This window comes from Dendrobates tinctorius, unplaced genomic scaffold (genome assembly GCF_039654945.1).
Source record: "Dendrobates tinctorius isolate UK_male_01 unplaced genomic scaffold, ASM3965494v1 ptg000165l, whole genome shotgun sequence".
Lineage (NCBI taxonomy): Eukaryota > Metazoa > Chordata > Amphibia > Anura > Dendrobatidae > Dendrobates > Dendrobates tinctorius.
Window position 1 is genome coordinate 8,990,650 of NW_027361832.1, and position 72,089 is coordinate 9,062,738.

The following is a 72,089-nucleotide window of genomic DNA, read 5'->3' on the forward strand; positions in this document are numbered from 1 at the left end:
ACGTGCCTCCAGATGCGGTGTCCACCGGCCATCTCATGCGATATCATTCTCCTCAATGCCTAAAGCACCATCGTCCTTTCTGATATATGCCTATAAGCTCTACACAATCTATATACCACACGTAACTGAAGAAGGTCACATTGACCGAAACGTCTTTTTTCGTGTACTACAATAAACCGCCTTACAAATACCTTTAAGTTGAGTGCTAGGTTCATATTTGTTGCTTTAACGGTTTGGGAACCTAACCTTAGCACCATCTTGAGTTGTGCTCATGGTGTTCTTTCTGTAGATATGGATTTGTTGACGACAAGCTAAGATCTATAAATTCTGGCACGTTTTAATTTGAAATTTACCAATTCTTTGTCCAATCCTTTGGTTTACCCTGGAATTAAGAGGTTAGAATATTTTGTGGCGTCTCAATATGTGCTGCCTGTATAACTGCTGCTTAGTCATCCAATGTCTATAGCAGAACTTTTAGGGCCATAATAGAGGTCAATGTGCCTCCAATTTTTATAGGGAGGTACTTGGAAATTCCGTATGGATCCATGAAGAGAAATTCTTGCTACAGTGATATTTTGCTATAGGTGCATTGCTCATGGAGAATATGCAAATTAATTATTTGTCTTGGAGGAAGAACGCTGGATCTCCAGTGCCATCTATTTGAGATAGCTACACAATAACTCCATTTCTAACCCTTTAACAAGCCTTGCACATTTTAGGATATTTAGCCCCACCAGCATTGTCTTCAAAAGGGTAATCCGATCTGCAGACAGCTGTTCCTGGGTTGTTGCCCCTCCTCATTGCAGATCAGGATACTGGTTCACTAGGTGAAAGACCTTCGACGAGGATCGGGAGTGTGCCGTTTTGGTAGTGACCTCAAATAGGTGGCAATAATGAGCCAGGAGGGGAGAACATTTACATTTCTTTATCTCAGGGAGAATTGCTTGGCTTTTTAGTCTATGTCAGTTGGCGATCTCCACAAGGTGAAACAGTGCCCCCTAGATCTCAGAGGATACATATAGCAAAACACTGAGCTCCCTCTTTTGGCAAAGTCAAGACATCCATATATTACATGAACGGCCACATAATAATACCTCCCCAGTAGGGGAAATGCCTGGATGGCCGTAGGTTTCCCTGTCAAAATCAGCTGATTAATAAGTGGTTTTGGTTAAAGGATCCTGAGCAGCTCTAAACAACGGTGATATTTTCGGTTGTAACTATAGCATGTGTTCAAGAATCTAATGAGTCACGAACAATCATTTACGATGAGACGCATACAGGGCCAGGATCTACAGTAACAGATGAAATGTGTATATAATCCTCCCACAGTAATGATTAATCAGTTTTTTTTTTTAGGAGACACGAATTTACTTTGAAATAATCTTCAAAGGAAAAAAATGATTTTTTTTTTTCTTAAAGGGAGATCGTTACCCCAAAACTTAAACTGTACTACCTACGAATTCTTGTGTGGGACTTAACCCCATTAAAAAAAATCATGCTGGTACTGTAGATTTCACTAACTTTACTCTTCCCTTACCTACTGTTACTGACACATAGTGAGGTGAGCTACAAGAGTTAGGTACCTTCCTGGTTGGGTACACCTTGTCATGGTGGGATGGCTTTTACATTTTTTCTTTAATCAGAACAGTGTTAACTACGCACCCTATGCTATTTACATGTACTATTACTATTTATTTACTTACTACAGGGTATTTATTCATTTTGTTTTTACCTTAGGGTACCGTTACACCTAGCGATGCACCAGCGATCCCAACTAGTGATATGACGCGGTCAGGATCGCTGGTACATCGCTAGGTGGTCGCTAGTGAGCTGCCACACAGGCAGATCTCACCAGCGACATCGCTGGGGACGGGGATCGCTACTTACCTGTCAGACGCGGCGATCCTGCGTCCTCCCGCCCGGCTCCACGCGTCGCTCGTCGTCACAGCAGGAAGCGCCGCAGGAAGTGACCGACGAGGAATGGTCCAGGAGCTTCTCGCGCGATCAGCGATTACCAGCGGGGGAGCCGGTCGGAGGCAAGTATCAGACACAGCAATATCGCTAGCAATATCACTGTAACGTCACAAAATTGGTGACTTTACAGCAATATTGCTAGCGATATCGCAGTGTGTAATGGGGGCTTTAGGTTATAATTTTGTTTGATATAAAACAGGTTTATCAGATATTCAAGTCAGGGGCTTTGAAGCTCCCTTGGCATGGCCAGGGGCTCAGTACACAGGTCAATTATATGACAGGTGAGGGTGATAAGAAAGTGCACGCACTGTCTGTGCACGTACTCTGCCATTGCAGAGTTTGTGTTGTCATCTCCCTCACTTGTTGTCACGATGTGGCCGAAGCAGTGTGACACAACCCCACAAAAGATTGGTTAACGGACGGCACAACATACAAGGGAACACCAGGGAAACTTTAACAACGGTGGGCCATGTCGATAGGGAACGGGGGTGTCATGACTGCAGCCGCAGACGCGACCCAGCAGGCGCCTCCACGCCGATGGCGAGGGGCGGGCATCCCCCAGGGACACAATATGGACCCTCTATACCACAGAGGGGGACCCGGGCCTACCCGAACTAGGGAAGGGCAGCGACCGGGATCTGTGGCAGCTGAGCATGTGGACAAGGACACGTAGGACTTGATGACACCGCACAACTTCAGGTATAAATAAAGTAAAGTTTACTTAAAGTAAAGTCACAGCACATAGACAAAACCAGGACACACGAGGTCATCAGGACATCAGGACACACGAGGTCATCCGGACGCAGGCAGGACATCAGACGGGAGTCGTTTGGTTCCGGACATCCAACACGACCTACAGGCACCATTGCAGTCATCAAGCTCCAGGCAGTGGTCATCAGGTTTCCAAACTGCGGTCGTCAGGCTCCGGGCATCGGACCTAGGAAGGAACTCCTCAAGCGTGATGGTGCTAACACCGCAGGATTGCTGGACCTGCATGGAGCTAGCACCGCATGGTAGTCAGAGCACAGCATAGTAGATGCTCAGCAGGAACACCGGTTACAAGAGTCTCAGAGTCACAGGGTGCAGGGCTCCAAACACAGATGGATTCCAGGAACACAACATAGCAGACAATTCAGACATGGTCAGGTACAGGATCAAGGATTCAAGCCTGGATACACTGCCTCTAGGCAGGGAAGGTGTGGCTGCACACGCCCTAAGCACACACAGAAACCACTGCAGCACAGGAACTGCAGCTTAGAGCACCTGGCCATGGCTGCCAGCCAAGACACACGTGGAAAGTCATGCACCAGCTGCAAATGACCTCACAACCCGCGGACAGCTTCCACAGCAGCGACCAGGGACTGCACATGCGAATGGTCATGCAGCAGAGCAAAGACCTAACACCACATGTGCAGCTACGCAGCAGAGCAGGGAACTGAGCAGGCTCCATACAGGTAAAAGCCAGCAGTATCCCAGCTCAATTAGGGGGAAAGGAGTAAGGGGTTAAAGCAAACACATGCATTGTCACGCCGACAGGCAGATACAGACAGAACGGCGTGACAGGGGGAAATGGACACCTTCTGTAGTCACCTGAGGAAGTGTCCTGATCTTACTAGCGTCCCTATACGGGTTCTTTCACCCCGTCGCTGAGCAGGATACCTAATCCCTCACTTGCCCTGCTCCTATCCCTAAATAGGGAACTGGCAGGTGAGAGCACTGGTCCCACCGCTGCACTAATACAACAAAGGGTACGGACAGACACCAAAAGGGACAGGGTAAACAGAAAATGGAACACTTAGCTCCTTCTGCTGCAAAGCACCCCACAGCAGAGTAAGGCACCAGACTCAGCAAAGCACCACTGCACCAAGAGAGTGCCTTCCTGCAGTTTGGTCGCTGTTGAATGAACTAACAGCAACAGTCAGCTGATGCATCAGGTGACCTGTTAAAGAATGTGGGAAGGGTCACCACCCACATCAGCTGACCTAGCAGCAATGCAATTTCACCAGCAGGCCAGCGGGGAGAAAAACTGACATTAACCCCCGATGGCCTGAAAGGAAAAAAGATTTAATCTGCCAAAGATTCAAAAATGGATTGTGACACTTGTGTTTCGCGGCCACTCACTGCACACAGGTTCACACAGCGGTGGCCAGCCGATGTGGACAGGAGACTGATATGAGACTGCCCACAGCATGACATTCTGGGCGTTCTCCTCTCTCCCTCTCCTGTCAGCATAGGCCTTCTGCTGTTTTGTGATCCTGTGTGCAGCGAGCGTCACTACACAGAGGAGATGGGTGATAATGCAATTGACACTGTGTGTGATCTTGCTCTATGCAGTGTCTGTGCCTGCAGGGTTCGGGATTTAAACCAGGCAGCTCTCTAAAGGGAGCACTGTCAATCACTATAATGGGGGGACAGGAGGGTGCATTGAGACCTTGACTATTCACTGAATCTCCCTCATTTACATATTTAATAAAGCTGTTTTTATGTAAAAAAAAAAAAACATTGATAATTTTTTTTTTTTTTTTTAAATCAGGGTTAAGTCACCTATATGGATGTCTACATGTTTGAGTTTTGGGGGTGACAAACTCTCTTTAAATTTGTCTATGGCCATATTATGATAAAAATAAACTTATCAAACCGGTGGAAAGCAAATAACGTCCCTTAATAATAGCTCCAGCATAAAATATAAAAACTCTATACCTCCCAGACCAGCGCCGTTCCTCTGATCTCAGCACCGTGTCCCCCACCGGTCACCTGAGATGGAGGCAAATTAATAACTATGAGGGTTATAAGTAGAGATGAGCGAATATGTTCGGAAAACGATCACCAAATCCGAATTTACAACAGTTTTGTCACAATTGTACCATATTCATGCCGATTATATGTTTGACGATCATTTCTGAACATATTCGCTCATTTATACTCCCATTGACTACAATGGCGTTTGGCTGTGTTTGGTGAACATTGCAATGTTGCGATCGTAATCCGAACCGACGATTGAAATATTCACTCATCTCTAGTTATGAGGAGTATATTGTGCCATAATATAAACTGCCTGGTAAATGAAGAAATGCAGACTCACTCCATAGCTTTGGTGAATTCAACAAAACTGTAGCAACATAATGGTATTAAAATGCCAGATATAACATAATTACTGGTAGGAAAAAAAAAGCAAACCAAAACCCCAGATCTTTTTTTTAGCCAGAAATATGCAAATTAGCTATCACCCAAAAAGAAATAAAACTATCTCACCAGTGCCACCTATTGGGGGCAGCTATCCTGCAAGTCAGTATGTGACCCTTTATGAAGCCTTGCAACAAGACTAGGGATATTATCCAATCCAAACACACATATACAATATAATTTTCCTTCTGGGAAGCAGCTATTTTTTTTCCCTTGAAGCATTGCAGACACTTTTTTTTGCATCATTTTTCCATCAAAAAATACTGCAGTAAACTGTTAGCTGTAAGTCAATAGGAAAATAATAGAAACACTACAAACATTGCCATTTTGTTTCAGTGTGTATTTTGGGTTCTTGACATTTTTCCCAGACACACCATACGGATGTTGTTGTTATATACAGTTGTTCTAAGCTTTTTCATGCACCTCAGAAAAACTAAATTAAAAAAATAAATAAATAAATGGAAATTTTTACTAGCTAAAAAAAATAAAAAAAAAAAAAAACTTGAAAAAAATCTATGTCAGGGAAGCTTAAATAATCTGTTTTAAGTATTCTGTAATATATAATTTTTTGTCAAAAGAAGTCAAGTTTTTCTCCTTTCTCATTTTTTTCTTTTTCAAACAAGTCCAAAGAATTTTGTGAAAATATATACAGAGATATGTTTGGGTCTATCTGATACATTAGACAGAGTAGGAACAAACAGAAAAATAGCTGTATCCCGAGGTAAGAATGTCAGACCTGTGACAGCAGTTATAAAATATGCCTGCCCTATAAATAAAATAGATAAATGATAGCTAGCTAGCTAGATAGATAGATAGGATATAGATAGATAGATAGAAGATAGATAGATAGATGAAATAGATAGATAGATAGATAGATAGATAGATAGATAGATAGATAGATAGGATATAGATAGATAGATAGATGAGATAGATAGATAATAGATAGATAACAGATAGGATATAGATCGATAGATACTCAGTTCAGTTTCTTTCTTTTTTTTTGCTATAAAACATGTCAACAAGGCAAATACAATTTTCAAGAAAAGTTGAGCTTTTCACTTCCTATCCCTCTATATTCAGTTGCAGACAAATCGCATTATTTTCTTTCATTCCCTTTCAGGTGGTGACAGATCATCTTCCCTGCAGTCATCAATAGTCCGGGAATGACTCCGTGCGAGGGGTGTGAGGCTGCACGGTGTAGTGTGAGGCTGCACGGGGTGTGAGGCTGCACGGTGTAGTGTGAGGCTGCACGGTGTAGTGTGAGGCTGCACGGGGTGTGAGGCTGCACGGTGTAGTGTGAGGCTGCACGGTGTAGTGTGAGGCTGCAGAGTGTAGTGTGAGGCTGCACGGTGTAGTGTGAGGCTGCACGGGGTGTGAGACTGCACGGTGTACTGTGAGGCTGCACGGGGTGCGGTGACCGTGGGCTCTGTGTCTGGCTTCCTCCTCACTCTGCTGCTCTCGGGATCTGATCTCTGAACCACTTCGGACTCCTATAACTTTAGTGTCAGCAGAATATTGCAGACAGTAAAGCGGTGACCGCAGGAACAATCCGGTGTGATCGCTGCTCGGACAATCCTCACCTGGAGCTTTATTAGCGAGGATTCTAAAACGATTCTTAACTAGAGCAAGAATTAACAATAACATCAGACCCCGTACATATACACACACAGGCTGGCTTCTATGGACAGCGTTTCCGACGCTGCATATTCATTTACATTGTTTTAAATCATTTTCTATTATCTTGGTAATTCCCTTTTTATGTTTGTGATAATTACTAAAAAAAAAAAAAGCCACATTTAAGATACATGAAAGAAAAAACAAATAATAATTTTGCTTAATTCCTCAGGGACAATTTATTTAGCATGATCGAAATGAATGTTCTTTCAGATTCTAAGTGTGTGGCTGTAGCATATGTACACTGCTGTGTTGTTGGCGAATTTTTTCTTTCTTTTTTTTTTTTTTATACAAAACTAAATGTAGATAACTCTCAGTTCATTTTTTTCCTTTTCCTTAAACACAATGTTAAATATAATCGCATTTTATTCACTAGTAACTGCAAAAATAAATATGATTAAAGTATTAATAGGTTATTGAATTAAATTATGTATGCGTTCGTCAATGTTAAATTTATATTCATGTTGGAAGAATAACAATGCTGTAAAAAAAATGGTAGAAAATATAGTAATACATATATGCTGAAAATATTTTATCAAATAACATATGCAAGGTCTTCTTTTTGTGCCTTAAGTCTCAGCTTAATATTTTGATCTACATTATAAATATATATATATAATCACTCTTAAAATATATACTATTATGTTGTAGGATACATACTGATATACTATTATATATATATATATATACATATATATAGTACATCTTTTTACTAATTTTTATACATATTAATATGTATATATATGTATATATATATATATATATATATATACTGCTCAAAAAAATAAAGGGAATACTATAACATAGCATGTTGTATTTTAGTGTTCCCTTTATTTTTCCTTTATTTTTTTTTGAGCAGTATATATATATATATATATATATACATATATAATATGTATAAAAATGAGTAAAAAGATATATATATATACTACATCACCATATATCCCACAAAATTATTGTAATTTTTTTGCATAAAAATCGTGCAATTATTACTTCCATAACTTTATTTCAATTTCTATTTTTCCACTGTTAAAAGTGAAAAAAATGCATATAATAAAAAAATGTAGTACTATTTGTCACTTTCTTTCCACCTCATGCTCTAATAATCAGTTTATGATTCCAGCCCCTCCCCATTGGCCTTCTCTCACCCTTCTGGCCCTCTCTTTGTCTTGTAGAATATTATGAAGAGTTTTCTCTCCATGTGTTTCATAAACAAAGTGACTAATATTAGAGGTTCCACAGGGAGGAAAACAAAACTCGTTCTGCAAAGTGGTGGAAATGAAATCTCCATGTTGGAGGCTTCTAGTATTTCAGGGTAATATCTCTGCTAATGTCATCAGGGCTTGTACATGAGGAGAAAGAAGAGGAGATGAGGAGTGAAGGTTTCATACATTGTATCCAATGAAACATTTCCTAAAATGACTCAAAAGGAATCGTTTATATAAAGTATCTGCTCTTGTTTTTTTCATTCTCTTTCAATACGAGCTCAACAGAATGTAGCACTACAAGTCTCAGCATGGCAGGTAAGGTTGAACCATCAGGACGCTGATTTTGCTAATTATTGACTTTATTCTCCCATCAGATAATTTTTATTCTGTGCTGAACTGATCCAGATGACTTGTCTGTGAGACACTAGACATTGTCACACTGCTCAGTGAGACTAATGGGACAGTTATTCCTGGCAATACTCTCCTATGACAACACTGCAGGGAACTGTTACTACTTATAGAGAAATTAACATTTAGAAAAAAGTATTCACACTTTAGTAGAAAACACAGGCAAGAATCATTGAAAAACATTAGACTTTTATTTAGTAAATACACTTTTATGGTATTTTCTCCAGAGCAAAAAAAAAAAAAAAAATCTGTCCCATTGTGCATCAAAACTTGACAATATTAATAATAATAATAAAAAAAAAACCCTTATTTACACAGCTCTAAAATGAGCTTTATATCTGTACATGTAGTAGAGGCTGGCTGGGATGATGGAGGGTTGTAAAGTCCAGTCCATAAAGGCAAGTCCTTAGGTGGAAGCAATGTCTCCTCCCCTATGTTGGGGGACTGGGGTGTAAGGCCTGGGGGGTGTGGGTAGGTAGCTGGCTGGGGTGGGGGTCCCACTCTAGTAGTCCTGCCTGGGGCTGTGGGTTAGGCTGTGTCTCCGAAGGTCGCAGTTTCTCCTGAATACTTTCCCGCACTGCTCACAATTGTAGGGCTTGATGTCTGTATGGGTAAGAAGGTGAGTTTTCAGGTTACTTCTTTGATTAAATGTTCTTCCACATGTGGGGCATTTGTGGGGTGATTCCTGTTCAGATTTGAAGCAAGCAAAGGATTAATCCTTTACACCATCTCTCCTCTCTAACTGATGATGTTAATATCATTTCTATAGTGTAGCAGTCAGGGGGTGCAACAGCCAGCTAGGCCCCTGGGCACTCACTTTAGGAATTTAGCACAGTACATGAAAGACATTTCATGTCCAGTGGGTTAGTGAATTAGTAGACATTAAAAATAAAAATGATAATAATGTCAGGGCATGACTTAAAGCTCCTAGCCCCAATGTAAAATCTGGAACAGGGACCCCAATGTACCATCTGCCCATTATCAACATGATGTCTTCTTATGGGACATTTGTATACCCTTAGCCACCATAGCCTGGGATCAAGTACCACCACTGCACAGCCTCTTATATCAACCCAGCAATTGGGACATTACTTTTTTTTAAATAACTATTCTAAAACTTATTTTATTTATGTGGGTATTTGTTTTCTTTTACCTTTAAAGGAGCAATAGAAATATATATATATATATATATATATATATATATATATATATATATATAAAATAGCTACAGCTCTGGCAAAATTAAGAGACCACTTCCAAATGTCCAGTTTGTCTGATTTTTCTCTTTATAGGTATATTTTTGAGTAAAATGTAAATTGTTCTTTTAGTCTACAAACTACTGACAACATGTCTCCGAATTTTCAAGCAATAAATTTTGTTGTTTTTTTGTTCTGGAAAGGAGAAATGGTCAAAATTAAAAAAAAAAAACAACAACAGTGCTTTAAGACCTCAAATTATGCAAAGAAAACAAGTTCATAATCATTTAGAAGCAACAATTCTAATGTTTTAACTCAGGAAGAGTTCAGAAATCAATATTTTGTGGAATAACCATGATTTTTAATCACAGCTTTCATGCGTCTTGGCATTTGGCATGCTTGCCACCAGTCTTTCACACTGCTTCTGGCACAAAAATGTAAGCAGTTCTTCTTTGTTTGATGGCTTGTGACTATCCATCATCCTCTTGATTACATTCCAGAGGTTTACAATGGGGTTCAGGTCTGGAGATTGGGCTGCCCATGGCAGGGTTTTGATGTGGTGGTCTCTTAGCTTTTGCCAGAACTGTATATGTTGATTTTGCTTTAAATGGACGAGAAATAAATCAATAATAAAGATTTTATACAAATATTATATTATATATCTTATATATAATATTCAATTATTTATATATATATATATATGTATATATACCGTATGTATATATATTATTTTGATTTTAACCGAACAAGAAATAAATCAATAATATATATAAAACAAATTGTTGTTAATTTAAAGGTAAGATAATGTATATATATAGTTAAGTAACATATAGATATAATATATATAATTGATTTCCTTCTTGTTCACTCAAAGTGAAAAAAAAAGTATATATATATATATATATATATATATATATATATATATATACACACACACACAACAATGCTGTATCAGTTTTGGTTCAGACAAGAAGAATATGGATAATATTTTATGCTTAAAGTCCTGCGTCCTGAGCCTTAGTATTAAATATTGTTGGCTTTTTTTGTATGGATGAGAATGTATGTTAAATGGTCAGATGTTTCCCAAGCTATAGGGAAATGAATGGTTACTTTACTTGCAGATGTAACTATCAGACAAGTAGTAAATGGAAAAAAAAGAATATGCATATTAAAGCTTACAATTGCATATTGCAGTGGTAACATAAGATGTGTATATATTGATATCAAAACGTGTATATACATATTCGCAGGGTGGCTATAATTGCCTATAACAGATAAATAGCTATAACATAGCAATATGTTAAAAGTAATACTCATTGGGTGCTAAGGGTTACAACACATGCCATAGGTGTTTGGAAACTATTTAATGTTTGTACCTGCATGTGTAAGGTTTTGTGCACTGCCAGGGTCCTCGATTGACAGAATCCCTTTCCACACTCCTGACACTTGAAGGGTTTTTCTTTGGAATGAATATATCTGGTGGAGAGATAAAAAAAAAAATCAATGGTGAAATCTAGGTTTAACCCCCAAGAGCACACACATGAGCCACCACCACAGGAGTGTGCAGACCCCTGCCATCCTCAGATAGTGCTGATCTGGGGTCAGAGTGTGCCCTGCCTGCATTTGAAAACAGATCAGTGATCCTGATCAAAGACTGATTGCCCTGTGCTAGGAGATTATAAGGCAGGAGTGTGACAGGCAAACACTATATATTGTCCTCCTACTATCTGCAGGAGGACATCGACCTTCACACAAGGCCTTATCTCAATAGCTCCTGTCCATACATTCTCAGTGTGAGGTTACTTCAACAATTTCACTTCACCTGGATAATAAACCTGCATAAAATCAGCCTGGTACATTGAATATTGACTTAGTCCTGACTAAAAATGAGAGATTTACCACTCCAATGAGCAGTCCAATGACGCCCACATCATGTCATATTTCACATGGTGGGGGAAGTTCAATGACTGATATTCCCTGATATAAGAGGAACAAATTCACAGTGTTGGAAGGAAGTCATAAGATTCAGGTAGAAAGCAGATTTCAGTCGCAGCTTGTAGATCCTTTAGGCCACGTTCACACGTTCAGCATTTGGTCAGTATTTTACATCAGTATTTATAAGACACAACCAGGAATGGAACAATCAGAGGAAAAGTAGAATAGAAACACGTCACCACTTCTGGATTTATCACCCACTCCTGGTTACAAATACTGATGTAAAACACTGACCAAACACTGAATGTGTGCACTTGGCCTTATAGCAGAACAATGACATCATCACCCTAACCTGTCATAACAATCAACTCTATAAAATGTAGGATTTACCATAAAAATGAACATATACAACATTTGTGCATGTCCTAAATCTGAGGTTACTATAAAGAATTAGAAAAAGTGTGAATTGATGGTAACCAAGATCCTTCCACCATTGAATACTGTTCTTCTACATGCCACATGTGGAATTTCCAAGTCGCTTGTGGGGTAATTAATATATACTAGTAAATATTGGAGGAAATATAGGTTTAGTCAATAAACACACATGACATATGTGAGCAGTTATTTGACAGTACCTGTGGTCTCTCAGATGGTCCTGTCTTCTAAAGGCCTTGTGACATATGTCACAGGTGTATGGCCGTTCATCTGTATGGGTTCTTTCATGAATGAGTAAGTTGTAGGACTTGGTAAAGTGTCTTCCACAAAACTTGCAAATAAATTCTTTTTTAGTTTTAGATGGTAGCCTTCCTCTGGAAGGTTTCCGGTCTGGAGATAATTTGCTGATCTCTGAAATAGGACTACCCAACCCTGGGCTTAGTTTGGAAAGGTCGCCTAGCTTGGGTGGGTCTTCTTGTGTTGCAGCAATGGCCAAATTGGCAAAGTCAAACCTAGGCCTGTCTTTGTGCAAGGCTGGGATTACATGGGCTATGGTGCCTTGTTTGGGGTGAAAGAGATGAGTAGCAAAGGGTAAAGCAGGGAAGGAAAACCTGGCGTCCATCAAACCTTGAGCAGCTGCCATCTCTGTGATGGTGGACCTTGTGATCCCATGTACATTTGGATAACCCAAAGTCCAGTGATTCATGTGCATGGTCTGTACAGCACTTAGTCCATAAAGTCCCTGTAGATGATCCATAGCTGCTGGAAAGGTGTTAACTGCTTGTAGGAAGGAGTAGTTTGTGAGTTGTAGGGAAGGGTGCAGAGGAATTGGTGCTGGCAGGGCCTTGCTACCCATCTTCCAAACTCTTCCAAATCACAGATCCCAGCACCTTGCACTGTGGAATGGAACCGCTCCAGAGTATGGATGCTGAGGCCACACCAAGTTTCTAAGGAAAAAGAGGAAAAAAAAGAGGAAAAAGTAGATTTATTCACAATGTGTATTTAATTTCCTCACATTTTTTTTTTTTTTTTTTTTTTAAACCAAAGTGATTCAAGACATGGGAAGAATTCATTTGGCTGCATAAATATATAGAGAGAGCTGGTCTCCAGAACAATGTTTTCCAAAGGACTTCACCTCTTCTAATTAGAACCAAAAGGATGAAACAGCCTCTGCTTCTTGGGCTCAGACTGAAATGAAGAGAATTAGGAGGCTGAGCCAGACAACTAAAAGATTATTTGTAGGGGGAAGTCTATAAACCAGCCACTACACTGTATGGACACCAGGCAAAGGCAACTTGGGCTCCACCAGCTGCCCTATTAGCACCATTTCAACCAAAACCATACTACCTTGGCTATACTCTACAGTCACACAAAGCAATCCATAAGACATTTGTAATATAATATTATATTTGTGTAAGATACAAATCAAAGACTTATCGAGGCATGTAACCATTCACAGCCCAACCAGTGAGTGTGTGCCTGGGACATGTACACAGTAACAGACACATTGGAAGACGCCGGCGGATCAGTACTTGGCAGAAGATAATTCTGAGATACATTTCTAGAAATTCTGGTTGCTAATTGGTTAAAATGAAGTCCAAACTGAAGAAAAGGAGGAGCTTACATGAAAGAAGTGTAGATGAAGCCCACCTATTTATCTTCATCCAACAGCAACTTATTCATCAAGGCAATTGGGGGAAAGAAAGGACACAATATTCTCCAAGCACTGCAGGTTCTAAATAAATCCACTTTACAGCAGATCCCTTCCAGATGGTCCTAGAAAGCCACACAGGAGGGAAACTGCCACTGCTACATCTGCCCAGCTGCCAATGACCAGAGACACTGATGCCTGCACCCCACATGGACCCCAGGGCTCAGCCATCAATCTACATCCAGGAGCAGGAGAAGTCATTTACATCAGTGCTAGATCCCCTTCAGGTATAAGCAAAGTGTGGGGAACGACAGGCTGCTGTACTAGAAGCTCTGCAAAATTATACTGAGGTATGCTGAGACTTGTAGTTCTAGCAGGGAATTAAATGAGAGAAAAAGACTCAATACAGATGAGAAAGAAAGAAAGAAAGAAAGAAAGAAAGAAAGAAAGAAAGAAAGAAAGAAAGAAAGAAAATGAATAGATCGATAGATAGATGATAGATAGATAGATAGATAGATAGACTTGATAAAGGTTCTATGTAAAAAAAACGAAAGGTTGCCACACCATATTGGCTAATTAAAGTCTACACTTATTTTTTTTGCATATTTTGGAGTGTTGCCTACTTTTATTTTGTGATAGATAAATAGATACAGTAGATGATACATAGATATGAGATAGATAGATATGTGATAATGATAATAGATAGATATGAGATAGATATGTGATAGATAATGATAATAGATAGATAGATAATACATAGATAGATAGATAACAGACTATAGATAGATATTAGATAGATAGATAGATAGATAGTAGATAGATATTAGATAAATAGATAGACAGATAATAGATAGTTTTGACGTCTTCTTTACAATGTACTAATAACTGACAACCAGTGATTAGTAAGTACACTTCAGAGCATAATTATCTTTCCTAAATGTAACACTAAAAGTACTTGTAATTTGAGATCTAATATTGCATTAAAATCGTTATTGCAAACAAGAGCAGCACTCACAACACATCATCTGTTCCTGTGTGTATACACATAGCATATGTAAGTATGTGTCTATTTACAGTGAAGGAAATAGATATACAGCCATTATGAGAATTTGTATTTCAGTATAATTAATGTATAATTCTATTTTATTGACTATTTTACTTTTTATTTTTTTTACAAATATGAGGTTGTTAAATATGAGGGAACAAGTTCTCCTAATACATTTTTATTTATTTATTTTGTGTGGATTCCCTTTCTACTTTTCTTTACACATCTGTAGACCCGACGTCCCATACACTTGTGATTACTGAACTACCAGTTATTAGCGTTCACCATTGGTTGTGCTGACAATTCCCAGCAGCTTTCTGATAACTGTCAATTCCTAGCAGACATCTCACTCACTACAGAGGACACCAACCGTGTATACACAGAATCAATAGTCAGCAAGACATTTACTATATTCTACAAGAGAAACCATCATTCGCACACACATAATATTGTAGAAGTGTAACAGAAAAATAGTATTACTAGTGCACAAAACGTGGCATAGCCCTGTCCTAGTGTATCCTCACCCATCCCTGTAGACTGTGAGCCCTCTCTCCTTCTGTCCTTGTGTGTCCCTTGTCTTCCACATGTTTATTATACTTCTCTATATTTCCCCTTTTCACATGTAAAGCGCCATGGAATAAATGGCGCTATATAAGTGAATAATAATAATAATAATAATAATAATAATAATAATAATAATAATAATTGCCATACTGTTACAATATTCCTCAGATCCTGTAGATTATTTAGATTCTGTAGAGATATCATTAGTGGGATTATTATAATGTTCCCAAGGATATAGATATTTCCCAATAATTGAATTCAAATTTCTAAATTCATATTATTGAGCACACAGTTATTGAAATTGTGTTTTGGGGTAATGTCTATATTTACAAGACAAACACGATTAAGTATGCATTATTAGAATATATGACTATACTATTACTCATTAAAATAGTTTACTACATACTTTAGAACGAACACATTAGGGAAAACCGTCTAAATTCGGTATAAATGAACATAGAGTAATTAGCAGGTTATTTGGATATAGAACATAGGAAGATGATTTGAAATGTAGGGACTGGCTATAAAGAGAACGGAACCGTGGAGGACATGGACAATTACTTGTCAATTAAGTACAAGAAAAATGTGCTTCAAAGTAACAAATAACCAGTGATATATGGGAAGCTTCTCAGGTTGTCAGCTGTACTTAGGTCAAATCTATTCGAAAAGGATTTGAGAATTCGGGGATTTTACTAAGATCACTCTGCAGATGGCATGGGAACATGAAGAGTGCGAGGAATGTAATGAAAATATAGAGCATTTCATGGCTTACACATTAGGCAGCCGAGCGGGTTCTTTGTAAACCTTCTTAATAGATAGATAGATAGATAGATAGATAGATAGATAGATAGATAGATAGATAGATAGATAGATAGATAGATAGATGATAGATAGAAATATATGATATATAGATAGATAATAGATAGATCGATAGGAGATAGATAAACAGATAGATAGATAGAAATATATGATAGATAGATAGAGTATTTTATTTATCTATCAGCAATGCTTATATCAAAGTTATGTGCATCTATATTTCAATCCATCTCTATCTAATTACAATGCTCATATCTAAGTTTCTGTGAATCTATATATCGATCTAAACAAAATATCTCTATCTCCTATCTAATAACAATGTTTATATCAAAGTTTTCTCTGTCTATCTATCTATGGTGTATATATCCAAGTTGTTTCTGTCTATCTATATCCATCTATTATCTATTTATCTGTCTATCTATATCCATCTATTATCTATTTATCTGTCTATCTACGGTGTTTGTATCCATGTTTCTGCAGAGCTGTATACCTTGTCTGTCTAGTCCCCTCTTTAGTAGCATATTTGCCTGCTGTCCCACCTCCTGGCAGCATTGCATACTCCCCATGATTATATTCTTCTCCCCCATGCTTTCTTTGCCCCATGTGTCCCTCTTTGCTGCCCCATTTCCCTGCTTCTTCAGGAATCCATGCCTTTCATCTAGGTGATTAGTCATAAGCAGGTGAGAAGCCGATGTCACCCGGGGTCTCCCTGCACAGAACACTCATTCTCTGAATAATGTCATGATTAAGGGTGGTGATTAACACTTTCCTGGCTGCAGCCTTTTTCGCACATTGTATAGAATGGGATTTGTAGTCCCTCTGGGAGCCTTCCCTGGGTCCTGTGCCCACTGCTCAGCTCCCTGCACCCGCTGCTGACTTCTCTGTCCTCACCAGGCCAGCTCCTGTGTTCCTTCCTCCCACACACTGGAGAAGTTACAGTCCAGCAGAGGTTCCTCTCTGAGGGCCACTTACCTAGGACAGGTCTCTGCTCCCAGGGGCCACCACCTCCACAATAGATCCTCCTTAGTGTAGCTGTCTCTGCATTAGATCCACACAGTTGGTCCACCATGGGAAGTCAGTAGAGCCCCTCCATGCCTGCTGGAGCAGCAGGGCTCATCGTGTCCAGCAGTGCTTGTGCCCTGGGAGCTCAGTGTGTGCAGTGAGCCAGTGCTGCCTGCTCCAGTGCTCACTGAGCCCCCTGCTTCTTTTTCCTGCTTTCACTCTTGCTAAGTTTGGTGCAAGTCTGAGATCAGCCGCTCAGATCCATCACATTTCAGCCCTGAGTCGCCTGGACTTCTGGCCCCGCCCCCCAGCTGCAAACATCTCCCTCTTGGCCACGCCCTCCCATGGAACGCTCGCAGTTGTAACGTTCAGACCCCGCCCACTAATGGAACGTTAGAAGTTGTAAAACTTTTCTCTCCGCCTTCCTCTGACCGCTGGCCACGCCCCTAGAACGCTCCAGCTTCTCTATGGCTCGCTGTGTTTACTTCTGTTTGGATAGCAACTAACTCTTAAAGGGACCGCAGCTTTTTCTTTTTTTCCCGCAGCTTTTTCTTTTTTTCCCCGTAGGACACAATCTAAAGTAGCCTTTCAATTTGGCAATACACCTCCCACTGGTAGAAAAAACCCCCAAAACCTAAAAATCCCCCTTCTCTATAACGTTGATCACTTTGCTAGTTGCAGATACTTATACCTGATTCTATGGCAGGCCAGCTCTCATGGCTGAGAGAGGGGGTGCACCCTGAGAAGAATGGGGCTTTGGAGAGCTGGATATGTGTCACTTTTACCTCGTTGGAGTCTTAACATTATCCTTGAGGTGTGTAACTCTTCACTAGCAGTGTGATATGTGCTGACTTTATTATGTGTGCCCCCCATTAGATCACATTGCATGGACCATTTGGGAAGTGTGTCTGTGTGGGATGGTGGAGGGCAGGGGGCACATTGCAATATCACCATCAGCTAGTCACAAGGATTATTTGTAAAGGAAGAAGAGACCTTTATTATGTGAGAATCCTCATCTCCTAGTCTAAAAAAATCAGACTGACCCCAGAGAGAGAAAAAGAGAGAGGGAGCAGCCTCAACCCCTTTCCAAAAGTGAATTTGATATATTAATAAATGGCCATCATATAAAAAACACTATCATAACAATTGTAGCTCTCATTGGAATCCCACAAAACAGAAGCACATACACAAAGCACAAAAGAATTATATATATATATATATATAATTATTATTATTTTAGTTATTTCTTTATTTAACATATACCAATTTATACCGGTAAACACTGTGTCTAATGCATTGACATATATGGACTCAAAACCAGAAATGATCTTATTCCCTTTTGAGGATGATCCTCCACCCATTATGTTCCGAACCCTTTATTCTATAGCAGAATAGGAATAGTTTGATTATTTTCATGATTATTTCAGCATCGTTCACTGAACGGGATTTCTTACAAGATGTCATTCTCCTGTAATGTAATGGAATGACTTGTTATTGTATTTTAAATTATATATTGTTCTCTTTCATAAACTGCATTTGTAAATTATTCAATTATTATTATTATTATTATTATTATTATTATTATTATTATTATTAGTAGTAGTAGTAGTAGTAGTAGTAGTAATAGTAATAATAATAATAACAACAATAACACAATGTAAAGTGTAAATCTATGTAATCAAATAAAGGCTGACATTTCTTATAAATCCCTTAAACTCAAGTCAGCGTCCATCACTATATTGGAGGCTGTTTTTTTTTTTCTTTTTACATTACATTTTCTAAAACAAATATTCTTCGGTCTTTTATGCTTGAAGATCACGTTTCATTATTAATTAAACAATTAGGAAACGAAATCTAGTGTTATAATAGAGGTTTTATCCGAACACTGGACGGGGTGGGTTTGATATAGTATTGGAAAAAAAAAACCCCACAAAAAAAAAGATAAAACAAATCGAAATGAGATGGCATCGTGCGGATATGGGGAGAACCCTTATTAGCAAATGTCATCCTATGTGAATAAAATGAATAGATACATTTATACGATCGCATTCATTAACAGAAATTCTATCTACAGTATCTTCTATCATGTACTGGTATATTACCGTGCAGATGAATAAATAATAAAAAATAGTGATATTACTGATCATCCTCATTCTATGCTATGGTAAGACTAGGTTTATTTATTAGAGTTATTGAGGCTGCTACTAGTTACCATAAAATACGAATAATTAAAATAAATACTGTAAATAAGCAATAATATTAATCAGTATGTCACTACTATTAACAAGACTACTAACTTATAATACAACTACCATTGTTTTTTATATTAATAATATACAATACATACTCCCTCTACCAATAAGTGACACTGCGGCTACTAACTGAAGACTAGCACTAAGAAGGAGTGCAGACTGGGAGTCTTAGTAGTGTGTATTTATACTACTACTATTACTAAAAACAATGCATATATTTGGCTACTGTTATGTATTGATACTGCTATCAATGAATATCACACACATACTGCTATTAGTTATTAATGCTACGACAGCACATATGCACAACATAAACCAACTTACATGCTACTAGTCATTAATACAACTGCAACATATATGCATACTACTAATTATAGGCATTATATATATATATATATATATATATATATCACCATTATACATGCTACTAGTCATTAACACAACTGCAACATATATGCATACTACTAATTATAGGCATAATATATGTATATATATATATATATCACCAATATACATGCTACTAGTCATTAACACAACTGCAACATATATGCATACTACTAATTATATGCATCATATATATATTATTATTATTTATTTATATAGCACCATTGATTCCATGGTGCTGTACATGATATATATATATATATATATATATATATATACAGTACATCACCAATTTACATGCTACCACAACATATATACATATATAGAAACAACTATGCTTCTACTACTACTTTTACTGCTAATTATGACTATTGCTAATAACGAAGTCATATTACCCCACCTCCATATTAAGACCTTTGGTGTCTGCAGCTCTTCTCTACATCATTTCTATTATTTTCAGAAGTATATGACAAGGACCCAATAATGCTACCACCACAGGGCAATGAGTTCAGGTCAGTGGCCATGAAGGAATGAATGGTACCATAATCCAGCCACGTTGGATCCATTGCAGTCGTTGTCCCCATGTGAATAGTTCACTCTATAAACCTGTAACAGTAACATCACTAGGACACCAGGGTCACATTATTCCTCCCAGGAGAAGGATTACTCAGCTGGATCTAGAGCACTGCAGGGAAATCCGACAGTGGTCTAGATGTCAGGTTTGGGGGGTCATTGTAAAATCTATGGCTGGAAGACGGTTAACCCCTTATGTGCAGAGGTAACTAATCTTCCACCCTAAATGAGAGGGAGCAGAGCTGATCACAGGGCGAGAGATCAGTTTAGGCTTGAAATTCTCTATAGAAAAGGGCAGAAGTTCCCCTCCTGTAAATCCTCCTCTCTTATGTGAGGGATGACACATGAAAGCTGGGATTTGTTCTATAATCTCTGATTTTTTATAGACACATCAAAGGCTTAGAGCCTGTGTACAGGAGAGTGTCCTGATGTTGGATTTAACTGCCTGGATTACCAGGGTGATGCACCTTGATCCCCTTGCACCACATATTCTGCCCTCTATAGAGTTGTCTTAAATTATCCTCATATTCCCTGTTCATTGTCCGAGGCTCTGATTTCTAGCAGAATCCCTCTAAATTCCATATAAGAAGATATTATGTGATGGGTTCATCTGGACACTATTGTATATGGACCCCTACAGACCACACAGCAGGTAGGGTAGCACATGTTCCCCATCCATAGGGCCAGCTCAGCCCTCATATATCTCATTCATACTTCTCTTCTTAATAGTTGTATGTTTTGAACGAACTTCCAGGTTTATTTGTTCTTATTAAACTGTTGATCCCACACACCAAGAAGTCAGCATGTGGCCATTATTTCTGGATATAGACCATACAAGCTTGAGTTCTAGATGAATATTGAGCCCAATTGTTTCACTCTAATGACCTTCATGCCCTGAATGGAGAATTGGGAATTATTGCACCGGTTACTAATGTTATGGATGTAATGGAGAACATACGGAAAAGAAGGCTTGATGAAATACCGAATATTGGTGATTATATAGATCTATCAAGATTGGATCCATAATGGAATAGTAAGTAGCTTGCTGGCAGCCAGTCAGTGCACAGACAGTGACAGTAACACTTCTAGGACGTGTAAAACACTTCCATTTGTTCCGAAATCACAGATCCCAGCAGAGAATTATTTACAGAGTGCTCTAATATGGAGGGAGAAACTGTCTGTATATACAACCTGCAGCTCTCCAGCTTTTATAGGGCACTCTGGGGGTTGTAGTGCCATATTTGGAGATATACACATTGCACACCAAGGAACATGACTTGTATTCTTCTCTCTATATACATATAGACTATGCCTAAAAGTTAGCTCATCTGTAGTTGTGTATATGCAATAATTTGGGTTTGATCTGAATATAACCTGCTATTGCAATTAAATAAGGTCAAACCCTTTCCAAACTATTGCATATAATTCTACTATATTCTGTACAATTATATGGAGTAAGGGGATTGGTCTAAATAGAATCTGCTTTAGGTGCAATAAATAAACCCAACCAGATAGTGAATTAGACTGTGATAGTGATCCTGATGACATGGGGCTGTGTGATAGTGGGCCAAGTGCCAGAGGGCTGTGATAGTGATCCTGGCACCAAAGGGCTGTGATTGGGCACCTGGTGTCAGGGGGCTGTGATAGTGATCCTGGTGCCAGGGGGCTGTGATAGTGATCCTGGCACCTAAGGGCTGTGATTGAGCACCTGGTGTCAGGGGGCTGTGATAGTAATCCTGGTGCCAGGGGGCTGTGGCATTGATCCTGGTGTAAGGGGGCTGTGATAGTGATCCTGGTGCCAGGGGGCTGTGATAGTGATCCTGGCACCAAAGGGCTAGGATTGAGCACCTGGTGTCAGGAGGCTGTGATAATAATCCTGGTGCCAGGGGGCTGTGGCATTAATCCTGGTGTAAGGGGGCTGTGATAGTGATCCTGATGCCAGGGGGCTGTGATAGTGATTCTGGTGCCAGGGGGCTGTGATAGTGATCCTGGTGCCAGGGGGCTGTGATAGTGATTCTGGTGCCAGGGGGCTGTGATAGTGATCCTGGTGCCAGGGGGCTGTGATAGTGATTCTGGTGCCAGGGGGCTGTGATAGTGATTCTGGTGCCAGGGGGCTGTGATAATGATCCTGGTGCCAGGGGGCTGTGATAGTGATCCTGGCATCAAAGGGCTGTGATAGTGCACCTGGTGTAAGGGGGCTGTGATAGTGATCCTGGTGCCAGGGGGCTTTAATAGTGATCCTGGCACCAAAGGGCTGTGATTGTGCACCTGGCGTCAGGGGGCTGTGATAGTGATCCTGGTGCCAGGGGGCTGTGGCATTGATCCTGGTGTAAGGGGGCTGTGAAAGTGATCCTGGTGCCAGGGGGTTGTGATAGTGATCCCGATGCCAGGTGACTGTTATTGTGATCCTGGTGCCAAGGGGCTGTGAAAGTGATCCTGGTGCCAGGGGGTTGTGATAGTGATCCTGATGCCAGGTGACTGTTATTGTGATCCTGGTGTCAGGGGGCTGTGATAGTAATACTGGTGCCAGGGGGCTGTGATAGTGATTCTGGTGCCAGGGGTCTGTGATAGTGATCCTGATGCCAGGTGACTGTTATTGTGATCCTGGTGTCAGGGGGCTGTGATAGTAATACTGGTGCCAGGGGGCTGTGATAGTGATTCTGGTGCCAGGGGGCTGTGATAGTGATCCTGGTGCCAGGGGGCTGTGATAGTGATCCTGGTGTAAGTGGGCTGTGATATTTATACTGGTGCCAGGGGGCTGTGGCACTGATCCTGGTGTAAGGGGGCTGTGAAAGTGATCCTGGTGCCAGGGGGCTATGATAGTGATCCTGGCGCCAGGGGGCTGTGATAGTGATCCTGGCACCAAAGGGCTGTGATTGTGCACCTGGTGTCAGGGGGCTGTGATAGTGATGTTGGTGCCAGGGGGCTGTGAAAGTGATCCTGGTGTCAGGGGGCTGTGATTGTGATCCTGATGCCAGGGGGACTATGATAGTTAGTGGTCCTAGTGCCAGGGGGCTGAGATATAGTTATCCTGGTGCTAGTGGGAACTTATGGCAAATACGTAAGTAGAATATAGTATAAATGATATTTAATGTCATGGTCCATATACACAAAATCTGCTATCTCAAGTAGTTGCAAAACTTTCTAGTTAGCTATGCCGATGTTTCTAGTTCTGCAATCCAAGCGTGGCAGATCACATCACCATTGATTGTGGTGTCCATGACTTTTAAGGGAAGGGAAACTCCCTTTGTTGGTGCCTGGGTATATCTTCAGCAAAGGGCACAGCTATTTAGAGGGGGCATGGATGCTCAGAAAGGCTGCCATCTCTGCAGGAGGCCGACATGGAGATGACACTGGAAGTACCTAGGACACAGACATGGAACAAAAAGGGGGGAAGGGAGCAGCACTCGGAATGCAGAACATGCAGAACTAGCAGACCTCCAGCGCCACCAGGCGGACAGTGTGCACATTGATGGTCCCTGGTGTGGGACTGGCTGTCATTCAGCGGTTTTGCCGATTGCACATTATGAAACCTGAACAATGTAAAGAGATCCGGCTTCTATTAATAGGAGAGAACCTCAGACTCTCAGCAGCAGCAGCTCCTCTCTCGGGGCAGACATCACTGCAGAGAATAATTAGCAAGTCCAAGTACTATTTCATTGGATTACATGTGAACAGTAAATGAGGGGACGGGGCAGTGCCGCTCCGGACAGGCACAAGGTGAGGGAAAGGTGCTGCAATACATCTACAGCAGGGCTTTTTTGAGCTGGTAAATGTTAACCATCCTTTTGAGTCTAGGGCATGTTCACATGAGATGTTTTTGCGTTCCCCCCCCTGCAGCAAAAACACTGCATCTTAAAGTAACAGCTAAGGGAATGAGATGTAACAATTCTCATTCACACCCTGTTTATTTCCTTAATAATCTTTATTTTTATATAGCGCTAACATATTCCACAGCGCTTTACAGTTTGCACACATTATCATCACTGTCTCCGATGGGGCTCACAATCTAAATTCCCTATCAGTATGTCTTTGGAATGTGGGAGAAAACCGGAGAACCCGGAGAAAACCCACGCAAACATGGGGAGAACATACAAACTCCTTGCAGATGTTATCCTTGGTGGGATTCAAACCCAGGACCCCAGCGCTGCAATGCAATCCACTGAGCCACCGTGCTGCCCTTATATTTTTAGGATTGTTCAGGTGAGCGAAAGTGTGTCTGTGCGAAAAAGATCACACCATGCACTATTTTCCTCTGCGTATGAAGTATTTGATATTCTGCCGATTTTGCAAGTTTTCCCACCAACAGAGAATGGAGAGGGCTGTAATTTTTATCGTAGGTACACTTCCACTGCGAGAGACAGAATCTAAAAATAAAAAAACTGAAAATCACATTGTATATCATAATTAATTTGCATTTTATTGCATAAAATAAGTATTTAATGGCCTACAAACCAGCAAGAATTCTGGCTCTCACAGACCTATTAGTTTTTCTTTAAGAAGCCCTCCTACCGTCACGATAGTGTCATGCCAATCTGGGAGACCTGGGGGTAGAAGATCACTGCGTATTGGGAATCGCAGATCTTCCATTTAGCCTGTGTATTTGAATCCCATATTGAAGGGAGCCTGTCAGTAGGATTGTGCACAGTAACCTACAGGCATTGTCAGGTTGGTGCCATTATACTGATTAAAATGATATCTGGGTTGATGAAATCCGTCTTGTGGTTGTTGTGTAATCTTTGTTTTCAGTTTTGAGTTAATGATATGCGCGTGCTCCGGGGCGGCCTGTGGGGGGTCATCATGGGGTGCTCTGTTTAGATATTCATCTGTCTGGCTTCTGACAGGTCACTGATCCCTCACTGACCTGCCCCCTATTTTACATACTGCTTATTATAACATCACCATTAGCAACATACTATGCCATCATGGTTAAAAATCCTGCAGGGCACGCAAAGATGCCCTGAGCACACCAGCACATGTCCAGGCCCATTTGAAGTTCGCCAATTACCATCTGGATGATTCAGAAGAAGCTTGGGAGAAAGTCATGTGGTCAGAAGAGATCAAAATGTAATTTTTTGGTATTAACTGCACTTCCCGTGTTTGGAAGAAGAAGAAGGATGAGTATAACACCAAGACCACCATCCCAACCATGAAGCATGGTGGGGGAAACATCACACTTTGGGGGTGCTTTTCTGCAAAGGGGACAGGACAGCCATTTTGAAGGTAGGATGGATGGCATCACATATTGCGAGATTTTGGCCAACAACCTCCTTCCCTCAGTAAGAGCATTGAAGGTGGGTCATGGCTGGGTCTTCCAATGCAAAGAGGTTGGGGCTTCGCCCTGTAAATAGTGACATTATTGTATATTATGTGTACATGTATGTATGTCATGTGTATGTGTGTGTTTGCGTCCACACAACATTAGGTTGTTAGGTAGGTGTAATGCCAGAAAAAGGCCACAAGATGGGGGCACTGAGCGCAACTAGTGAGACGACCGTTAGAAGGGTTAATTTAGAGGAGTGGCTAGACAGGATCAAAAAGGAGATAGTTTTCCCTCCCTGAGTTAGTTGAGCCGGGGGTAGCGAAACTGGAAAGTGGAGTACAGCAGCTGCCTACAGCAGCAGCCAGTGAGGAGAGGTCACTGGAGGTCCTGCAGTTAGAGACTGGGAACTGGAGGACTAGGGAGACTAACGGAGGAGTCTCAAGTGTCATGTCAGCTAGAAGTGAAGAGCTGAAGTGACAACCAAAGCCAGTGTGTGAAAACCAGCCCATGTCTGGAGAAGAGTCAGGCCAGGGAGGTCAGTGGGTGAACCCCTGTGGAGTGACAGCTGAGAGAGGGAGCTGGGTGAAGAGTCTAGTGAGCCACCAGCTTATAGAGACGTGCAGGAACAACAGTGCCGTAAAGAGGTGAGATATAGGTACCTTCGTGGGCTGAAGTCGGTCTCAGGAAGAAGGGTCTAAGTGCCATGTTCACCGTGTTCCGTGTGGCGTGCTCGCTTGCTTGCGTGTGTTCGCATCGTGTGTAACGGAGAAGAAGTACGTGCTGCTGTAGATGAAGATGTATTGCTGGTACCAAGTAAAGTGTCCTGTAGCCGTTGTGGACGTGCTGTGCCCTGAAGAAAATAAAGTTGAACTGTTTAAATTGTTTCCAGCCTCTGTCTGCAGTCATTTAAGTCCCAAAGCTGAACAGCATACTGGAGATGGAACAGCCTCCAGCACAGTGAGTACTGGAGCGACCGAAAAGGCTACCCCACCTGGCGGCTGTGGTATTACACCAGCATGACAATGTCCCAAAACACACAGGCAGGGCATCTAAGGAGTGGCTCCGTAAAAAGCATGTCAAGGTTCTGGAGTGGCCTAGTCAGTTTATCATTTATTCCATCAAGGATTAAAGAAGGTGTAAAAACACAAAATACTCACCAGCTAATGGGCTACTGTAGTTTTTTATAATGTTTATTCCATAATGTTAATAATAAGGTAACTCTTATGGGATTGTCTCTTCTAAATTTTGGAATGAAAAATTTGTGGATGCAGGCAGATGTCAGTGCAAGCCGTGAGTTCTCAACAAACGTTTGGTACATGTTCATTATAATCTATGGATCCGGTCACATGTCCTTGTATCTGCAAGAAAATCACAGAGAAAGGTCCGTTTTTGATCTGAGTCACAGATCAGGTCTCATCTGATAATAGTGTCTAATCTGATAAACCAACGAAATAAAATATTGTAGGTATGCTCACCTGACAGGGTTGTTACAGTCACAACTCCTATAAAAGCATGTAAAGCCAATAAAATGCCAAGCAGAAAAAAGAACATCATTGTGGTTTGGTCCTGATGAAGAGGTTTGGAAACCTTGAAACGTGTTGTTGACACAAGAAACCACATTCACTCTTTAACCTTGAGTGTGACTACACCTTTGAACCTTGGGCAGTGCGGAGTCTGAACCACCGGATTCCTTGTTTTCTGCACAGATCAAAATTACCAATACACGTCTATGAGTCTGTAAAAATCACAGACAGCACACAGATGGCATCAGTGTGCACAGGAGAGGACACAGACAGAAAAAGGTCCTTGTGCACAAAGTCCTGTGCTGTCTGTGATTAACATTGTAATGTATAGTTTAATTAACCCCTTAAGGACCAAGCCTCTTTGCAAGTTAATGACCAGGACTAAATTTTGAAATCGGACCACTGTCACTTTATGTGGTTATGACTCTGGCACGCTTTAACGGATCCCGCTGATTCTGAGACATATTGTACTTCATGTTAGTGGTAAAATTCCTTCAATATGACTTGTGTTTATTTATGAAAATAACAGAAATTTGTCAAAAATTTTGAAAATTTTGCAATTTCCAAACTTTTAATTTTTGTACCCTTAAATCGGAGAGTGATGTCACACAAAATAGTTAATAAATAACATTTCCCACATGTCAACTTAAATAAGCACAATTTTGGAAAAATAATTTTTTTTTGTTAGGAAGTTATAAGGGTTAAAAGTTGACCAGCGATTTCTCATTTTTTCCAACAAAATTTACAAAACCATTTTTTTAGGGACCACCTCACATTTGAAGTGAGTTTGGGGGATCAATATAACAGAAAATGCCCAAAAGTGACACCATTCTAAAAACTGCACCCCTCAAGGTGCTCAAAACCACATTCAAGAAGTTTATTAACCCTTTAGGTACTTCACAAGAATTGAAGCAATGTGGAAAGAAAAAATGAACATTTAACTTTTTTCCCCAAAATTTTTCTTCGGACACAATTTTTTTTTTACTTTTTCAAGGGTATCAGGAGAAAATGAACCACAATATTTGTTGTGCCATTTCTCCTGACTACACCGATACCCCATGTGTGGAAGAAGATCAATCTTTAGACGCATGGCAGTGCTCAGAAGGGAAGGAGCATCAGTTGAGATTTTGAATGTCAAATTGGCTGGAATCGAGAGCGGACCCCGTGTCGCTTTTGGAGAGCCCCTGAAGTACCTAAACAGTGGAAACCCCCCAAGTGACCCCATTTTGGAAACTAGACCCCCCAAGGACCTTATCTAGATGTGTGGTGAGAGCTCTGAACCCTCAAGGGCTTCATAGAAGTTTATAACATATAGCCTTAAAATTAAAAAATCATATTTTTTCCACAAAAATGATCTTTTCATCCCCAATTTTTATTTTCCCAATCGTAACAGGACCCCAAAAGTTATTGTGCAATTTGTCCTGAGTACGCTAATACTCCATATGTGGGGCTAAACTACTGTGTGGGTGCATGGCAGAGCTCGGAAGGTAAGGATCGCCGTTTGACTTTTTCAATGCAAAATTGGCTGGAATTGAGATCGGACGCCATGTCGCGTTTGGAGAGCCCCTGATGTGCCTAAACAGTGGAAACCCCCAACAAGTGACACCATTTTGGAAACTAGTCCCCCCCAAGGAATGTCTCTAGATGTGTGGTGAGCACTTTGAACCCCCAAGGGCTTCATAGAAGTTTATAATGTAGAGCCGCAAAAATAAAAAAAATCATGTTTTTTTTCCACAAAAATGATCTTCTGGCCCCCAAATTTTTATTTTCACAAGGGTAACAGGAGAAATAGGACCCCAAAAGTTGTTGTACAATTTGTCCTGAGTACGCTGATACCCCATATGTGGGGTGGAACCACTGTTTGTCATGATCGATGCTGGATCATGACTGATATAAAGCACAGGTAACCTTTTTTTTTCCCTAAGCTGTGCTTAAGGTGTTTTTGCCCCCGGTGGCCATTAGGATTATTGCACTGTGGTGTCGTTTGTTCTAAGTTTGCCCTGGTGGTGGTGAGCGTCATTGCACCCTAGTTTCTTTAAGTTAAGTGCACATGATTATAATTCAGGTGTGATTGCTGGCTCTGCTATAAAAGAGTCACAGGTGTTGCAATCAGTGTTGGTGATAGTGTTCATTTCAACCATCCTTGGTGGAGGAAGGATCTAGAGAGAGGTCCTGGCAGCTCAGTCAGAGCCCTGGTGTGAAAGGAGTCATAGGGGATTTCCTGGTAGCTCTGACAGAGCTTGGTGGCAGCGATTCAGGAGGAGCGCTGCATGCTGGTGGTGGACTTTGTTGCCAGGAGCAAGTGCAACAGAGTAAAGCTAAGTTGTGTTTCCCCGTTTGTGTTTTCTCCTTAGTGTGTATTAGTACAGCGGTGGGGCCAGTGCTTGCGCCACCCAGCTCCCTTGCAAGGGATAGGTGTAGGGTGTGCTAGGGCAACAGGTTCGTGATCGGCGCCTGGTGCGGAATCGGCATAGGGAACGTTAGGAGCGTTAGGGACACTGACAAAGGGGAGTGCAGGAGGTCTCCACGTCCCCTTTCCCTATCGCAGGGCCCACTGTTGTAACCATTTCCCTACCCATTGTTTTGTTGTTTTAGTTACCGGCCTGTGAGCCGTGTCACACAGGACAGTATCACGTGCCGCGTCCTGTTGTTTTAGTTACCGGCCTGCGAGCCGTGTCACACAGGACGGGTCCACGTGACATTATCACCAACTGCAACTTTTTTTTGTGCTGAGCCATGGACCCAGTTCAGACCTTTGCCCAAATGCTGCAGACCCTTACTGATGAGATTAGGGGGCTGCGCGGTGAGTTGGTGCAGCAACTGCAGCAGTTGGTGGGCTTGGGGGGCTTGGTTCAGAGACAGGCTCAGCCAGAACCCAAGATATCCCTGCCTGACAGATTTTCTGGAGGGAGAGATCAATTCTTGGTATTTCAGCAAGCCTGCAAATTATATTTCAGGCTGCGCCCTCGTTCATCAGGGAGTGAGGAGCAACGGGTGGGAATCATTGTGTCCCTTCTTAAAGGGGATCCCCAATCCTGGGCCTTCTCCCTACCAAATGATTCTCCATCTTTAGAGTCCGTGGACGAGTTCTTTGCGGCTTTGGCACTTGTGTATGGGGATCCTGATGGCGTCGCCCTGGCGGAATCTCGAATCCGTAGGTGTAAACAGGGAGCCCGAGTCGCTGAGAAGTACTGCTCAGAGTTTAGGAGATGGGCCACTAATACTCAGTGGAATGACACTGCACTTAGGAGTCAATTTGTGCAGGGTTTGTCTCCAAAGTTGCAGGATATGCTGGTGCAGTAAGCCGCCCCCAGGTCGCTGGAGGCCGCCATGTCCCTTGCCATCCGGGTGGATAGACGCCTTAGGGAAAGACATATACAAAAAGTGCCCCCTGATGTCCTCGCTAGGGAGGAGGACCCACCAGTGTGGACGGAGGAACCCAGACAGCCCGGTGTTGTTGATACAAAAAAGGGGGTGTCTGCGGCTCGTCATGGTGGGGGGGTATGCTTTTCCTGTGGGAAGCCTGACCATTTTATGAGAGCCTGCCCAGTTCATGCCAAGTCTTCTGACGAACCCATGCAAGTAAGAGGAGCTAGTTTGTTTTCGGAGCTGCCTACGGTTCGGGGAGTGGGGTCGGCATGTTTTTACTGTGGGCAGACTGGTCATGTCCTGAAGGCTTGCCCATTGCACGCCAAATTATCTGTGCCATCTGAGAAGCCACATTCCCCTGGTCGAGTATACATTTCCTCCATTTTGCCCTCTCAAAGTACCGTGTCAGCAGAGGTCTTGGCTGGCGGGGTACCGGGGGTGATACCGGTGTTTGTGGACAGCGGAGCAGGAGTCAGCCTGATGTGCCTAAACAGTAGAAACCCCCCAAAAGCGACCCCATTTTGGAAACTAGACCCCCCAAGGAGCTTATCCAGATGTGTGGTGAGTACTTTGAACCCCCAAGTGCTTCACAGAAGTTTATAATGTAGAGATGTGAAAATAAAAAAGTCATATTTTTTTCCACAAAAATGATCTTTTTGCCATCAAAATTTTTATTTTCACAGAGGTAACAGGAGAAATTATAGCCCAAAAGTTGTTGTGCAATTTGTCCTGAGTACGCTGATACCCCACATGTGGGGATAAACCACTGTGATCGCCTTACTGTGATCTTTGGGAGGCAGAATGCACAAATCCACAAAAGGTGAAGAATTAGTTTTATTTTTTACACTGATCCTCCTGCAGTATTAGTGATTAGGCAACTTTATTCTTCGGGTCGGTGTGATTACTGCGATACCAGATTTATATTCTTTTTTCGTGTTTAGCTTCTGTCACACACACTAAAAGACTTTTTTTGTAAAAAATTTTTGTAAGAAATTTTTGCATCGCCGTATTTTGAGAGCTATGATTTTTCTATATTTCGGCCGACAGAGTCATGTGCAGGCTTGTTTTTTTGAGGCTTGTTTTTTGTGGGATGAGCTGACATTTTTATTCGTACCATTTTCGGGCACCTAACCTATTTTGATCGCTTTCTATTCCGATTTTTGTGAAGGCAGAATGAACAAACACCAGCAATTCAGGAACTATTTTTTTTTTCTCCATTCTGCGTGTGGTAAAATTGGTAAGGCAGCTTTATTCTTCAGGTCACTACGATTACAGTGATACCTCATTTATATTTTTTTTTATGTTTTGGCGTTTTTTACACAATAAAATCCTTTATAGAAAAAATAATTATTTTTGCATCACCTTATTCGGAGAGCTATAACTTTTTTATTTTTCCGCTGATGGAGCTGTATGGCGGCTTGTTTCTTGCAGGACAAGATGGCGCTTTCAGTCATACTATATTTATTACCATTCTTTTTTTATCGCATTATATTCCACTTTTTCCAAGCTTGGAAAAAGTATAATTTGTTACTTTTTTGTGTTTTTTTATGGCGTTCACTGAATGGGTTAACTAGGATGACACTTTTATAGATGGGATTTTTACGGACGCGGCGATACCAAACATGTGTATTTTTTTGTTTATTTTATTTTTTTACATAAAAATGTGTATTTTTTAGGGGAATTTTTTATTATTTTTTATACATTTTTTAAAAAAAATGCTTTTTTTATCTTGTCCCTTTATGGGACTTTCACTTTCACCTTCATTGCAGGTATAATACATTGCAATGCTCCAGCATTGCAATGTATTATACCCTATGCTGAAAGCTGCTGAGACCATACTGTGAGCATGGTCACAGAGGCTTTCCGTAGCTGGATGACCCGGGGGTTGTCATGACAACCCCAGGTCATCATGGCAGAGATCGGGCCCCGCGATTACATTGCGGGGACGCCGGTCAGAAGGCAGAGTGAGCCCCCGACCCTCTGCCTCCCCCCAGAATGCTACGATCACACCCGATCGCAGCAGTCAGGGGGTTAACAGCCAGGGGCGGCACAGACGCTGCTCCTAGCTGTTAGTGCAGGAAGCTCAGCCACCGGCAACGCTGAGCTCCTGCACTGACCTGGCGGGAGATGCAGCAATTTCAGCACCTCCTGCCCGCTCATGCTGTGAATGGTCAGTCAGATTGACTGACCAATCACAGCTCTCTGGGTGGGGGACCGACTGCAAGGGTCAGCGCACCTCTTGCCATGCCTGTCAGCTGTCCATGACAGCTGTTGGCATTGAACTGTCACCGCGTGTTTACATGCAGTGACAGTTTAAATGCATGACGTGCATAGCCAGTCATGATTCGGGAACTTACATCCTGCCATGACGGGCTATGCACGTCAATGGACGTTAAGGGGTTTATTAACTATTCTTTTTTTTTCCATACGTTAAAATCATCAGAAACACTGTTGGTAAATACTGACAAAACACTGATCACTGTCGGATGAAAAGCACTGATGGTAAAAACTGACTCATGAACAAAAACTGATGAAACTTGTATCCAAACCACTGATGAAACTTGGACTGTTTTTTTGCATGGCAGAAATATCATGGATAAAATCCACCTTCACTCACTAACAACAAGAGAACAGAAAAAGTGGTGACGGGTTCAAATAGTAAAGAAATCCAGCGCCATAAAGAGGTTGTCCACTACTTTATCATCGATGAATTATCCCTAGGATAGCTCATCAATCTCTGATTGGTCGGTGTCGGACACCCGACACCCCCATCGATCAGCTGTTCTTGGTGTCATTGTTGTCGACCACCAGACGGATCTGCTCAATTGCAGAGTTACTCCGTCTTCTGATAGTGGCTGCGGCAGAGCACTGTACATATGCCTTCTGCCATGGTCTCTATCAAAAGACGGGGCAGCTCCGCAATTGAGCACTTCCGGCCAGCGACTGCCGCCACCGACACTAAAAAGTGCTGATCGGAGGGAATCCGGGTGTTGGACGCTGACCGATTATCAGACATTCATGACCTATCCTAGGAAAAGATCAACAATGATAAAAAGTAGTGGACAACTTCTTTTATGTGGAAAATATCAAGACTTTTTTGAATATCCAATAAAGTATAAGGACAAAGTCAGATAATACATCTTCTGACGCGTTTCAGAACTCAACTCACTTGTGATCCGAAACATGTCAAGAGATGTATTATCTGTCTTTGACTTATACATTATTGGAATGGATATTCAATAAAGCCTTGAAGATTATTTTTACATTACTTTGCTGGATTTCTCTATTTTCTACCAGAAAAGTCATGTGCATCTGAATGAGGCATAAGGCAAGGTTCACACAATCGTATCGTGACCTCATTTTCTGATCTATATTAAGAGTTGAATTTTTGGTTTGACTGTTGGTTTCAAGACCTACTGGTCCCTTTTGATCTCTGCCAATCTATTAGAATACAGATTTATTGCTTTATCAAATAGCGCATATTCTTGGGATATTCGATACTGAGATATCCTGTAAAAAATTTGATAACGCGTTGTGGTGCATGGTAGGGTCCAAAAAAATCACACTAAACCACCATGTGGCAATCCACTATGTAAAAAAAGTAAATTATCCTGGAAAATGAAAAGAACAACCCAGCTCACCTTAATTCTGGCTTCTTGGATCCTTGGCACGGAAACACCATTCCTTTTGATGTGGTAAGTAAACAACAGCGAAAAAATAATTTTCCAGCCAGCATGGGATTAAAATAGTTCCACAATTTTTATTTCAACAGCACAAAAATGTTCCATGTACAATCCAGCAATAATTATAGCATCTCATACGAGTTTCAGACATAACTTTGTCCTTAATCATGGAATAAATTGTCTTGATAATTAATAATTTACAAATTGAAGATATCCATGTCCCACTGTTAATCCATATTGCAAAACCCAAACCTCTTTTTAACCCAGACAAATATTTTTGGTGAAAAGGCTGACAATTTTAAGTAGAGTGTACTAAATACTCATCATGTGAATGTAGCTTAAAGAAGGTTTAGTGTAGGGCACGTCCTTCAGATATGAAGCAGGTCTTCTGGACTGCCTCTGAAACAAGAAGACTGGTAGATAGGTATCTTGTGAGCAATCTGGGTACATACCAAGTACCATATCATTACTACTATGTTAATCGACTCTAATGTGTCATGCGGCTTGGGTTCAAACCCTTAAGCTTGTGCTTTGTAGTCAGCATCTCTGTCCGTCGAGCCACAGCAGATACACCAGTTCTCTGGGTGTATAGTTTCTGTTATCTTAGGCTAGTTTCACACTAGCGCTCTTGGGCGCAGCGTAGGGCCGCCGCTAAGCCCCTCCCCCAGCTGCGCCCCCTCCGGTCAGTTCCTCCTCTGATTGCATGAGGCTGCATGTGATCAGCGTATCCTATATTTAGCGTTGGATACGCTGATCGTGCGCTGACCATGCGCTGGTCTTATTTTGCTGGCGCTACGCCCTTTTGGCGCTGCGCCCAGTGCACAAAAACGAGCTGTGTTGCATTTTTGTGCTCTGGACGCAGCACCAGCAAAATCAGACCAGCGCATGGTTAGCACACGATCAGCATATCCAACGTTAAATATAGGATACGCTGATCGCATCCAGCCTCATGCGATCAGAGGAGGAACTGACCGGAGGGGGCGTGGCCAGGGGCGGGGCTTAGCGGCAGCCCTGCGCTGCGCCCAAACACGCTAGTGTGAAACTAGCCTAAGCTGCAGTTGTTTTAGGGTAACAGATGTTTTCATTAACTCATTTGTCTGCCCTATCACCAATCGGGTGCAGCTTTATATACCATATTTTTCGGACTATAAGACACACTGGACCATAAGATACACCAAGGTTTCCGAGGAGGAAATTAGGAAAAAAAAATAACAGAAGCAAAAAATGTGGTCAATTCTATACTTAATATCCTCTATCCTGGTAAATATGGTTCCCTCATCCCCATCCTGATACACATGACCCCTCATCCCTATCCTGGTATGCATGGCTCCCTCATCCCTATCCTGGTATGCATGGCCCCCTTATCCCTATCCTGATATGCATGGCCCTCATCCCCATACTGGGATGCATGCATCCTCATACCTAGCCTGGTATGCATGGCCCCCTCAATACTATCCTGGTAAGAATGGTCCCCCTCATCCTGATCCTGGCAGGAATGATCGCCCTCATCCCTGTACTGGTATGCAGGATCCCCATCTCGTCCAAGTATGCATGGCCCCATCCCTATCCTGGTATGCAGGTAGACATCCTTAACCTGGTATGATTGGCCCCCATCCGAGTCCTTGTATGCATGGCCCCATCCTTATCCTGTTATGATTGGCACCATCCCAGTCCTGGTATGCATGGCCCCATCCTTATCCTGGTATTATTGGCCCCATCCCAGTCCTGGTATGCATGGCCCCATCCTTATCCTGGTATTATTAGCCACATCCCAGTCCTGGTATGCATGGTCCCATCCTTATCCTGGTAAGAGTGGCCCCATCCTCGTCCTAGTATGTATGGCCCCATCATTACCTTTGTATGATTGGCCACATCCTAGTCCTGGTGTGCATGGCCCCACCCCAGTCCTGGTATGCATGGCCCCATCAGAAAAGATTAAAAAAAAAAAACCCAAACCACTACACTTACCTTCCTCCGCTCCCTCGCAGTGTACTGCTCCGGTGCCAGTAGCTGCTTAATGCTTGTAAGCAGCGCATGGCAGGGACATCATGCGCTGCTCACAAGCAGAGCACAGCTGGCGGGAAACTCTCAGGGACTGTTCATCGCAGAGAGCAGTGAGTATTCATTGCTCTTCAGTAGCGTGCAGTGTCAGCCGGGGCTTTCCTGCTGCTGCCGGCGGTCACGTATGCCACTACTTATTATTCTGAATATTCATTTCTCTTAAGTATCGGCACACAAATGGCCAGTTAATCACCCAGAAAAGGTAACACCTGGAGGAAACTCAACAGGCCCGGATTGATTGGGCTGCTGGATAATTCTTAATTTGCATGGGGATAGCCCACACGCCCCAGCCTTTTATTGGGAATACAGGCTATCCCATTCACAAAACTGACCGCCCACCATGCCGCTAAAATCCATAGGGCCGCTGAGCTGTCACTCACTGCATCCCTAGGACACAGTGAGTGGCGGAATTGTGACAAATTGATCTTATTATACTTTTATATTACTTAAAAAAATTACAAGATCATAGGTATCGAATTCAAGCAATTCAAATTCACGCAAGGTGATAAAAGTCTGCTATTTGCCGTGTTATTCTCATCCATGTGGCATATAACATGATGCAGCCAGAGGAGTTAAATCTTCATGAACATGTAACAAGAAGTAACCAAGAGGGTGGGTGGGGTAGTTGTGGCAAGTTATTTAAAGGCACAGTACATAGACCGAGTCCATTGAGCTAATGGTCAGCGAGCCCCCACCGGATCCTTGTACAATGATAGATGGTACCAACGCAGCTTTTCCCCACAGGTTGCCTTCTCTTCCTCTGGTCACAGCAGTCCAGGCAATTAAGGGTCCGGAATGCAGCTGTACTCCAACAGAGAAAATAAACTTTTATTGAATAACGATGAAAGATGGACAAAAAGACAATTTCAACACTGGCTTCCTGTTCTCTCCCTGACACTTGCTGCGGCTGTACCCACAACATCCGCAGTGGCCGAGATTCGGAGTAGTCCAATTGCTGGCATCAGGGTGCCTGAGACCCCTTCAGCGAAGGCCCTTCTCAATTCCTGGGGGCCTGTGTTGTAATCCTTCAGTCCGTATAAATCCTTGGTCCGGGGCAGCAGATCTCTCCCATCCAGGAGTCTGGCAATGCCCCTTCTGTAACACACATCTGCCCTGGCCAATGTAGCTTCCACTCCCGCTGCAAGTCCAGCCCCCTTAATTAACTAATTCTGTCCCTAACTATGTAGAGACATTAAAGGGGAACATCGCAATACATAGTAAACAGGTGTAACATATGGCGGTACACATATTGCAAACACATTACAGCATAAAACACATGACATTATACACTGCATAACAGATCCAGCACATACAACAAGAACATGCTTATATAAGGTGCACAGAGGGCCACACGAAAAGAGAGGAGGGCACAACTGAGAGGACCTGCCACCCCCTTACAAAAACAAGGTATATTACTCAATCTGGCTCTCCAAGCATGGAACCTATGGATAACCAAAATAAAAGTCCAGTACTGCAGATGGTAAGTCCGCTGAAAGAGTGATGATGACCTTTCCAAAAGTTCCATATATAGGAACAGAGACACTGCAGGAACCATGTCATCGTATGTCCACCAGCTGGACTGTGTGAGCGCTTTTAGTTTAGGGATGGGTAGTTCGTGTTTGATACAAAATAAAGAGTTAGCTCCCTGTTGGGAACTATGGGAGCCGGCACCCCAGTGAGAGGCACTAAACTATCTGAATAGCATTCACTACTTGCAAAATAATGGTGTTCGGTGTCCTAAACCTTGTTAACCAGAACCAAATCCACCATACCCGAATCAAATCCCACCCATCAAATTCATTGGCTGGCTGCAAGTAGGCAGGTTATAGGACATGGGTGTGCTTTGTTTTGACTCCGTTAATTTAACCCGTTAGTGGCAGTCAATTTTTACAATTCTGACCACTATCACCTTATGAGGTTATAACTCTTTAACACTTTAATGGATCCTGCTGATTATGAGAATATTTTTTTCCTGACACCTTGTACTTCAAGTTAGTGTAAAATTTCTTCGATATGACTTGCATTTATTTGTGAAAAAAACAAACTTTTAATTTTTTTGCCCTTAAATCAGAGAGATACAGTATGTCACACAAAATACTTAATAAATAACATTTCCCTCATGTCTACTTTACATCAGCACAATTTTGTAAACAACATTTTTTGTTAGGAAGTTACAGGGGTTAAAAGTTGACCAGCAATTTCCCATTTTTACAACAAAATTTACAAAACCATTTTTTTAGGGACCACCTCACATTTGAAGTCATTTTGAGGGGTATACATGACAGAAAGTACCCAAAAGTGACACCATTCTAAAAACTGCACCCCTCAAGGTGCGTAAAACCACATTCAAGAAGTTTATTAACTCTTTACGTGCTACACAGGAACTGAAGCAAAGTAGAAGGAAAAAATTAACATTTAACTTTTTTTTACAAACATTTTACTTCAGAACCAATTTTTTTATTTTCACAATTGTAAAAAGAGAAAATGACCCACAAAATTTTAATATGCGGGGGTAAACCACTGTTTGGGCGCACGGCAATGCTTGGAAGAGAAGGAGAGCCGTTTGAATTTTTCAGTGCAGAATTGGCTGGAATTGAGATCGGGCGCCATGTCGCATTTTCACAAGGGTAACAGAAGAAATTGGACCCCAACAGTTGTTGCCCAGTTTGTCCTGAGTACACTGGTACCACATACTGTATGTGGGTGGAACCACTGTTTGAGCAAACGTCAGGGTTTGGAAAGGAAGTAGTGACGTTTTGAAATGCAGACTTTGATGGAATGGTCTGCGGGCGTCATTTTGCGTTTGCAGAGCTACTGATGTGTCTAAACAGTAGAAAGCCCCCACAAGTGACCCCATTTTGGAAACTATTCCCCCAAAGGAGCTAATCTAGATGTGTGGTGAGCACTTTGAACCTCCAAGTGCTTTAAAGAAGTTTAACGTAGAGCTGTGAAAATAAAAAATATTTTTTCAACAAAAATTATCTTTTCACCCCCAAATTTTTACTTTCACAACAGTAACAGGAGAAATTGGACCAAAAAAGTTGTTGTGCAATTTGTCCTGAGTACGCTGATACCCTATATGTAGGGGGGAACCACTGTTTGGGTGCATTGCAGTGCTCGGAAGGGAAGGAGCACCGTTTTGGAATGCAGACTTTGATTGAACGGTCTGAGGGCGTCATGTTGCGTTTGAAGAGACCCTGATGTGACACCCCCCACAAATTAGCCCATTTTGGAAACAAGACCCTTCAAGGAACTTATCTAGGTGTATTGTGAGAACTTTGAACCCCCAAGTGTTTCAATAAAGTTTATAACGCAGATCCTTTAATATAAAAAATATTTTTTTTCCACAAAAATGATTTTTTAGCCCCCAATTTTTTATTTTCCTAAGGGTAACAGGAAAAATTAGACCCCCAAAGTTGTGCAATTTGTACTGAGTACACTGATGCCCAATATGTGGTGGTAAACTACTGTTTGGGTGCACGGCAGAGCTCAGAAAGGAGGGAGCACAGTTTCACTTTTTGAACGCAAAATTGGCTGGAATCAATGATGACGTCATGTCGTGTTTGGAGACGCACTGATGTACCCAAACAATGGAAACCCCCCAATTCTAACTCCAACCCTAACCCCAACACACCCTTAGCCCTAATCCCAACCCTAACCATAACCCTAACCCCAACACACCCCTAACCCTAATCCCAACCCTAATGATAACCTTAACCACAACCCTAACCCTAATCCCAAATCTAACCATAACCCTAACCACAAACCTAACCCCAACACACCCCTAACCCTAATCCCAACCGTATCCCTAATCCCAACCCTAACCCTAACCCTAACCCCAAACCTAATTCTCACCCTAATCCTAACCCTAACTTTAGCCCATCTCACTTTAGCCTAACTCTAACCCTAACTGTGGTTAGTTATAACAAATTATAATGATTATCCTCCATCCCATAGTCCTGTGCCCATATACCCATCACACATCCTCCATCCCATAGTCCAGTGATCATATACCCATCATACATATCCTCCATCCCATAGTCTAGTGCCCATATACCCATCACACATCCTCCATCCCATAGTCCCGTGCCCATATAACCATCATACACATCCTCCATCCTATAGTCCCGTGCCCATATACCCATCATACGCATCCTCCATCGCATAGTCCCGTGCCCATATACCATCACACATATCCTCCATTCCATAGTCCCGTGCCCATATACCCATCATACATATCCTCTATTCCATAGTCCCGTGCCCATATACCCATCACACATATCCTCCATACCATAGTCCCTTTCCCATATACCCGTCACACATCCTCCATCCCATAGTCCCGTGCCCATATACCCATCACACATATCCTCCATCCCATAGTCCCATGCCCATGTACCCATCATACACATCCTCCATCCCATAGTCCGGTGCCCATATACCCATCATGCACATCCTCCATCCCATACTCCCTTGCACATATACCCATCATACACATCGTCCATCGCATAGTCCAGTGCCCATATACCCATCACACATCCTCCATCCCATAGTCCCGTGCTCATATACCCATCATACATATTCTCCATCCCATGGTCTCGTGCCCATATACCCATCACACATCCTCATCCTCCATCCCATAGTCCTGAGCTGGGTGGCGCTGAGCAGGGAGTTCCTGGAGATGTGCTGTTATGTAACCTGTCAGTGCGTCTTTGTGTGCGGCCACTGATGATGCGATTTTCTACTTATACATTGGTGAATTCATTTGTGTCTTTTGTATATTTTTTCTATTGTCCAAGACCTTGAAGTTCTATGTGGCAAGAGGGTTTGTTGAACTATTTTCATTGTTAAGGCCCAGGTGTTGATTTGTGAAACTGAACCATACAGTGAGTACAGTAGTGTTCTTAAAATCCTTCCTTTTCTACTACTTATACAGAACTTTAGCAAGTGTAAAGAACAGTGTTTCAAATATATTCCTACTTAAAAGTGTATGTATTTTACATGTGCATCGGGTTACACTAGTAAGGAGTAAACCAGATTTATTTATACTGATTTTATTCTGGGGGGGCGCCCTTTAGCAGTTCGTCTCAGGCAGCAGAGAAGCTAGGTTTACCCCTGCTGAAGCCGGGTGCGTTTTTAGTGAAAATCCTACAGCAAAAATGATTTTTTTTAGACCAAAATACACACATTTTAAGTAAGAAAATAAATTCACCAAAGATGGACAACTCTTTAAGCTTTTATTGGCTGTTAATTCATTTTACAAGAAGAAATACAAAGGGCTTGTAGAAAAACACTCTCTCTAACCCTAGGTGTCAATAAATGCATATTTTTGGCTCAATGTTGCCTGAAATCAAATAAATGTAAGAGAAGTCAGTGTCCATCTTAGTCATTTCCATGAACACATTAATCTCTCAATTAAAAGAGAACTACTATACATTCCACTGGCACAGAGTTTAGGTTCCATGGATATGAGTAATAATTTAGGACTTCAGTGGCAGGATTGTGGTTGATGAATCAAAAATATGTCACAAATTATAGACTGCACAACAATAAAATGCTACTGAACCGCAGACAAGTGATATTAATGCTAATAAAAAAGGGATTGTCTACGATTATAAATTTGGAGCTCCATTCTTGTCCATAGGTTGTTTCAACTGTGTGTCATGATCCATGCTGGATCAGAACTGATATAAAGCACAGGTAACCTTTTTTTTTCCTAAGCTGTGCTTAAGGTTGGTTTTTGCCCCCAGTGGCCATTAGGAGTATTGCACTATGGTGTCGTTTGTTCTAAGTTTGCCCCGGTGGTGGTGAGTGTCATTGCACTCTAGTTTCTTTAAGTTAAGTGCACATGATTATAATGCAGGTGTGATTGCTGGCTCTGCTATAAAAGAGTTACAGGTGTTGCAATCAGTGTTGGTGATAGTGTTCATTTCAACCATCCTTGGTGGAGGAAGGAGCTGGAGAGCAGCTCTGACAGAGCTTTGTGGCAGCGATTCAGGAGGAGAGCTGCATGCTGGTGGTGGGCTCTGTTGCCAGGAGAAAGTGCAACAGAGTAAAGCTAAGTGGTGTTTCCCTGTTTGTGTTTTTCCTTAGTGTGTATTAGTACAGCGGTGGGGCCAATGCCTGCGCCACCCAGCTCCCAAGCAAGGGATAGGTGTAGGGTGTGCTAGGGCGACAGGTTCCTGATCGGCGCCCAGTGCGAAACCGACATAGGGAATGTCAGGAGTGTTAGGGACACTGACTCAGGGGAGTGCAGGAGGTCTCCACGTCCCCTTTCCCTATCGCAGGGCCCACCGTTGTAACTGTCTCCCTACCCCATGTCTTGTTGTTTTAGTTACCGGCCTGCGAGCCGTGTGACACAGGACAGTATCACGTGCCACGTCCTGTTGTTTTAGTTACCGGCCTGCTGGTCGCGTCACACAGGACGGGTCCACGTGATATTATCACCAACCGTGCATTTTTTTTTTCTGCTGAGCCATGGACCCAATGCAGACCTTTGCCCAAATGCTGCAAATCGTTACGGATGAGATTAGGGGGCTGCGCGGTGAGTTGGTGCAATAACTGCAGCTGTTGGTGGGCTTTGGGGGCTTGGTTCAGGCACAGGCTCAGCCAGAACCCAAGATATCCCTCCCTGACAGGTTTCCTGGAGGGAGAGATAAATTCTTGGTATTTCAGCAAGCCTGCAAATTATATTTCAGGCTGCACCCTCGTTCATCAGGGAGTGAAGAACAACGGCTGGGAATCATTATGTCCCTTCTTAAGGGGGATCCCCAATCCTGGGCCTTCTCTCTGCCAGACGATTCACCATCATTAGAGTCCGTGGACAAGTATTTTGCGGCTTTGGCGCTAGTGTATGGGGATCCTGATGGCGTCTCCCTGGCGGAATCCCAACTCCGTAGGTGTAAACAGGGAGCCCGGGTTGCTGAGGAGTACTGCGCAGAGTTTAGGAGGTGGGCCACTGACACTCAGTGGAATGACCCTGCACTTAGGAGTCAATTTGTGCAGGGGCTGTCTACAAAGTTGCAGGATACTCTGGTGCAGTACGCCGCCCCAGGTCGCTGGAAGCCGCCATGTCCCTTGCCATCCGGGTGGATAGACGCCTTAGGGAGAGACATACACAAAATGTGCCCCCTTTTGTCCTTGCTAGGGAGGAGGACCCACCAGTGCGGACGGAGGAACCCAGACAGCCCGGTGTTGTTGGTACAAAAAAGGGGGTGTCTGTGGCTTGTCGTGGTGGGGGGGTATGGTTTTCCTGTGGGAAGCCGGGCCATTTCATGGGAGCCTGCCCAGTGCGTGCCAAGTCTCCAGACGAACCTATGCAAGTAGGAGGTGCTAGATTGTGTACAGGGCTGCCTACGGTTCGGGGAGTGGTGTCGGCATGTTTTTACTGTGGGCAGACTGGTCATGTCCTGAAGGCTTGCCCAACCCGCGCCAAATTATCTGTGCCAACTGAGAAGCAGCATTCCCTTGGTCGCTTGGAGGGAGGTGACCAGGGAGTATACATTTCCTCCATTTTGCCCTCCCAAAGTACCATGTCAGCAGAGGTCTTGGCTGGCGGGGTACCGGAGGTGATACCGGTGTTTGTGGACAGTGGAGCAGAAGTCAGTCTGGTGGATGCTCGCTTTGTCCAGACTCATAATTTGAGGTGTAGGACGCTAGCCCAGCCTATAAGCGTCCGGGCCATAAACTCTGTTCCACTGAACCAGGGGAGCTTGACCAAGGTCGTAGAGAATATCCATCTGCGTATAGGACATCATGAGGAGTCCTTGTCATGCTACGTCTTGGAGGGAATGCCAGTACCTATTGTTTTAGGCCTCCCTTGGCTGAAGAGACACAACCCGGTAATAGATTGGCGGGCGAGGGAAGTGGTCAGCCGGGGGCACTCATGTGAGGGCTGCTGCCTAGGAACTACTGTCTCTCCCGTCTCTCTTCAACGAACCCCTTCCTCTCCGGTGAGGGCAGCAGATGTGCTGCAGGAGAGTAGGGGCAAGTCTCAACCCTCGCCATTGGTCAACCCTGGGAGGTGCAGACCTCGTGGTGGAAGGTGTTGGAGGGTGGTGTATCCCTTGGTGAGGTGCGGGGGTGTGAGTGTGGTGACACAGGGGGACGCCTCTGTTGTCAATCCCAGAAAGAGTTCTCCAAGTGGTGACAAACGAACGTGTGGCAATAAACGTTCAGGTCCGGACCTGTGTGTGAACGAGCGTGCATGGGTGGCCACCAAAAAACATCCAGTGGAAGTGTGTTGTGGAGTGTTACCAGCTCATACCAAACATACACATACACAACCCGTTCCCCAGGTCAGAGCTTCGGAGATGTGTGTTGCCTCCAGAACATACGTTGCCAATACCAGCGGGTTCGTTTGTCATCAACCTGACATGCAGGTAGTTGCTTGGGTGAACTCTGGGTCTGGGCGTCCCCGCTGTAGGTGGTTCCCTGATGGGGAGCAGTCTTGAGAGTCCAGAGGCCCCTCATTAAGGGGAGGGTAGTGTCATGATCCATGCTGGATCAGAACTGATATAAAGCACAGGTGACCTTTTTTTTTTCCTAAGCTGTGCTTAAGATTGGTTTTTGCCCCCGGTGGCCATTAGTAGTATTGCACTGTGGTGTCATTTGTTCTAAGTTTGCCCCGGTGGTGGTGAGCGTCATTGCACTTTAGTTTCTTTAAGTTAAGTGCACATGATTATAATGCAGGTGTGATTGCTGGCTCTGCTCTAAAAGAGTTACAGGTGTTACAATCAGTGTTGGTGATAGTGTTCATTTCAACCATCCTTGGTGGAGGAAGGAGCTGGAGAGCAGCTCTGACAGATCTTGGTGGCAGTGATTCAGGAGGAGAGCTGCATGCTGGTGGTGGACTCTGTTGCCAGGAGCAAATGCAAAGGAGTAAAGCTAAGTAGTGTTTCCCTGTTTGTGTTTTTCCTTAGTGTGTATTAGTACAGCGGTGGGGCCAATGCCTGCGCCACCCAGCTCCCTAGCAAGGGATAGGTGTAGGGTTTGCTAGGGCGACAGGTTCCTGATCGGCGCCCGGTGCGAAACCGGCATAGGGAATGTCAGGAGCGTTAGGGACACTGACTCAGGGGAGTGCAGGAGGTCTCCACGTCCCCTTTCCCTATTGCAGGGCCCACCATTGTAACTATCTCCCTCCCCCTTGTCTTGTTGTTTTAGTTACCGGCCTGCAAGCCGTGTCACACAGGAAAGTATCACGTGCCGCGTCCTGTTGTATTAGTTACCGGTCTGCTGGTCGCGTCACACAGGACGGGTCCACGTGACACTGTGCAACTCATCCCCATTTACTTGTGTAATTGCAAGTGCAGATGTGCGTATTATTGGATCGCACCCAGACTAATGTTAGTCTATGGGGCAGTGCACATGTCCTCAGCTACGCACGACCAAACAAAATTGCAGCATGCCCAAGTTTGATCTGATATTTGGATCACACTTGGCCATGCAACTCAATCAGTCCATGAAAACCAAGGGATTGAACACGGATGACATCTGAGTGCAGTCTAGTTTCTGTGCACTGACACAATGGAGAAGAAGGAAACATTTTTTTTCCCATCTTTTCCTCACCTGAGAAAATTGGATCACACTATGATCACACTCTAAGCAGTGTAAGGACATGGACCGGGCTGCGGGTACCTGTACCGAGCCAGGTCGGGAACTGTTGAGGCTGCCTCCCATGTTGCCTGGGGGAAGAAATGCGGGACCAGACTGTCCTCATGACTCAGGTAGGAGGGGTCAGATAAAAGAAAAAGTGTGCGCGTTGGCAGGCAGTTTGTTGCGAACCAGCAGCATGCAGCAGGGTGAGCAGTGTGCTCCGTCCTCTGAGCACCGACCCTGCGACCAGCCATGTTTGTCGGCTCCCGCCGTCTTCAGCAGGACCGGAGGAGAGAGAGGTGCTGTGTGCCCAGTGACTGTAGGAGAGAAAGGTGCCGTGTGCGCCATGAACGTGAGTACCGCGCACGTGCAGAAGGGAGAAAGCCAGGTGCTGGACCTACACTTGCCGCCTACCCCACCAGTTGCCATCCTTCAGCCCTCGTTTGATTCTGGAAGTGCTGCGGCCTTTGTTGCTTTGGCCATGTGAGTTTATGGACTGGGGGTTCAGCGGAAAGTACCGGAGACCGACCGCTGCCGCCAGAAGACGGACCATCGTTTAAAGGATCCAATCTGTGGACAACTTTCCAGTTGTTGCCGACGCTACAACCCCTGCGGGATCAGCTGTGGAGGAACCTAAAGGACACAATAAATTTTGACAATTGGACTGCTGCTATTCTGCATCTTTTGCCCTCTGTTTTGTTTCTTGCATTAACTCTTTAACCATTAATCTCCTTGCGAGGAGCTTATACTCTGTTAAATTAAATTGTTAAATTTGTTAACCTTTGCTCTGCCTCCTGTCCGTCACTGCATCCCGCAACCTGCTTACACACTGACACAATGGAGAAGATGGAAACATTTTTTTCCATCTTCTCCTCACCTGAGAAAATTGGATCACACTATTATCACACTCTAAGCAATCTCTGATCAGAGTGTGATTAGCATAATCAGCTCGCTCCCTACTGTAGGGCTTTCCTTTTCCTTTTCCCATCCCATTGTTGGTGTTTGTTGTGTCATCTGCTCGACTTTCCCGTGTCGGTCGTGACAAGAAGCAGTTCTAATCAGCGTAGATGTACGTGTAACCAGACGCCGCAATCTCCTGGCCCCACTCTGTCGTGATATCACCATGACACCCCCCCCGAGAACTAGGTTTATCTGGATGTGAGGTGTGAAAAGCCTGGGCCAACCTGAATGCATGAGCATCAGACACTGGTACCCACTGCTCTGGATCGTAACCCTTCTAATGCACAAAATACTGATGAGACCGGCGAACAAAACGAGAATCAATAATCTTCTATATCTGGAATTCCAGATTCCTATTAACAATGACTGGTGAAGGTGGTGGTAGAGACAGTTCTTAGGAAACAATATATTTTTTGAGGAGTGATAGGTGAAGCACATTATGAATCTTTAAAGTAGGTGACAATGCAACAGGGTTATCAGCGGCAACTATCTTATATGGGCTGATGAACCTGGGTCCGAGTTTCCAAGAAGGAACCTTCAACTTAATGTTCTTCTAGGACAACCACACCAAATCATCAGCACACAGGTCTGGACCCATCAAGCGCTTCCGATTAGCCATACTCTTATCTTTGGAACCCATCCTCCTTAAATTATTAAGAACACCCCTCCACACTGATGTAATCAACAAAAGAAAGCCATTCCTCCTCAGGTACTCGTGAAGAACAATTACTATTGAAGGTGCAGAATTGAGGATGAAAACTGTATGCCCCAAAAACAGGGACTGGCAAATCATAACGTCACGCTTCTACCCGAAGCATTAGGTGCATGGCGAGAGAGGAGTTGGAGGAAGCTGTGCCACTAGGGAGGGATACATGGGGGCACCCCTGATATTTACTCTGTGCCACCTTGAGCTCCATAGATTCCCTAGATGGGTTATTTCACCTTGTGCGCCATTCACATTCCTATCCCTGTTTTACTCTAAGTTTAACCCTGACTAGTGAGTAGGATAGCAGGCAAGCAGGTCCTGTTCTAACGTAAAGACACAGAGGGAAAATGGACAGGGACAAAAGAAAACTGCAATCATACAAAAACACTCTCAAACATTAAAGTGGGATATAGGGAAGTAGAGGGTGAGGCAAACAAAATGGAAATAGAGACTGGGAGACACACACACATACCAACTCTATGCAGATATCTCCTGAAACAACTCCAAATTTCTGCTCCTTCCTCAGCTCACTCCTCCAGTTACAAACCAGGTAGTTGCAAGATATCACTGGTAACAACTGAAGGTTAGAGGAGAATATTTAAACCAGAGGGAAATGATGAACTTAGAACAGCTGAGAAAACTGAGGACAGAAAACTCCAGGAGACAACTAGGACTGTTTAACCCTTGCAAGAACAGAGCAAGGAAACCCTGAACAGCTAATAGGAAGGAGAAGCAGTTCTAACCAATGCAGATGTATTGTACTATAAAAATGTATCAATTTTTATTCCATATGGTGAATACCATTAAAAAATATGAAAAACCATGCCATAATTGCCATTTGTGTTAAATTTGTCTATAAAAAAAAGGTGATCAAAAAGTTATATACTGTATGTCAAGGAAACACAGCCAGGGGGTTGACGCAGATCCCACCGCTGCCATCAATATGTCACAAATAACAGCAGGTGGAAGTCAAGAAGATCCTACCATTGATACCAATATGTCAGGAGACACAACTCCGCTGCCTCCAATCGTCAGGATAATTACGCAATTGGCTGACGAGGGTTGAATGAGGCTGCAGCTCCTTACACTACTAGGCCAGTTATTGGGGGAACTAACAGTGAGCATATAGTATATACACCTCCGTTTCTGGCTACTAAATTTACAGAGCTATTAAATTTCATATATTTAATCCGGAAAGGTACACAGTATTTATGAAAAATGTATAAAGATGATATAAAATGGAAATAAAACAATACAATATATACAATTACATAAAATAAAATGGAAACAAAAGAGAATTGCTAAACCTGATATTGCAGGAATGCCTCTTATCTTTATGGAGGGAAGCACTCCGATTAGAAAAATGGTACACTCTCACAGCAAACTGTGTCTTCCCAGAATTAACAACAACAGAGATCACAATTCTGCTTTTTATTAGATCAAGGTTAAGCCCACATACCTCCCCTTGGTGAGTGCATAGTGGACTGATTGTGGGATGTGCAAGGTCTTTCAGAATTTTACGAGATTCCCAACTTACAGGATATCTTCGCCTCTGGAGGTTGTGGCGTAGTGACTCCTGTGACAGCTAGGAGGCGCTGTGTGGGCGTCCCAGGACATGCATACAGGCGTTTCCATTATTGTGATGGGGAAATGATGGGCGGCAGGTTTGTAAATGACCGATATGTATCACAGGGTGGGTGGCCCTGTGATGGAAGCTGGAACGTATATTGATCAGCAGAGGTACTGCTGATGGTTTCTGTTTACAATAGGGAAGCTTCCAGGAGACTTGGAGAGATGGGTGGGACCAGTCACCTACAAACCCACCCAGGGGCGTGTGTCTGAACACCTAAAGTAAAGCCTGTGTGTGTGTGGCTGTGTGGAATAGGACCTTTAGTGATGTCATGACCATGTGATCCATACCTCACCTGTGGGTGTGGTTATGGACCATATAATGTGACCAGGGTGGGTCACATGCAGAGAGTGTGTGTACCTGAATGGTGCAGACTGCAAGGACCTCTAAGGTCTGTGCTGGGAGATCCTAGAAGGAGGATCGGATCCCTGGAGAACGTGGCAAGACTTTGGACCCGGTGAGGCCTGTGTGTGTTGGACGGTCCCCAGGAGGGGATGGACGTCCTGAATAAGGAGCTCCTAAGAGGTAACCCGGCCAGGGGGAAATAACTGTGAGGCTACAGAGACCGTTTGCTGGACATGGCACAGCCTGTATAACCACAGGGCTAAGAGAGCGGAGTCCTATGATGAACATTCATCTGTCTGATATAAGCCTGTTACTTTTCTTCATGCTTCCTGTTACACCGCTCCGCCATACTCACCCGGCCTCCGCTCCCACGCCGCAGTCGCCCTCCGCTCCCACGCCGCAGCCTCTCTCCACCCGACGGCCGCGGCGGTCACCTGAGACAGACCCGCGACCGATGCCTTCCCTGCATGCTATGCGCATGCGCCATAGGCCGCGGCCGCGCCTCCTTCCTGCTTCTTATGCTCCGGCTGTGCCCTGACCCGGAAGCACATTTGGACCAATGGCTGACCAGACGGGGCCATATCAGGCCGCTTCCCCCTGAGGGAGGCGCCTGATCGTTGTGTTTCCTGACACTCTGGCCTCGCTCCATCGTGCACACTCTGCTCCTGCAGTTCCTGTCTCGGCTGCTCCTCACAGCAGCTTCTCAGTCCTGCTACCCGTGTTCCTGTCGTCCTACTCCAGTCCTGCCTTGTGTTCCTGCCGTCCTACTCCAGTCCTGCCTTGTGTTCCTGTCGTCCTACTCCAGTCCTGCCTTGTGTTCCTGCCGTCCTACTCCAGTCCTGCCTTCACTGTTCCTGCCGTCCTACTCCAGTCCTGCCTTGTGTTCCTGCCGTCCTACTCCAGTCCTGCCTTCACTGTTCCTGCCGTCCTACTCCAGTCCTGCCTTGTGTTCCTGCCGTCCTATTCCAGTCTCAGTCTTACTCCGGTCCATCCTGAGCCGCCCCTCTCGGTACCGGCTACCGTGGTACTCGAACCCCTGGGCCTGCTCCTAACGGTCCCTGTATAGGGGTCGGTTCCACCTGGCAGCTCGCCCGGGGTCCCTCGGTGCCACGGTCCAGAGGGTCCACTCTCGGAGCTCCCGCTCCTGACCACCCACGCTAACAGTACGATCAGGCCATGGACTCCGCCGGTACTACGGCTGCTACCCAGAAAGAGTTGCTATTCCTACGGGAGAATCAGGGGCGCATTATGTCAATCATGAAGTCGATGGACACCCGTTTGTCGGCCTTACAGGTGGCCGATCCTGGAAATGCCACTCAGCTGGCCAGTCTCCAACAGGAGCTGGGCCAGCAGCAAGATACTCAAACCCACATTTTGTCCTACATGGCCTCCTTTGATAGTCGCTTGTCGGCCCTCCAGGCTGCCGCTGCAGTGCCGACTCCTCCCCCTGCGTCTGCTGCTCATCCGACGCCCCGCCTCGCCAAGCCGCCTCGTTTCACCGGGGATCCCAAGCTCTGTAGGGGGTTCTTAAATCAGTGTAGTCTCCACTTTGAATGGCTGCCGCAGCAATATCCCTCGGACCGGGCCAAAGTGGCCTTCATCATGTCCCATCTGGAGGGAGAGGCCCTTTCTTGGGTAAACCCGCTCTGGGAACGTGACGACCCGGTCGTTTCGAGTCTCCCGGTTTTCCTGGATACGTTTCGTAAGGTTTTCGATGAGCCGGGCCGGTTAGCCTCTCTCACTGAGTCACTCTTTAACTTACACCAGGGCTCTCTCACGGTCGGACAGTACGCTATTCGCTTTCGCACTATTTCCTCTGAGCTCGGCTGGAATAACGCAGCTTTGGTGGGGGCATTCTGGCGCGGTCTTTCTAGTAAAATAAAGGATGAACTCGCTGGTCGAGATACCCCGTCCACCTTAGAGGACCTTATCTCGCTGGCTACCCGCATTGACCTGCGCTTCCTGGAGCGCGCTCGGGAGTCAGTGAGAGACAGGCGCTCCTCCAGGTCAGTTCCTCCTTTCGCTCAGTCGGCCAGCTCACGTTCAGTCGGATCTTCTTCCCTCTCTTCGGGTGAGCCCATGCAGATAGATCATCTCAGGTTGGCCGAGTTACGTCAGAGAGAGAGACGGGCACAAGGTCTGTGCCTCTATTGCGGTCATTCTTCACACTATATCCGCACCTGTCCTAAGAGACAGGGAAACGACTCCACCTAGGTCAGGTAAGAGAGGCCTTCCTAGGTGATGATGATGATTCCTCTCAACCCCTTACGATTTCTGTGCTTTTGGTTTCAGGAGGGAGGCGTGGTTCCGAGGTGGCCTACGTGGATTCGGGCTCAGCGGGTAACTTCATTCGGCCGGAAGAGGTAGACAAATACCAAATTCCTGTAGTCACTCTATCTAACCCAATTCAGATTGCCACCGTGGATGGCAAACCGCTACAGGTGACCGTCACCTTGGTCACTGAAGAGGTGGAATTGCAAATCGGAGCCTTACATCGAGAGAAGATAGCCTTTTACGTTTTACCTAAGCTCTCTCACGCCATTCTACTCGGTCTTCCATGGTTAAGGACTCATCAGCCTGTTCTCGACTGGTCTTCTGGGGAGATACTCCGCTGGGGGCACCCGTGCCAAGCTCGCTGTCTGACTCCTGTCCGCCTGGCGGCCGCTCCACGGTTACCTCCAGACCTCCCGGGTCTTCCTCCAGCTTACAGCTCCTACGCCGATGTTTTTGATAAGAAGGAAGCAGAGGTCCTCCCTCCACACCGGCCGTTTGACTGCCCAATTGAACTTGTTTCTGGTTCAACCCCCCCAAGGGGCAGAATCTACCCTCTGTCTCCCGTGGAGACCACCGCCATGTCCGAGTACGTCCAAGAGAACCTCGCCAAAGGCTTTATACGGAAATCCTCTTCGCCCGCGGGAGCCGGGTTCTTCTTCGTCAAAAAGAAGGACGGGACTCTACGGCCATGCATTGACTATAGGGGCTTGAATGAGATTACCATCAAGAACAGGTACCCTCTTCCACTCATTCCGGAACTGTTTGACCGTCTCAGAGGGGCTCGGGTCTTTACCAAGCTGGACCTCAGAGGAGCCTACAATCTGGTCCGTATCCGTGCAGGTGACGAGTGGAAGACCGCTTTCAACACTCGAGATGGCCATTACGAGTACCTGGTCATGCCCTTCGGTCTTTGCAATGCTCCTGCAGTCTTTCAAGAGTTCGTCAACGAGATCTTCCGGGATCTCTTGTACTCCTGTGTGGTCGTGTACTTAGACGACATCCTCGTCTTCTCGCCGGACCTCTCGTCCCACAGAAAGAGTGTCCGCCTGGTGCTTCAGCGTCTTCGGGAGAACCGTCTGTATGCAAAGATCGAGAAATGTCTCTTCGAACAGACCTCTCTGCCATTTCTGGGATACATTATCTCCGACGCTGGTCTAAGGATGGATCCCGAGAAGTTGTCTGCCATCCTCAAATGGCCTCGCCCCGTCGGATTAAAGGCGATACAACGATTCCTCGGGTTCGCCAACTATTACCGGCAATTTGTCTCCCACTTCTCCGCGATCACAAGACCCATTTCTGTGCTTACCCGTAAAGGGTCTACTTCCAAGGATTGGTCTCCTGAGGCAGAGGAGGCCTTTCTGTCCCTAAAACGGGCTTTCTCCACGGCTCCGGTCCTGCATCACCCTGAGAGCGATCGACCTTTTGTACTCGAGGTGGACGCTTCCTCGACTGGTGCCGGGGCGGTGCTGTCCCAGAGAACCGCCTCCGGTCGCCTGCACCCTTGTGGCTTCTTCTCGAAGGCCTTTTCTCCATCCGAGTGTAACTACTCGATCGGTGACCGGGAACTTTTGGCCATCAAGTTGGCCTTGGAGGAATGGCGCCACCTCCTGGAAGGAGCTGTCCATCCTTTTGTCATCTTCTCGGACCACAAGAATCTGGCCTATCTCCAGTCTGCCCAGAGACTAAACCCTCGCCAGGCCAGATGGTCTTTATTTTTTGCCCGATTTGATTTCGAGCTCCGATTCCGTCCCGGCAGCAAGAATTCCAAAGCCGACGCCCTGTCCAGGGTCTTCCAACCACACGAATCCACGGAGGAACCGTCACATATCATTGATCCCACTAGGATCATCACCGTGGCTCCAGTGAACTGGCTTACTCCTCCGCCTGGCAAGACGCTTGTGCCAGAGAATCTCAAGCAAAAGGTTCTTCTATGGGGGCACTCCTCCAAACTGGCCGGCCATGCCGGAACTAAGAAGACCCTTGATCTTATCAAACGTCACTACTGGTGGCCCTCACTTCGCCAAGATGTACTCGATTTTGTGGCTTCTTGTCCATCCTGTGCAAAGAACAAGGTACCACGGAGATCTCCGTCTGGCTTGTTGCTTCCGTTGCCTGTCCCTACGGTTCCTTGGGAGAACATCGCCATGGATTTCATCACCGACCTACCCTGCTCTGCGGGCTGCTCAGTCATTCTGGTGGTGGTGGATCGTTTTTCCAAGATGGCTCACTTCATCCCTCTGCCCGGTCTTCCCTCAGCGCCGGAGCTGGCCGAGATCTTCATTCATCAAGTCTTCAGGCTTCATGGACTACCTCGACGCATTGTGTCTGACCGAGGGGTTCAGTTTACCTCCAAGTTCTGGCGTTCGCTTTGTAAGCTTATGAACGTTTCCCTCGACTTCTCCTCGGCCTACCATCCACAGTCCAACGGACAAGTAGAGCGTACCAACCAGACGCTTACGGGATACTTACGCCACTTCTCTAACGCCCACCAGAACGATTGGGTCAGCTTACTCCCCTGGGCAGAGTTCGCTTATAACAACCATGCTGGTGAGTCTTCGGCCAAGTCTCCGTTTTTCATTGTTTTTGGCAGACATCCTGGTGTCCCTCTTCCGATAACCCCTGCCTCTGAGGTACCCGCGGCCAATGCCTTGTCCTCGGAATTTTCTAAGATTTGGGCTGAGACCAACACATCACTCAAGAGATCCGCTGATCAGATGAAGAACTATGCAGACAAAAAGAGGTTGGATTCTCCTCCGTATCGTGTTGGCGACAAGGTCTGGCTCTCCTCCAAATTCGTCCGACTAAAACTGCCCTCCTACAAGTTGGGTCCACGCTACATCGGTCCGTTTGAAATTCTGGGACGTATTAACGAAGTTGCCTACAAATTGAGGTTGCCTGCTTCGCTCCGGATCCCAAACACCTTTCACGTCTCTCTCCTGAAGCCTGTGGTGCTGAATCGTTTCCATTCCTCGCTTGATCTTGGTCCTCAGCCGGTGGGTGCCGACAACGTTTTTGAAGTGCAGGACATCCTCGCTGTGAAAAGGGTTAGAGGTAGGACTTTCTTTCTCGTTGATTGGAAGGGCTTTGGTCCTGAGGAGAGATCCTGGGAGCCTCGGGAGAATATTAATGCTCCCCGTATCCTCAAGAGGTTTCTTGTTAATCTCCGGGGGGGGCGGCTTAGGGGAGGGGGTACTGTTACACCACTCCGCCATACTCACCCGGCCTCCGCTCCCACGCCGCAGTCGCCCTCCGCTCCCACGCCGCAGCCTCTCTCCACCCGACGGCCGCGGCGGTCACCTGAGACAGACCCGCGACCGATGCCTTCCCTGCATGCTATGCGCATGCGCCATAGGCCGCGGCCGCGCCTCCTTCCTGCTTCTTATGCTCCGGCTGTGCCCTGACCCGGAAGCACATTTGGACCAATGGCTGACCAGACGGGGCCATATCAGGCCGCTTCCCCCTGAGGGAGGCGCCTGATCGTTGTGTTTCCTGACACTCTGGCCTCGCTCCATCGTGCACACTCTGCTCCTGCAGTTCCTGTCTCGGCTGCTCCTCACAGCAGCTTCTCAGTCCTGCTACCCGTGTTCCTGTCGTCCTACTCCAGTCCTGCCTTGTGTTCCTGCCGTCCTACTCCAGTCCTGCCTTGTGTTCCTGTCGTCCTACTCCAGTCCTGCCTTGTGTTCCTGCCGTCCTACTCCAGTCCTGCCTTCACTGTTCCTGCCGTCCTACTCCAGTCCTGCCTTGTGTTCCTGCCGTCCTACTCCAGTCCTGCCTTCACTGTTCCTGCCGTCCTACTCCAGTCCTGCCTTGTGTTCCTGCCGTCCTATTCCAGTCTCAGTCTTACTCCGGTCCATCCTGAGCCGCCCCTCTCGGTACCGGCTACCGTGGTACTCGAACCCCTGGGCCTGCTCCTAACGGTCCCTGTATAGGGGTCGGTTCCACCTGGCAGCTCGCCCGGGGTCCCTCGGTGCCACGGTCCAGAGGGTCCACTCTCGGAGCTCCCGCTCCTGACCACCCACGCTAACACTTCCATGGTTTATGCCGCATAAAAATAAACCGTATGGACTATTTATGTGAAAAACCCGTGCCTGACCATATTAATCTGCTGCCAAGTGCTGCCAAGTTGCTCCCCAACATGAACAATAAGCGCTACCTTAGAAGGTTCAGACAGTAGCTATTGTTGTTATGTTTCTTATCATGATTTTACCTTTACGAGGTACTTAGAGATGAAACATGGCCTGGATATCATCATCCACTGGATCATTATTAAGTTAGAGAAATTAGAATGGCCTCATGGCGGTGTGAGTGAATACGTTATGATCATCCCTTTGCTATGATGCTAAAACTGTATCTCCCATAAATCTCAGATCAATGCAAATCCTCTATATTCTTCACTGACCATTGGCTCCAAAGTGTCTCATATTTGAACTTTGATCAGAGGAAACTTTATGCCTGGGACTGTATACCTCCACCTGTGTGTAAACGAATCTTAGACTTGGTGTCTTTCCCAGAGTAAATTTTCCTGTACTAATTACCTGGTTACTGCAGTAAGCTCCTACTTCGGTGGAAGTTGAAGTGTTCATTCTTTCGCTTTTCCACAGTTATAATTAGTCCCATATGTTCAATGTAGAGGTGATATGTCCCCTCTCCGGAGATGTCTTTATGGATTCTTAATTTTCCTTGGCTAGATCCAGTCTTTCACAAAATGTTGGCGTAGCCACCACACTTCCCATGGTTTTCAATGCAGTGGACTTTGGGAAAATGGCCACCGGAGGTGACACATGCTCAGACTGAGAGCTTGGCTCCGAGATCTTGGTTCTTGAAATCTCAATCTGAGCATGTGTGGCGCCCCTGAGGATTCAGTCACCACAGAGGTACTGCACCTCACCCAAAGGTTAGGTATCCCACTTCCCAGGGAAGCTGGGGGCACCTAACAGTACTCTTACACCTGCAACCAACACACACCCTAGAGTAGCAGGGCACCCTGGATGGACTCTACGTGAGGAGGATCTCAACCCTGTCTGGGTGTTAAAGGGTGTTGGGAGGTGGGTGGAGCTTGAGGGTTCAGAGCGGGAGAGTAGGAGTTTTAGTTAGAACAGTCTACCCGTAGAGGAAGAAGTGAACAGACATGTGTGCGGAGCAGCTCCTGGTCAGAGGAGCTACTGGAAGGAAAGAAACATAAGGAAGCTCCCTGTAGTGGGAAGGGATCCTAGAGGCACGGCGCAGCAACCATACTGCCCGTGGGGCTCGTTCCACGCTGACGGACATCGGGTGGAGGGATCAGGTCGCAGAGGGGTACCGACCCCCTAGCCTAGTGGAGATACCATCAGACTCATCTAGCAAGCCGGAGGTAGAAGCACCTTTAGGTACCTTAGCCATAAGGCACAGTAATCTTCACCGGAAAGGCAGCCATAAGGGACCAAGGGAATGCATTGAGGACATTACCCGACAAGGTCTGAGGCTTCTGGCCTGGGACATTGACTGTGAGGTGTTGGGAAGGAAGAGGTGAGAAGGCAACACAGTGAGATGGCCAGGAAAAGCACACATTGAAGGGAGTGCTGGAAAGGTGTTCTACATCTGCCTGGGAGTTGACTGAGCCCCTCACCTGGAGGACGCGCACCAAGCGGGCATCTGTGTGCACCAGAACCGTGAGTAAAGCTTTGGAACTGCACCCAGCTGTGTCCTCTGAATTCTTTCTGCAACACCCACTCAGCACTGCTACATCTATTATTATCATCAAACACAACATGTTTATTGCAACCACTGCCCTGGGATGACAGCTCTGCCTGTGGAGAGCTATTCCAACTCTGCTGCATCACACCATCAGTCCCAGAGGATCTGCACTGCAGCGCTGGTCACTTCTGACCAGAAACCACAGGTGACGTCACGAACACTTTACAAACTCTTTATTTTTCCCCTGTAAATATTCTCCTTTTATTGGACGCCCAGGGCCACGAATCGGGTCACCGCTGCCGTGACACTGACTGCCCTGGCAGGCGCTCCACATGCACCACTGGGTTTGCCTCCCAGGGCTGGCGGGGTACTCAGTACCGGACCCGATGAGCTTCAATGGGAGATGTCACGGCAGCTGGGACCCGGCCCGTGGCCCTGGGCGCCCATTGTAAAAGGGAATGTTCAGTGTGCTTATGGTGATGAAAGTTTATGAGTGATTCGTGACGCCACCTGTGGTGTTCGGCAATGAAGATGTTAAGCCGACGCTGCAGACAGATCCTCTGGGACAGATGGTGTGGTGCAGCAGAGATGTTATAGCCCTCCACAGGCATGGCTGTAGTCCCAGGGCAGAGTAGGTGAAGTGACACGTAGATGGTGTAGTGTCAGGCCCAGGGGATGTAGCAGTGCCGGGCAGGTTGACGCAGGAATAAGTGGAGGACACCAGGGCATGTAGTTCCAAAGCTTTACTGACAGTCTGTTGTGGTACAAGGACCCGCTTCTGTACCGTGTCCTCCGGGTCAGGAGCTCAGCCAACTTCCAGGCAAGATGAAGTACTCCTTTCCAGCACTCCACCAACATGTTCCTTTTCTGAACGTCTCCCTTATTGCGCCTTTAGTGAAGTACTCACAGTACTGAGTTACACTGGAGTTCCTCCTGTCAGATGTTCCTATGAACTCTACTTGTACGGCAGACAGCTGTAGCCTGCTTCGGGGACTCCTTACTACCTAGTCCTGGCTCACTCACATTGCTGTTGTGCCCCCAAGTCTGGTGTGGGAATAAAGTGGTGACAACTTCTATTCCTCCGGTGTCTGCTGCAGGACCATTAGAATCCATACAACCTCGGGGACCGGACCCCGGCCTTGCGCTTAGAACTTGGGAAGGGTTCTCCTCTAACCCTAATCCTTAGTTCTCTTCTTCTCCTCACGTTCCGTACTAATCCTTTCCTTACTATGGAGAGTCAGGTGTTGTGAGTTCATTTTCCCCTTCATTACTGAGGCCCGAGGAACTCCCTCTTCTGGTAAAGAAAGGTAGTGAGCCTGATTGTCAAACACCTGAGGCTGATGATTATGACTGGCTGAGTGGAGTTACAGACTGGATATAATGCTGCCGACGCCCATCTGCCCTGCGGGTGATTTCTCTGTGGGATCCTTGGAGACCAGTCTGAATTCCTGCTCCTCCAAAGCTAAGTTTTCTGCTCGGCCTTTTGCTTTTGTGCTTTGACTTGTTTTTGCTTTGTTTTTCTGGATTTCTGCCATTCCCTGCTGGGGTGTGCTGATTCATTTAGCTCTGTCTTCTGAAAATACCTGAGTGCTGATTCAGTTTTTGAAGCCTAGCTGCTTCAGGGCCTTTTTCATATCAGCTGGTTGGCTTATGTCTTTGATAGGGTTTTGGCAGATTGCAGACAAAGCCTTCCTGTCCTTTCCTATCTAGGTAGTTTTGGGGCCCCGTCTTTGCTCAGTCTATCTTTCTGTCTGTGTTGGTATTTTCATCTTGCTTCACCGTCATTATATGTTGGGGGCTGCCTATTGCTTTGGGGTCTGCTCTGGGGCAGTTTAGATTTCCCCTTTCTTTCTTTAGGCCTATGTATTTCTCCGGCTGTGATCGAGGGGTCTAGGGCATCGTAGGAACCCCCCACGGCTACTGCTAGTTGTGTTGATAGGTTCAGGGGTCTGCAATCTGATAGTTGCTAACTTCTCCGGTTTTCTGGACTTAGCTTGTATTTCTGCTTTTGCCTCCTACGGTGACTCATTCATAACAGAATCACCCGCCATACCGCAGATTCTAGGGTACTCAATAGCAGGAAAGAATTGTAAATTGTGTATATTTTTTCCTCTATATCTCTGAGGCCGTAGGGGGAATTTTTTTTTTTCTCTCAATGGAGATAAAGCAATTGTCTGATCATGTGGAGCAGCTCGCTGCGGAAGTGCGGGGAACTTCCGCCTACCTTGCTCATTCACATGCTGCTGAACCAAAGATTCCTACACCTGATGTGTTTTTTGGGGATCGGTCTAAATTTTTGAATTTCAAAAATAATTGTAAATTATTTTTTGCCTTGAAGCCTAACTCGTCTGGGAGCTCCGCGCAGCAGGTTTAAATTGTCATCTCTTTGCTGCGTGGCGATCCCCAGGATTGGGCGTTTTCTTTAAAACCAGATGATCCTATTCTGACTAATGTGAACGCATTCTTTCAAGCTTTGGGGTTGTTGTATGACAAACCTAATGCCATTGATCAGGCTGAAAAGACCCTGCTGGCATTGAGCCAGGGTCGTGATTCTGCAGAATTGTACTGTCAAAAATTCCGAAAGTGGGCAGTACTTACTACCTGGAATGATAATGCCTTGGCTGCTCTCTTTCGGAAGGGGTTGTCAGAAGCCGTAAAAGATACTATGGTGGGATTTCCTGTTCCCTCTGGTCTTGACGATTCTATGTCATTAGCCATTCAGGTTGATCGGCGTTTGCGCGAACGCAAAGCTGCACGAGAGGTGTTGCCACCTGTTGAACAAATGTCTGAACCTATGCAATGTGATAGAGTTTTTTCCAGAGAGCAGCGTCAGGAGTTCAGAAGGCATAATAAGTTGTGCTTTTTCTGTGGAGATGCCTCGCATATTATTTCTGTCTGTCCCAAACGAGAGAAACGCTTTGCACACACGTTTTCTGTTGGGGGTGTTCAACCTAAGTTTCTTCTGGCTATTACTCTGATCTGCTCCCTGTCCACATTTTCCGCCAAGGCGTTTGTGGATTCGGGAGCAGCCCTAAACCTAATGGACTTGGATTTTGCTAAACGTTGTGGATTTCCGATGACACCTCTGCAGACACCTATCCCTTTGAGGGGAATTGATGCTACTCCTTTGGCTAAAAATAAACCCCAGTTTTGGACCCAGGTGGTAATGCGGGTCGCCCCAGACCATCAAGAAAATTGCAGATTTCTGGTGTTGCATAATCTGCATGATACTGTTGTTCTGGGGTTTCCCTGGTTACAGATTCATAATCCAGTTTTGGATTGGAAATCTGTGTCTGTGGTGAGTTGGGGTTGTCGGTGTGCCTTTAGTGAGGCTCCGGTGTTTTCCTCCTCTCCTCAGTCGCATGATGTTCCTGATTATTTGGCAGACTTTTATGATGTATTTAGTGAGAATGAGTCTGCGTCTCTGCCTCCTCATAGGAGTTATGACTGTGCAATTGAACTGAGCCCGGGGTGTAAATTTCCCAAGGGTCGGCTCTTCAATTTATCTGTACCCGAGCACGAGGCTATGCGATCCTATATTAAGGAGGCGTTGGAGAAGGGTCATATTAGACCATCCTCGTCACCTTTGGGTGGCGGTTTTTTTTTTTTAGCCAAAAAGGATGGATCATTAAGACCTTGTATTGATTATCGTGCCCTCAACAAAATTACTGTTAAATATCAGTATCCGTTACCCCTGATTTCTGATCTATTCTCCAGAGTTAAAGGTGCTTGCTGGTTTACCAAGCTTGACCTCAGGGGGGCGTATAATCTTATTCGCATTAAGCATGGGGATGAATGGAAGACGGCGTTTAATACTCCGGAGGGACATTTTGAGTACCTGGTGATGCCTTTTGGGCTCACTAATGCCCCTTCTGTCTTCCAGTGCTTCATGAACGATATTTTCCGAGATTTTGTCGATAAATTTTTGATTATCTGGATGATATTTTGATCTTCTCCAAGGATTGGGATTCTCATGTGGAACATATTCGGACTGTGTTCCGGATCTTGAGGGAGAATTCCCTGTATGTCAAGGGATCTAAATGCCTTTTTGGAGTACAGAGGACTTCTTTTTTGGGATTTATTTTGTCCCCGTCAACTATTTAAATGGACCCGGCCAAGGTACAGGCCATTCACGATTGGGTTCAGCCCACTTCCTTGAAGGCCCTCCAGAAGTTTTTGGGTTTTGCTAATTTTTATCGGAAATTTATAGCAAAATTTTCTAGTATTGCCAAGCCATTGACTGATTTGACTAAAAAGGGTGCTGATGTGTTAAATTGGTCTCCGGAGGCTGTTTCTTCCTTTCAGGAGTTGAAGCGAAGATTCACCTCCGCCCCGGTTTTGCGGCAACCTGATGTCTCACTTCCATTCCAGGTAGAGGTGGATGCTTCTGAGATTGGTGCAAGAGCTGTTTTGTCCCAAAAGGATCCTGTAACATCTAAAATGAATCCCTGTGCTTTCTTTTCCTGAAAGTTCTCTCCATCTGAACGTAACTATGATGTGGGGAATAGGGAACTGTTGGCCATGAAATGGGCATTTGAGGAGTGGAGACATTGGTTGGAGGGAGCTAAGCATCAAGTCGTGGTCCTCACTGACCACAAGAATTTGATTTACCTAGAGTCGGCTAAGCGCTTGAACCCTAGACAGGCTAGGTGGGCCTTGTTTTTTACACGTTTTGATTTTGTGGTTTCTTTTCTTCCTGGAACAAAGAATGTCAAGGCAGACGCCCTCTCTAGGAGCTTCCTTGCTGATTCTCCTGTGGTGACCAAGCCTGCTACCATCTTAGGCGAAGGGGTAGTTCTTTCTGCCATCTCGCCCGATTTGAGACGTGCTCTGGAAGAGTTCCAGGAGGACAAACCTGAGCGTTGTCCCAGTGGAAAGTTGTATGTTCCTGACCAGTGGAAGAAGAGAGTGATGTCTGAAGTTCATTGCTCTGCTTTGGCTGGTCATCCAGGTATTTTTGGTACTAGAGATCTGGTGAGTCGGTTTTTTTGGTGGCCCTCCTTGTCTCGTGATGTCAGGAATTTTGTGCAGCCTGTGGGACGTGCTCCCGGTCTAAATCGTGTTCTCGCTCTAGTGGGTTGTTGATGCCTTTGCCTGTCCCCGAGAGGCCATGGACCCATATTTCAATGGATTTCATCTCTGATATGCCTGTCTCTCAGAGGATGACTGTTATTTGGGTAATTTGTGATAGGTTCTCTAAGATGGTTCATCTTGTACCACTCCCTAAGTTGCCGTCTTCCTCTGAGTTGGTGCCCCTGTTTTTTCAACAGGTGGTTCATTTGCACGGGATTCCTGAGAACATTGTATCTGACAGAGGATTGCAGTTTGTGTCTAGATTTTGGAGAACTTTCTGTTCCAGGCTGGGAATTCAGTTGTCCTTCTCCTCTGCTTTTCACCCTCAGACCAATGGGCAGACAGAGAGAACAAACCAGACCTTGGAGTCATATTTGAGATGTTTTATTTCTGCTGATCAGGATGATTGGGTTTCATTTTTGCCCTTGGCCGAATTTGCTTTGAATAATAGAGCTAGTTCTGCCACTTTGATGTCACCTTTTTTTTGTAACTTTGGGTTTCATCCTCGATTTTCTTCAGGGCAGGTGGAGCCCTCTGCCTGCCCAGGTGTTGACACTGTGGTGGAGAGAATGCACCAGATCTGGGACCAAGTGGTGGATAAGTTATCTCTCTCCCAGGAGAAGGCCCAGCGGTTTTCCAACCGACATAGGACCATTGGTCCCCAGTTTAAGGTTGGTGATATGGTGTGGTTATCATCCAAAAATATTGCTATGAAGGTGGCTTCTCCTAAGTTTAAGCCTAGATTTATTGGACCTTACAAGATTGTGGAGATTATTAATCCGGTCTCTTTTCGTTTGGCTCTTCCTGTCACATTTAAAATCCATAATGTGTTCCATAAATCTTTGTTGAAGAGGTTTGTTGAACCAGTTGTTCCGGGGGTGGCACCTCCAGACCCTGTATTGGTTGAAGGTAACATGGAGTATGAGGTAGAGAAAGTACTGGATTCCCGTCTGGCTAGACGGAGACTCCAGTATTTGGTTAAGTGGAAGGGTTATTGTCAGGAGGATAATTCCTGGGTCTCCGCCTCTGATATTCATGCCAAACGATTGGTGCGTGCCTTTCATCGGGCTCACCCTGATCGCCCTGGTGGCGTAGTTGAGGGTTCGGTGACCCCTCCTCAAGGGGGAGGTACTGTTGTGAGTTCATTTTCCCCTTCAAATACTGAGGCCCGAGGAACTCCCTCTTCTGGTAAAGAAAGGTAGTGAGCCTGATTGTCAAACACCTGAGGCTGATGATTATGACTGGCTGAGTGGAGTTACGGACTGGATATAATGCTGCCGATGCCCTTCTGCCCTGCGGGTGATTTCTCTGTGGGATCCTTGGAGACCAGTCTGAATTCCTGCTCCTCCAAAGCTAAGTTTGCTGCTCGGCCTTTTGCTTTTGTGCTTTGACTTTGTTTTTGCTTTGTTTTTCTGGATTTCTGCCATTCCCTGCTGGGGTGTGCTGAATTCATTTAGCTCTGTCTTCTGAAAATACCTGAGTGCTGATTCAGTTTTTGAAGCCTAGCTGCTTCAGGGCCTTTTTCATATCAGCTGGTTGGCTTATGTCTTTGATAGGGTTTTGGCAGATTGCAGACAGAAGCCTTCCTGTCCTTTCCTATCTAGGTAGTTTTGGGGCCCCGTCTTTGCTCAGTCTATCTTTCTGTCTGTGTTGGTATTTTCATCTTGCTTCACCGTCATTATATGTTGGGGGCTGCCTATTGCTTTGGGTTCTGCTCTGGGGCAGTTTAGATTTCCCCTTTCTTTCTTTAGGCCTATGTATTTCTCCGGCTGTGATCGAGGGGTCTAGGGCATCGTAGGAACCCCCCACGGCTACTGCTAGTTGTGTTGATAGGTTCAGGGGTCTGCAATCTGATAGTTGCCAACTTCTCTGGTTTTCTGGACTTAGCTTGTATTTCTGCTTTTGCCTCCTACGGTGACTCATTCATAACAGTCAGGCTTTCTATCAATGTTCCTTTCCTCTGCCAGCGGACCCAGGTCACTGTGGTCGGCTGCAGCACTTCCTTCATCCATCCCACTCTGGGGATCTTCTCTCTTCCTCTGACTTTGTCAGACTGACTAAATCCTAAACTCTTCCCGCTCTTTTAGTGCAAACTAAACTCCACCCGCCTCCCAGCACGCTTCGTGTTCCAAGCAGGGAGCCACCAAAGGGTGCTTTGCTACACTACTATGTTGTGTGGGATGCAGGTGTTGGAGTGTGGTCAGGTGTCTCCACCTTACCTGGATGGTGGGGTACCACACCTCAGGAGGAGGTGCAGTACTTCTGTGGTGACTGAACCCTCAGGGGGCCACACCACCTCCAGCGGCCATTTTCCCTAAGTCCACCGCATGGAAAGTGGTTGGGTTCTTCATACATTTTGTAAAAGCCCGGAGCCTGCCATAGCATCGCACCGCCGAACACCACATCTTCCCAGCCTGGGACCCTCAGCATCGCTTACCTCTCCTGCCACCAGCATCCTGCAGCAGCGACCCTGGAACCCCACTCGCAGCCACCATCCCCGTAAGCTACCATAAAAGCGGATTAAGACCATGTAATTAAAACTTTTTTTTATCTTTTTTCCCCTCACAAATTTGGGGTGCATCTTATGATCCGATGAGTCTTATCATCCACAAAGTAAGGTAATTAAAAAGTTGTATGTGTCACGTGGACCCATCCTGTGTGACAAGGCTTGCAGGCCGGTAACTAAAACAACAGGACACGAAACGTGATACTGTCCTGTGTGACACAGGCCGGTAACTAAAACAACAAGACAAGGGGGTAGGGAAACAGTTACGGTGGGCCCTGCAATAGGGAAAGGGGACGTGGAGACCTCCTGCACTCCCCTGAGTCAGTGTCCCTAACGCTCCTAACGTTCCCTCTGCCGGTTCCGCACCGGGCGCCGATCACGAACCTGTTGCCCTAGCACACCCTACACCTATCCCTTGCTAGGGAGCTGGGTGGTGCAGGCACTGGCCCCACCGCTGTACTAATACACACTAAGGAGAAAACACAAACGGGGAAACACAACTTAGCTTTACTCTGTTGCACTTGCTCCTGGCAGCAGAGTCCACCACCAGCATGCAGCTCTCCTCCTGAATCGCTGCCACCAAGCTCTGTCAGAACTACCAGGAAATCCCCTATGACTCCTTTCACACCAGGGCTCTGACTGAGCTGCCAGGACCTCTCTCTAGATCCTTCTTCCACCAAGGATGGTTGAAATGAACACTATCACCAACAGTGATTGCAACACCTGTGACTTTTTTGTAGCAGAGCCAGCAATCACACCTGCATATAATCATGTGCACTAAACAAAAGAAACTAGAGTGCAATGACGCTCACCACCACCGGGGCAAACTTAGAACAAACGACACCCCAGTGCAATAATCCTAATGGCCACTGGGGGCAAAAACACCTTAAGCACAGCTTAGGGAAAAAAAAGGGTACCTGTGCTTTATATCAGTCATGATCCAGCATGGATCATGACTGTACCCTCCCCTTAATGAGGGGCCTCTGGACCCTCAAGACCGCTCCCCATCAGGGAACCACCTACAGCGGGGACGCCCAGACCCAGAGTTCACCCCAGCAACTACCTGCATGTCAGGTTGATGACAAACGAGCCCGCTGGTATTGGCAACGTATGTTCTGGAGGCAACACACATCTCCGAAACTCTGACCTGGGGAACGGGTTGTGTATGTGTATGTTTGGTATGAGCTGCTAACACTCCACAACACACTTCCACTGGATGTTTATTGGTGGCCACCCATACACGCTTGTTCACACACAGGTCCGGACCTGAACGTTTATTGCCACTCGTTCGTTTGTCACCACTTGTAGGATTGACAACAGATGCATCCCCCTGTGAGACCACACTCACGCCCCCGCACCTCACCAAGGGGTACACCACCCTCCAACCCCTTCCACCACGAGGTCTGCGCCTCCCAGGGTTGGCCAATGGCGAGGGTTGAGACTTGCCCCTACTCTCATGCAGCACATCTGCTGCCCTCACCGGAGAGGAAGGGGTCCGTTGAAGAGAGACGGCAGAGACAGTAGTTCCTAGGCAGCAGCCCTCACACGAGTGCCCCCGGCTGACCACTTCCCTTGCCCGCCAATCTATTACCGGGTTGTGTCTCTTCAGCCAAGGGAGACCTAAAACAATAGGTACTGGCATTCCCTCCAAGACGTAGCATGAAAAGGACTCCTCGTGATGTCCTATACGCAGATGGATATTCTCTACGACCTTGGTCAAGCTCCCCTGGCTCAGTGGAACAGAGTTTATGGCCCGGACGCTTTTAGGCTGAGCTAGCGTCCTACACCTCAGACCATGAGTCTGGACAAAGCGAGCATCCACCAGACTGACTCCTGCTCCGCTGTCCACAAACACCTGTATCACCTCCGGTACCCCGCCAGCCAAGACCTCTGCTGACATGGTACTTTGGGAGGGCAAAATGGAGGAAATGTATACTCCCTGGTGGCCTCCCTCCAAGCGACCATGGGATTATGGCTTCTCAGATGGCACAGATAATTTGGCGCGCAATGGGCAAGCCTTCAGGACATGACCAGTCTGCGCACAGTACAAACATGCCGACACCACTCTCCGAACTGTAGGCAGCTATCACTATCACCAACACTGATTGCAACACCTGTGACTCTTTTATAGCAGAGCCAGCAATCACACCTGCATTATAATCATGTGCACTAAACAAAAGAAACTATTGTGCAATGACGCTCACCACCACCTGGGCAAACTTAGAACAAACGACACCACAGTGCAATAATCCTAATGGCCACCGGGGGCAAAAACACCTTAAGCACAGCTTAGGGAAAAAAAAAAAGGTTACCTGTGCTTTATATCAGTCAGGATCCAGCATGGATCATGACAGTATGTATTTCAAAATGTTGCCAATAAAAACTATAGATCATTACATATAAAATAAGCCCTAATATGGTTCTATAAACAGAAAAATGAAAGAGGACAAAATGACAAGCCCAAAAAGTGTTGTTTTTTTTTTAAAAAGTGATTTTTCTTGTGAAAATGTATTAAAATATACACAAATTACAAATGGGTGTCAATAAAACAAGCCCTCATACAGCTTCATCAATGAAAAAACCAATAAAGCTATGGCTGTCAGAATATGGTGATAAAAAAGCCATTTTTTATTAATTTCATTTGTAAAAAATCAGCAAATAAAAAACCCTATATAAGATTGTGATCGTATCGACCCACAGAATGAATATAAGATGACAATTTTATTGATTGATAACACAGTATGTTAAAAAAATAAAGACAATATAGAATTACTGTTTGCTTTTTTGCCTTCTAAAAAGTTAATAAACTGTTCAAAAAGTCTACAAAATTGCATAAATGATAACTTAATTTGTAACACAAAAAAAGCTCTTATATAGATTCACTGATATAAAATTGTGAAACTATGGTTCTCAGAATATAATGACTCTAGAACAATTTTTTAAGTGTATTAATTGTACACAGGGCCGGTTCTATGCAAAGTGGGGCCCTAGGCAAAGTTTAAAATGGGGCCCCAAATGCTAACATATTGCACATTACACAGAAGCATTTCGATTGTATTTATATACGCTGAGTTCAGGCCGCTAAATGAGTGTGATCGACAATATTGAAGTCGTTCAACACTTGTTTCCCCGCCTCTTTCCACCGTCTGGGAAAGAATGATGGGGACAGAACAATCACTAATGGATCAATCTGTCCCCATACAGTATCATGTTATCAGCAGCACATCTACAGTTTATACCCCATAGGCCTCCATATAATATAATGTCTCCCATAGTCCTCTATATTGTATAATACACTCCCTATAGTCCTCCATATAATATAATGTGCCCCATAGTCCTCCATATAGTATAATACACTCCTCATAGTGCTCCATATAGTATAATGCACTGCCATAGTCATCCATGTAGTACAATTCACTTACCATAGTATAATGCAGCCCCATAGTTCTTCATATAATGTATTCCCCATAGTCCTCGATATAGTATAATGCAGCCCACATATAGCATAATGCAGCCACCCTATAGAGCATAATGCAGCCACCCCACAGAGTATAATGTAGCCCCGCCATATAATATAATGTAACCCCCATAGAATATAATGGAGCCCCCCTCTTATAGTATAATACAGCCACCCCTTAGAGCATAATGCAGCTACCCCACAGAGTATAATGCAGCCACTCCACAGAATATAATGTAACCCCCCCATAGAATATAATGCAGCCCCTCCATGGAATATATGGCAAACCCCCTCATAGAGTATAATGCAGCCCCTCCATAGAATACAATGTAGCCCTCCTCATATAGTATAATGCAGCCCCCATAGAATATAATGTAGCCCCCTCATAAAGTATAATAAAGCCCCCATACAATATAATCTAGCCCCCATAGAATACAATGTAGCTTCCTCATATAGTATAATGTAGCCCCTCATAGAGTATGATGCAATCACCCCCCATAGAATATAATAAATATAATACAGCCCCCCATAGAATATAATGTAGCCCCAAATAGAATATAATACAGCCCATCTCCCCATAGAATGTAATGTAACCCCCCATATTATATAACACAGCCTCCCTCATAGAATAATGTAAAATGTACCCCCTTGGTATATAACACAGCCGCATAGTATATAGCCCAGCTCCACATGGTATATTGCCCAGCCCCACATGGTATATTGCCCAGCCCCACATGGTATATTGCCCAGCCCCACATGGTATATTGCCCAGCCCCACATGGCATATAGCCCACCATGGTATATAGCACATTACCACACTGTATATAGCACAGCCCCACACGGTATATAGCACAGCCCCACACGGTATATAGCACAGTACCACCATGGTATATAGCACAGTACCACCATGGTATATAGCACAGCCCACCATGGTATATAGCACAGTCCACCATGGTATATAGCACAGTCCACCATGGTATATAGCACAGCCCACCATTGTATATAGCACAGCACAACATGGTATATAACCTAGCATGGTACATAGCCCAGCACACCATATGGTATATAGCCCAGCATAGTATATAGCCCAGCATACCACATGGTATACAACCCAGCACCACATGGTATATAGCCCAGCATAGTATATAGCCCAGCACACCACATGGTATATAGCCCAGCATAGTATATAGCCCAGCACACCACATGGTATACAGCCCAGCACCACATGGTATGTAGCCCAGCCACACATGGTATATAGCCCAGAATAGTATATAGCCCAGCACACCACATGGTATATACCCCAGCACCACATAGTATATAGCCCAGCATAGTATATAGCCCAGCACACCACATGATATATAGCCCAGCATGGTATATAGCCCATCACACCAAATGGTATACAGCCCACCCACACATGGTATATAGCCCAGCACACCACATGGTATACACCCCAGGACCACATGGTATATAGCCCAGCATGGTATATAGCCCAGCATAGTATATAGCCCAGCACACCACATGGTATATAGCCCAGCATAGTATATAGCCCAGCACCACATGGTATATAGCCCAGCCACACATGGTATATAGCCCAGCATAGTATATAGCCCAGCACACCACATGGTATATAGCCCAGCATAGTATATAGCCCAGCACACCACATGGTATACAGCCCAGCACCACATAGTATATAGCCCAGCCACACATGGTATATAGCCCAGCATAGTATATAGCCCAGCACACCACATGGTTTATAGCCCAGCATGGTATATAGCCCAGCACACCACATGGTATATAGCCAGCATAGTATATAGCCCAGCACACCACATGGTATATAGCCGCTCCCCCCAGAATGGCCCCACATTCCAGTCCTCTGAAAAAAAAACCTCTCCTCACCTTCTCCTTGTGCCTGCGTTGCTCCCGGCTCCTGTCTCCTGCTCTGCCTGGCACGCAGTGAGAGCGCGATGACGTCATCACGCACCCGCTGTGTCAGAGGCAGAGCGGGGAATGATGGGAGAGGGAGCGTTAGCTGACGCTTTCTCCTCCATCACTGCAGCCGCGGCGACGGGGGGAGTTGGCGCTGGGGGCAGGCGGGCCCCCCTGCCTCCCAGGGGCCCATAGCAGCTGCATGATGTGCCGCTAGCTGGGGGCCCCTGGGGGAGCGGGGGCCCTAGGCAGCTGCCTGGTCTGCCTGCCCCTAACGCCAGCCCTGATTGTAAAAAAACAAAACTATATACATCTAGCATCACCATTTTTGTACTTACCCACGGAATAAAATAAGCACTTTATATATCTAGCTCAGCAAATAGCCTAAAATTTAAAATCGCAAAAAACAGTCGCAGAGTTGTTGTTTTGTTTACATTTCTTCTCATAAAAATTTAATAAAAGTTCTCTAATTAGTACTATGAATGCCAAAACCAGAGGCAAATCTCCTGTACATTCAGTTTGGAGCCCTTTACTATACACAGCTTAAGCGGTTTGAGTAGTCGTTGTGTGACTGCTTATATGCAATCTCCAATTTCATGCACTAAATACCTGCTCTTCCTAATTCTCTCAATATTCAATGACATAAGGCAGCCCCTGCTTCATTGAGAGAAGCAGGACCAAAAAAAAAATCACATGAGTGATCATGTGATGACCACTGGAGCCGGAAGCAGATGCCTGACAGTGAATATGTTACATGCTATTAGGATTTGGCATGTTACAGTGCTATATGATATAATGAATACTACTAAGATAAATACAGATGTAGCAACCTTTAACTTGTCAGACATCACAAATAAAATAACTATGTATCATTTTATCTGACTGGTTATGGATTGTTACATGTGTACTGGATCAGAACTAATAACAGTACATAAATACATCACCAGAATTATCGTCAGTACATGAATACATCACTAGAACCATCATCAGTATAGGAATACATCACCAGAACCACTATCAGTTCATGAATAGATCATCAGAACTATAATCAGTACAGGGATACAAAACCAGAACCACCATCAGTAAATTAAATCATCACCAAACCATCATTACAGGAATACATCACCAGAACCACCAACTGTACAGAAATACATCACCAGAATGAACATCAGCACGTTAATATACTGTACCACCAAGCATAGTAAAGTGACCATCTTCAGTGTGAGGCTGAGTTCACACGTGGCGTTTTTTTCGCGTTTCCGCGGCTGTTTTAACCACACGATTTTGCCGCGAAAATGCGAAAAATAAGCATTCCATGCATTCCTATGGGATTCCGCAATGCTGTGCTAATGCTGCGGTTTTTAACGCGGCGGAATCGCTTCGCGGTAAAAACCGCTGCATGCTCATTAATTTGCGGAATCGCGGCGATCCCGCACCCATAGGAATGCATTGTTCCGCTTACTTTCCGCATGTGGCTGTGCACACCATGCGGAAAGTAAGCAGAACAATTGCGGATGGTACCCACGGTCCGGAGGAGAGGAGACTGTCCTCCGGGCTGTGGGTACCATACCCCTGTAAAAAATAGAATTTAAAAATAAAAAATATTGTTATTCTCACCCTCCGACGTCCCGCAAAGTCTTCCCGCTTCTCTTCACGCTCCCGTTCCCAGTAGTCCTTTGCGAAAATGCCCGCGATAGCGTCCGTTCTCGCGGGATCGCGAAGTCTCGCGGTCATTCGCGCAACGTCATC

General features: G+C 44.9%; 1 protein-coding gene across 3 annotated transcripts; it reads right to left on the bottom strand.

The window, feature by feature from the left end:
- Positions 1-8,616: 8,616 nt before the first annotated feature.
- OSR2 (odd-skipped related transciption factor 2) lies at positions 8,617-17,393 on the bottom strand. Of its 3 annotated transcripts, none has more exons than XM_073550470.1 (4): positions 17,062-17,393; positions 12,214-12,960; positions 11,020-11,119; positions 8,617-9,050 (listed from the first exon to the last, which is right to left on the bottom strand). In XM_073550470.1, exons 2-4 carry the CDS (start codon positions 12,867-12,869, stop codon positions 8,976-8,978), a joined length of 831 nt encoding a protein of 276 aa, XP_073406571.1. In that variant the 5' UTR covers positions 12,870-12,960; positions 17,062-17,393; the 3' UTR covers positions 8,617-8,975. The 3 variants fall into 3 exon arrangements, with proteins under 3 accessions (XP_073406571.1, XP_073406570.1, XP_073406569.1); XM_073550469.1 differs by having other exon boundaries at positions 8,617-9,132; XM_073550468.1 differs by lacking the exon at positions 8,617-9,050 and adding an exon at positions 9,711-10,244.
- Between the last annotated feature and the right edge of the window lie 54,696 nt (positions 17,394-72,089).

Excerpts from the sequence above, each read along its gene's own strand:
- OSR2 (XM_073550468.1), bottom strand. The coding sequence starts at position 12,869 with ATGGGTAGCAAGGCCCTGCCAGCACCAATTCCTCTGCACCCTTCCCTA. Across the intron at positions 11,120-12,213 it reads GACCATCTGAGAGACCACAG|ATATATTCATTCCAAAGAAA; the intron begins GTACTGTCAAAT and ends TCTCTCCACCAG. Across the intron at positions 10,245-11,019 it reads ACAAAACCTTACACATGCAG|CAAAATCAACATATACAGTT; the intron begins GTACAAACATTA and ends GTCCATTTAAAG.